We start from the raw sequence: 72,089 nt of genomic DNA on the forward strand, positions 1-72,089 counted from the left end.
ATTGGAAGTATTCAGGGATACTTCGACCTTGAGTTGATGAGACACTGGGTGTCACTATTTTACTTCAGATAGATTCGATGAGGTACTGGGTACCACTTTACTTCAGCAAGGCCGATGAGACACTGGGTGTCAACTTTGCTTCGAACTATCTGATGAAGCACTGGGTGTCAAACTGGTGTGTTTGGTTGGATCCGTGTATCCGCCAAAGTCCGAGTCTGTTAATAGGGGTAATTAAAAGAAAAGTTAAGTTGAATAAAAGGAATTGGTTGAGCCATTGAAAGAAGTGTGAAAATGGAACATGAATTGAAATATGATTTGAATGTGAGTATGAGAATGGAAAGCATGAACCAATGGTTCATGAATTAGATAATGGCTCAACATGAATGTATATGATTTCAATTGACGAATAGCTAAATTAAATTGTATGAATATATTGAGAATGGCAAATTTATGTTTGAATTGGTTCAGTAAATATTAAAGTTATATGATTTAATTTATATGATTATTATATTTATAATTTGAATTATGGTAATACCACTGAGTATAAAATACTCAGCTTACGGTTGTTTCTGTACGCAGGTTAATAGAAGCCTAGAGTCCCGATCCAACATCTGAACGATCCCGACTCCAGCAAAAAGATTTTGGTGATGTTTTTTTCCTTTAAGTGAAACTGGCATGTACATAGGGATTTTAATGGTTATTTTGGTATGTTATATAACTTTTGTTGTAAAGAAAGGTATTTTGTATTTTGATGATTAAATTAGTGAAATGGTAGAACTTGTTATAGCATTGATATTGAATTGAAATGGTTTGAATAGTTTTAAGAGCTACTTAAAAATGATAGTAGGGTTTTCATTTCTTAAGTTGTTAAGTTAATATGTCAAGTATGATTCAAGTATATTTGAGTATATAAATGCATTGGTTGAAATACTGGAATTGATTTGGTTGCGATTTGAAATTGCAGGGAAGGTTAGATATTTATAAAGGGGTTATATTGAATTTTTATTTAAAATAATAATAATAATAATAATAATAATAATAATAATAATAATAAATGAATGAATGAATGAAGTCAATTAGTAAAAATTTATATGAATTTATGATTATTCTATAACATGTTTGTTATTTATTTAAGAATTATTTATAAATTGTCCAATATGTCCGGTAATGCCTCGTAATCCTGTTCCGGTGACGATTTGGGGCTAAGAGGTGTTACAGCATCTGTTTGGCATGTTCAGTTGGACTAGCTCTTATGAGCATCTGTTTGGTGCGCTTCAGTTGAACTAGCTCTTATGAGTATCTGCTTGGGTGTTCAGTTGGACTAGCTCTTTTGAGCATCTGTCTGGTGCATTTCGGTTGAACTAGCTTTTATGAGCATCTGGTCTATTTTCATTTATCTGATGATGTACTCTTATTCGTAAGTCGTTTTTTGGGTTGAAATCTCGGTAAGGTAATTTGTTGATTAATTTTGATGAAATCTATATATATGAGCTTTGAATTGATCATTTATGATTTACCAATTGAGATTGTGGATGATAGGAAACTTTCATGGTTGTAGTTACTTTTGAATTGTTATACTTACTTCGATAAGATTTATCATTTTATTTAGTCGAACTTACTGAGCTTCATTGAGCTTACTAGTTGAAATATTTGATTTTGTAGATACTTGAAAGGCTGAACGATCGGATCAATGCTCAAGTCACACTATCCAGCTTATTTCGGTTTTCTTTGGAATGTTTGACTCAGTTTATATGGCATGTAATAGGCTTTTGTGTTGTTATTACTAATGTTTTGGTTTATGTAAATATTATGCATGATCTTTTGTGTAAATGGTTAACTTATATAATACATGAGAATGAGGTATAGTTTTTATGCTAGTATGAATGATATGTGTTAATGAATGGTTGTGATTGAGGTACCTTTGATAGGTATATTAGTTAGGTATTAGCTTGAATGGATTGATGAGTTGAATTGATGTTTATATTGATGTAGAGTTATATATATACTTATGGTACCAATGAGGGTACATTGGTTAGGTACTTAATAGGTTGATTTTGGTATGTTTTTAACTTGATTAATGTCATTTTAAATAGGTATTTTGGTTGGTAATTGAGTTTTTTAAGGTCTAAGCAAACTTGAAATGGTAAACTTGTGTTTTAAGGTTCATTTTGGGTCCACACGGCCTGAAACACGGGCGTATGTCTCAGCCGTGTGTGACATATGGCCATGCGACATGGCCGTGTGTCCCTTGTAGGTTAAAGACATACAAGTCAAGAAATTACATGGCCTAGCACATGGCCTAACACACGGGTGTGTGGCTTGGCCGTGTGACCCAAGTCAGAGAGTTACATAGGCATGGACATGGGTTGGGACACGTCGTGTGACCTCTACAGTCCAAAATTTTCAACATTTTCCTAAACTTTCCAAATGTTTCTGATTTAGTCCCGAATTGTTTCTATAGTATTTTTAAGGCCTCGAGGGCGCGATTAAGGAACATTATGAATGTATTTGAATGAAATTAGGTTATGGTTCCATTGATGTATGAATTGAATGATTTACTGTTCCTTTTGTTTAGTAATGCTCTGTAACCCTATTCTAGTGATAGATATTGGTTAGGGGTGTTTCAAACTCAATGGTTATCGAACATTTAACTTGTTGGAAAAAATCCAATTCAAAAGTGGGTTTTGTCACAACAATAAATTATAAATTTGAAAATCGAGTTAGTTTGCGATATTTATAGTGATAATATTTTTCCCAAAAGTACATATGCTTTGTGCAAGATGAATCCTAGACATTCCCGACTTTCAACTGAACAACCTTCTCAGCTATTCTTGTACCACGACTTGCTTCGAGTGTGAGCTTGAACAATCATGAATCAAACACAAAATCAGAAATGATTTGCTTACTTTCAATAGGAAAGTAAATCTTTCTCTTTATAGAAACTGGTAGAATTGTTATTCTCGGAAAATTAAATCTTTCTCTTTATAGAAACTGGTAGAATTGTTATTCTCGGAAAATAAAATTTATACTTTGAAAATAAATTATCACTATTTTTTAGCATAATAACAATATCTCAAAGTTGTATGTATTTAGCCTTACCAATTCCATACTATTGTATGGCATGCAAGTTATGCCTCCAATGGTGATGAACTTTGATTTTGAATTTGATCTTCAATTGCTTGGATGTGATATTGAGATTCGAGTAAAATACATGATTTGAGTTGAGTTTTCATAACCTATAATTAAACCTTTGAGTATCTTGGTTTGTGGTATGATTAGGAGGTGTTTTGAAGTATCTTAAATGTGTTTTAAACTTGAATTTTGGTCCCCTAAATCAAGGTTTCAGAACCTTAATTAAATGTATCAAAACTTAGCAAGTCAATGATCAATATTTTATCTTAGGGTCCAATTTCCATAATTATACTTAAATGTATTGAAAATTTTAATGATGGTATCTAAAAAGCAATTGTACAAGGTCAATGTATCGATACATTGCCCTATGTACCAATAATAGATTATATGTATTGATGCATTGCCCCTAACGAGTGCCACTACATTGTTTTTTGATGTTTTGAGCTATTTGAAGCTTGTATTTGGTCTTGGACACCTCCAATCACTCACAAATAGTTTCAAAGTGATTTTAAAATGGTTTTAAAGCCTTCAAAATGATTTTATCTAAATACTATCATTTTATTAAATTGGTTTAAAGTTTGAAATCTGAAATATTTTCGAGATTTGTTATATATGTACCAGTGGAATCTCCCATCCATATCAGATGTTGAGATGAGTGAAGGGTATTACACTTTTACCTTGTAGCTATAGGGAAATTGAGAGGTTGAAAGGTTATAGGAACAATCCATGTAAATCAATACCACCACAATTGTAAAATCACAAGATAATTGTTTACTTCCTCATTCCCCACTTTACATGCATTGCATAGTGCATTGTATAAACATGCCAAAACAGTAGACCCCTAACAATATGTACCAACTATTTGACAATTTGATAACAATGAGAGATACATGGTTTCTAGACCTTTTTGGAATCAACACACCTCCAATCATGCAAAGAATGTGCGATCTAGCATGACAATCAATATCATCAGGTATTGGATTCTTTAGAAGATGCCTGAATAGGTTCTTAAACCAGTTTAACTTAACCCTAAACTTTTGAAATCAGATGCAAAGTTGGTATCGATTCTGAAATGTTGCAACAAAGACCTACTTTAGATTAAAATAGGAATTTCCCATTACAATGTGTCTGTCTATTAGGGGTTTGCAAACAGTTAATTGGTTAGATTTTTAAAATTAATCGACTTAATAGACCATTATATACAATAACTAAATCGATTAACTTTTATAGTGTAAACTGATCTAACCAAATAGATTTAATATTGACCAGCTCGATGGTTAAGTCGATTAATTGACTTAAAATAAATATATTATAAAATACATTTAGAATAATGAATATATGAATTTATTTAATTGATTTAATCGACTTATAGACTATAAAATATAATATATTTTAAATAATTAAAAAATATTAAATACTAAGTTAGTTAAGTTGGTTAATTCAGTTATGAAATTCAATAACCACTAATTGACCAACATAACCAAATAAACTGACGCTACAATTGATTTAACCACCAAAATTGACATAATTGAATTGATTGATTAAGTTGGTTAAGTCATTTACCAACTTATATTGTCCCTCTATTGTCCACTAAAAGCCCTATCAACAATGCTACATTTTCTACTGCTATTATAACTTCGGAACATGAAGAGAGACGAAATGTAAGAGTCTTGAGTTTCCATTGTTCAATTAGAATAGATATGAATGGTGACACAAAAATAACTTTCTTATTTCAACTAGCATGATAGAAACCAACTTTCGTTAACTAAGGAATGATTCTGCAGTTAGACAAATCTAAACCCATATTAATGCAAAGTCAAGCCACAAGAGAATACTCTGATGTTTTTGTATTCTCAGTAACATGTCATACGAATCTCAATAAGTGGGTGGCTATTGTGGTACTTTTGAAAATTAGAATTTTGAGATATTTTGGTATGTAAGCTACAAAATGATGTAGAAGTTTTTTTTTTTTTTGAGGGGGGGGGAGTCTATGAAAAATTATTAAGTTTGATTGATTATTTACATGTTTTAAAATTAGGGTTCTACTAGATTTAAAAAAAAAAACTCAGTACCCACAGGTATTAAGCTTAATTTAGTTTCTCGTTAAAATTTATTTAGATTAAGTTATATGTTTTAAATTATTATTCAGAAATTGATATAGGTGTATGTCAATTTAAGATTAAATGTTATCTATAATTGTTAGAAATTCAAACTATATTATTATCATTTAAATTTTAAATATTTCACAAAGAACTCGACATCCATGAGTATCGAGGTACTGCAATCATTTCATAATAATTACTCTAATTTCAACAACATGAAAAACTTGATAGCATAGACATTCTCACACTCAACACTTTTAAATGTCGAATATTTCTAAAAATAAAATTCTAAAAATAAAATTTCAAAACATTTATTTTAATAAATAATATTCATATTTAATGAAAAAATTTCTCATCACAATTGCATCCATAAAACCGTCAATTATTGTTTATTTGATGCAGCATTACACACTAAATTTAAATGACTTTATCTTTTGGATATAAAATTGATCGTCAATTATTGTTTATTTGATGCAGACATTACACACTAAATTTAAATGACTTTATCTTTTGGATATAAAATTGATTGAAGTAGAAGATATAATATAGTTACTAAAAATAAATTATTTAGATTTTAAAATTTTAGTATTATAATACAATTAATTTATTAACAATATATAAAAAAATATATATATACAATTTATTAATACATCAAATATAAGTCGTTTAGACCTTTATTTCCTTGGGCAAGCGACAAATTTTGCGAGCATGGTCAAATTTACGACGCATGTTGATTTTGTCCTTCAAGCCAGTATTATTCAAAGGATAATTATATGGTAATATATCATCACTAAATATTTTAATTTCAAAAATAAGATTCACATATTGTTACGTAATTTTTAATTTCTTAATTATTTATTTAGATATGTTTTACCTTTACATATTTTACACGTGCTTTTTCTTTTCTTGCCATGATTAGTCTTTGTTGGGTAAAACAATTCCCTAGCCTTACCCACTTTATTACGTTTCTACACCAAAAATAGAGTTATTCCATTTATTGTTATTACTATGCTTTTTATCCCATTAATTATTCATTTATTGATTAAATTATACAAGTTATAACTTTTTCAAATTTTTTATTTGGAAGTTAATCTCTATATTTTATTTTCAAGAATTTAATTTTTTATTTTTGAATTTAAAATTTATATCTATTTATTAACACTGAAAAATTATTTTGTTAAATTTATTGGTGTATATTTTGAAATAGAAAAAGCTCATTCGATATCCATGTAACAAAAAAATTTAACAATCCTATATTCAGTAAAAATTTTAACAGTGCTAACAATTCTTAAAAGTTCACAAAATTATTTTAATTAGAATTAAGTATTTAGATTAACTAATGACATTATAAAATTGAAATATCAAATTATGTTGAAATTAAAGTATATAGATTAAATCTTAAATTTAAATAAAATATTGAAATTTGTCCATTTTATAATTTGTAAAGGTTGGGAGATTGGAATTGAAATTTATTTTCATGAAAAAAGCAATGGACACCCTTTCTTTTTACATATAATAATACATATATTACTTATAAATTAACAAAAGTTGCATATAATGAGAAGTTAAATTGTACTTCTAATAATATAACTTAAATTGTTATAAAATAGTAATAATAATATAAAGAACACATGAATAATAGATGAAAATAAGAAGGAATTTTATTGCATTTCTCTTTTTTCTATCATCCTTACAAGTAGTATATTCCTATATATAGAAAGAGATTAGACTTCTTATTTTCTGATACATAAATAAGAAATAGGTTATAAGAAGGTGAAAGGTGAAGAGTTAAGGAAGATGAAAGGTGAAAAGTTAAACATCTACTTAATAGCATTCATAATACTCCCCATTGGATGTTCATTGTATAAAGGATATGCCTCATTAAAAACCTTACTAAAAAAAACTCTGTGGAACAAAAACCTAGTGAAGGAAAAAATAGTACATAATCCTTTGAAACACAGTATGCCACAACTTTAAAAGAAAAATGTAGTGTTAATTTACTTCCCCTCGTGTAATCATCACTTAAGATCTTTGAAACGATGCAATTCAATGCTAAAAATTAACTCCTCAAATGTAGCGGTAAGGTGTACCTAATTGAATTCTTGATTATTCTTCGCATCGGGTGAAGGGTGTTAAACAGTGCATATTTTGCTCCCATTTATTTGAACATCATTATATAACTCAAAATTAAGACATTCAACATTATTTATCAATAGTAAATTATCAACATATACAACAAATTTTGTTGATGTGTATCAATGTAGCAATAAAATTCAATTGCGTTCTCATACTTTAGATGTCAACAACAACTTTATAAAACATTATATATTGTACCATTCACTATTACCAATACAATGACTGCATTGAACATATAAAGAAATAGTATTCAAGACCATCGTTTTATAACATTATTGTTTGACCATTTGTATTCCTTTCCAATACTCCAATCGACATAAAAAATTAGCCTGATTAATTTTGATTATATAAACACTATTGGATACTCAATAGCAATTCTTTATAATATCATTATGTAACAATTTGTCCTTATTGAACACTTGATCTTCATGTCAAGACAAATTTTCATTTTAGATATACTTTCATTATAAAGTTTTTCTATCGAATAAGTATTTCTCTTGGAAAATCTTTAAGAACTCCAATGATTTTCTCATGAAACTCGAGTTTTATGCTTTAGGCATCAATATTATCAAATCATTTATATCAGTTGAATACAAATTCACTAGACGTAAATAAATAACTTTATTTGATTTTTGCATTCACCACAAATTAATCATTTTTCATAACCAATACCAAGTGTCTTATGAATGTCCTTGTTACAAGTCAATTCTATATATTATGACTTGTATTTTTTTTTCATTATTATGCTAACATGTACTCCCCTTAACTTTACACCTTCCGGGTGTTTGGACTTTTTGTCCGAGATGCATTTCATAAGTTATAATAGAAGCTTTTATTTATTTTGATTTGATGACTTTTTCTCATCTCAATGCTTTCAAATATATTTTCATTCATAATATTGAAATATTCTATGTATATTATCATTTTCGACAACAATTTCCTTTTGTCAGCTTCATCATATTTAGTTATGACATAACTGATTGGGATATTCCCTTATATTCATAATTTCAGTTACCTAAACCTCTTCTGAGGTTTTTTCAAAAGTTATGCATTGGGTCTCTTTATGAGTACCCACCTCCTTTAGCATATGACCATCTTCATTTCATTTTCTTTTCTTTTAAGAATTTTTCATTTTATGGAATCGACTAGTTTGTCATGCTTCTAGCATGCATAAGACTTATTTTTATCACATTGTCCGTTTGAGACATATAATTATTTGGAGCATTTTAACTGGCATATGTATCAACTAGTATATGCAATCTCTAAATGTCATCACTAAACACGTCTTGCAAATAATTTTATCATTCAAATTTTGTGCACATAATATTAATGAGGATCACAAAAAAAAAAGAAAAAAATGACATAATTATTTAACCAATATATCTTCCTTTAATACTAAGAAAATTTGTAACACGACAATACTTTTTCAAAATTATAAAGATATCTCCCTTCAACTTTTTCACATCTAATGAAAATTCTAAATTTTATCAACTTCATACTTGATGATCTATCTAAGTGCATTATGGTGGAACATAAAATAGATATTGCACATCCAAATATTCTTAGATGAAATCTATTAGTTTATAAATGAAAATAAATTCTCATGAGACAAATATTTCTTACATGTTGGCCTTGACGCAAATAAAATTACATGCTTATTGTAACACCCCAAACCCGGCCCAGATGTTATGGCCAAATCTGACGTGTTACATTGAAGTGTTTTAGCGAAAATCATGTTTTCATTGAAAATGCTTCTTAAACAAAAGAAACCTTAATAAACACACATTTCAGTTGCGAAAACATTGTTTTAAGCATTTGATTTAAGAAAACTTATCATTTAGAAATTAAGTTGCAAAAACATAGAAAACATGCTATAATTTAGGAAACCCATGTTCAATACAATGCAAATAATAATACTTCAAGTAATAATAGCATAATAAAAACCTTATTACAGTCTAGTCTGAAACATACATAATAAAATAAAACTTATAAGCTTAAAAAAAAGTTCAAATTTGTCTTGCTAGCTGGCCACCCAAAGTCCCTCCAAACATCGAACCGTCTACTGAGCATCACCTGAAAATAAAAAGAGGGGGTGAGTTTTCGCAAACTCAGTGTGTACAACCCTCGACGGAAAACAAGCATTCAAAAATCATCATACATCAAACATGCAATGCAATCCCATTCAAATTATCCATCCGCTACACCAACTCCGTCACCTATCACACCATGTGGGGATATAAATATCGACCCACCCATCCCACACACCAATGGTAGCCCAGTTGCGAAACTACCTTCATTTACATAATGGGCTTTAAAAGCCGTCGGTGGATCCAAGATTGTCAAGCAACCATGCGATCCTCATATACTTCCTCCAGTCAATAGTTCCCACCCCATATGCAACCTAAGCAGAACCTCATATATATGCATGTCACATCCATAAAACTTACATTCAACACCTAGGGGTATTTTGGTCATTTTCGCCCTTAGGGGCATTTCGGTAATTTTCTCTTAATTACGGTTTTCACTTACCTTGGCCCATGAACAAGTCCCGTGAGCCAAGGTGAACGAATACTATGCACCAGGTAGGATTCCAGAGAAGAGGAGGTGGGTCATTAAGATCGCTTAAGTACCAAGCTCTCTCTAGATCCAATCCTAGACATGCATATACCCGTTGCCACACCTTAACCATATGACTTGTCCATGGTCTCAATTAATTAATTAAGTTTTATGTAGTCATCATATACTAGGCCCAATACCCCTACATACATGCATATAGCCCACTAGGCCCAATCTTATTCAAATGGCCCATCTGGCCCAATTTATATTTTTATGGCCCACTAGGCCCAATTCACCTTCATATGGCCCATTAGGCCCAAATCCTATTATACTCATGCTCACATACAAATTTTCTCACATATAAATTTTCTAACACATAGCATCACTTATCAATCTTTGCCTATTATGGGCCCAATAGCCCATCAGGCCCATTTAGCCCATTCCGGCCCATTTGGTCAATTCTCAACCCAAGTCTACGGAATCATCCGTGGGCCTCAGGCAACCTATCAATTTCCTTTCCACGAGTGTTCGTACACTCATGTGACTACCGTAGCCTAACTTCCGGCTTTTCGGCATTTTGGCTTTTGCCGATTCATTGTGTATGTGCAGTGTATGTACACACCTGGTAAGCAAGCGTGATGCGATCTCCTTATCCCAAACCTACAACCAATATCACTCAAAGATTAATCTTACATACTTATCGAATACTTTACCACAAGCCGGAATCTCACCTTAACCTTACTTTAAACACAAATCCCAAATAGCTTCTCCTTGATCACGCACTCCTTAGATCTGCATTAATCTTAACTATTAAACTGGAATAATAGATGACTCGTATCCAACATAATTCCCCTTACCTTAACTATGAACATTCGGCCAACCAAGATCAAGAGCATTTACCAAAGTCTCTCACCGGAGGAGCAAATCGGCAGAGATCCAAGGACTGAAATTCGTTACCTATTCTTACCCAAAACCGATTAGAAGAAGTGTGTATACTCAATACTTAGCAAAACCCGATTATGAGAACAAAGCACTTACACTAGGCTTGACCAATTAGAAAGGGTACTGGTGGCACCAAGAGTATTTGACCAAGAAGGTTTCTGCCCATGCGATTTGTATGGTAAAAGAGAGTTATTCAGCTCCAAGGAAAAAGAAAGAAAATGCAGCAATGAGGTAGAGGGAGAACAGAATTCGGCACAAGGAAGAAGAAAAAGAAAAAAATGCAGAGGGTTTTCGGCTTTTAGAGAAAACAGTTTCTGGTAACAAGGTGAAGGAAATTCAGCATTAGCTTTATACCCTAGCATTCGGCACCTATTTATATGTCCAATTCTCCATTCGGCTCCATCACTTCTCCATTCTCATCTCCTCGTTTCTCTCCCTGATAACCCCTTGATCCTTTCCTTAATTTTCTCTCCTGAACACTTCCCTTGGATTCCACTTTCACGCCACTTCCATCCTTCTAGAAGGTCAAAATTAAACTTCTAAAAACACTAAGCTAGGATTCGAACCTTGGACCTCCTTGCTAGCTATTAACGCCACCTCCCTACACTCTAAGTGGCGTCACTTAGCCACTCCTCTACTAGGCTCTTTGCTACTATTTTCCCCTATCTTTATTAAAAAGCCCAACTACTTGCCAACCCTGATTCTTTTAATAATTAACTTATAATTTCTTCTACCCCTTAATTCGAACTCAAACCTTGACCAAGACCTACCTTTGCGTAATTAGCACTTAACCGGAATTATTAAGCACAAAAAGAAAAATTCAAGATTTCAGGATTTTTGGATTTCGGGATTTTTGGGGCGTTACACTTATTGTAAAGTTATTCTTATATTTATGGTTAAGCAATTAAATGGAGGCATAGTTTTGCTAACTATTAAATATAATATATATAGGCATAGACAACTTAATATTATCCTAACTAAAACTATAAAAATTAAGCTTGGAATATAGTGCACCAGCGTTGTTAGCACAAATTGCATACTATAGAGATTGTGCATAATCAAATTATTTCGAGAAATAACATCGCAAACTTCGGGTTGCACACATGTGATACATGAGTACATATATTATTTGATTATCATCCAAAAATGCAACAGACCTCTAACTTTAACTGGTGTTAGTTTAATATGTTGTCAAAATAACTAGTATTGATGAAAATTATTAAAATGCAACTTCTAATTCTTCAATAAAATCATATAAATTTTCATCAAATTATTTTGCATCATCATTGACTCAGGATGGTCTAACCGGTCATACCAACACTGCGAACTTCTTTTCACTATCTCATATGTCAATCATATACGTGTAATGTATTCCTTCAGGAAATATTTATCATACAAGAATACGAGTATCTCATGTCATTTGTATCCATGGTTTTTGTCGAGACCATTTTTAAATTGAGTTTTGGAAAATGGGAATCGACTTTAAGAAAAACGAAAACGGGAGTCGCCACCAATCTTTTTAGTTGTGATTGGATCACCTTATAAAATGTTTTGTTTTAAAACATTAATTTTGGTCTACGAAAGTCGAGAAAACGGATTCGGGAGTCGGTTACGAGGAAGGGTTAGCACCCTCGTAACGCCCAAAAATTGGTACCTAATTGACTATCAAGTGTCTTTAATGTCGGAAATTTGAAAGTTTTAAGATGCAAACCTCTTTTAATTAGAATGTCTCAATTTTGAAAATTAAGGCTCACTTATTTCAAACGAGTCAAAACATCACATCCAGTAAGTTAGGACGCAACATTTTAAAACCTTCGAAACTAAGCTCGTCTTTCGAAAATTTCTATCTCGAAACAACAAAACGCCATATCCAGTAAGTTAGGACACTATGTTTTGAAATCTCGAAATAATTGTTTAAGTTTTGAAAACTCAAAATCACTTAGAAGGGTGCTTGACTATTCGAATTCAATGAGAAAAGTCGCAACCCAGTAAGTTAGGGCACTACCTTTCTCGAAGTTTCCAAACATCAAGCATTGCCTTTTAATTTTTTTTAAAAAAACTTTGGAATATTATTTTTAAATGACGTTTTAGGATGACATATTAATGCATCATGAAGCATCAATGTACAAAATATTCTAACATTTCTATTCAAACATAAATAATATCATTATGACAAAACTAAATAACGAACATACGTTTAATGAAAAAAATCATACTAGGGTAAATATAATATAATAAACAAATAAAAACATGAGTAAACTAAAAGAAAAACATAATACATGCAAAAATTATACAACAATATATATCATAAAATAGCACATAAAAGAAATAATTAAACATAGCATATAAAAAAATGAAACTATGCACAAATAAGATAAATGACATACACAAAAAAAATGAATAAATAGAACATTTATAAATTATAAAATATAATGCAATAGTTCAAAATACATGAAATGATAATATAATATATATATGCATAGAAAATATATATTTGAAAATAAACTATATAAAAGGTTAAATATTATAATATATAAAATACATAATCAAATGTATAAAAGATAGGAATAAATATACATATTTGAAAAATGAAGAAATTAAAATAAAAAAAGATTGAAAAACTAAGATAGACGAAGAATAAAATAAGAACAAACCACAGAGAGTAAGAACGCAAGAGGGAGAGAAATTTAAGTGAATGCTTTCAAGAATTCTTATTGCTTCCCAAAACTCAAGTGTTACAATGAAGGGAGAGGCCTCTATTTATAGTTGAGCCTCCCCAAATCTAACGGTACAGATCAATTACATCAACGGTTAAGATTAAAAGATATCTACAAATTAAATCTCCAAGATTACAAGATCATATCTTCAAGACTGCATATCATATCTAAGATTGCATATCCTTAAAGATTATATTTCCATATGAGTCAAGCTCATAGATGGACCTTAAATCTTTTCAAGTAATGGGCCATATCGATTGGCCCAAATTATATGTTTGTAATTTTGTACTGGACTTGGACTTTGTTTTATTTTTATTTTTTGGGGAGTTTATTATTTTAAATACTGAAATGGACCGGGCAAAAATGGGTTATTACAGCTTTAATGTAAAACATATAAAGACTATCTTCAACATATATCTTATTGATCTAAAAAAATAATATTATGTTTTACAAAATTTTGCATCATAAAGAGGTGCAAAATTAGCATTTCAAGAGCTTTACAATCTAATTTAATATTAATTAGCTCTTCATGAGCATGTAGTAGAATATTATTTTATCATATAACATTAGTAACTGTGTAATTTATTTAAAATGTATTTTGCAATTCTTTTCAACATAAATATAAATGATAAAAATTTTAGATCTTAAAAAAAACTTTATTTATTCATATAAAAGAAAATATATTTTTATATAAAGAATAAGTATAGATAAATCATCTATTAAACATAACAAAGAATAAGTATAAATGATAAGGGCTATTTGGAAAACTAATCCATAATTTTAAAGAATCTTTTCATGTTTTCTTACAAAAATTAATGATTAATATCATTATACAGTTCTCAAGCATGTATAGATTTGAAGTCTAAACTAATTATTGCATATAATACACATTTACAATAGACAAGAATAGACAAGAACAATCATATAATTTAATCAAATTAAAACTAAACCAATAAATTCTATAAAAAAACAAATATATATATGTCCACATAGAAAGCACAACAAATAAACTTAAGAAGGATTTATAAATTTATAGAGATGCAAATAGAGAATTATATAAATTGAACTTCTTAATAGAAATCTAATTAAATTTTAAAAAAATGAAGGTAATTGTGGATGAGAAGTAGAGATTATAAGCATTCTTTGCAGTGAAGAGAAAGTAATTATCCTCAAGCAAATCTCCAACAACCACTCACGATTTTTTTTAACCAAACAATTAAATTTTAATACTTGGAGCCCAACAAAATTTTAACGTAAACTAAGGAGCTATCACTCTTGAATAAAATCGTGCTGATAACATATTATAAAATAATAATAATAATACAAAGAACACAAAAATAATAAATGAGAATAAGAGAGATTTTTATTGCAGTTCTCTTCTTTTCTATCATCTTTACAAATAGTATACTACTATATATATATAGGAGATTAGACTCCTCATTTTTAATACATAAATAGAAAAAATGTTACAAGAAAATAAAATTATAGAGTTAAGAGAGATGAAAGGTGAAAAGTTTGAACATTTACTTGATATAATTCACAACATAAATTTAAATTTTAGAGATAATTATTAATGTCTTGAAAAATAATTTTAATGAAAATGAAAAGCATTAATTATTGTCATAAAATGAATAAATTAGAGAAAGAAGACTTACATAAACAGTTTAAATTTCTTCCGTCGCTTTCGTATTCATTCAAAGTGAAAATGAGTCATTTCGAAAGCGATGGTATTTTTCTGTTTGGTGACTGAGAATTTAATACTGTTACCGGACTAGAAAATTTACGATAGAAATTTATTTACTAGGCCCCAGTTCCACGTCTATCAATGAATACTGCATCTACCACCAAATGTGTGTATATATATATTAGTAATTTTTAGAATACAAATATGCATTTAAGAGTATAATAATAATAATAATAATAATAATAATAATAATAATAATAAAGTTTTTGGTTGAAATAAAAAGTTAAAATGATTTAAAATTTTAATGGCTTAAGCTTATGGTTTTATAAAATTTATATAAAAAAACTTATTTATTTCTATATTATTTAGGTATGTTTGGACAGTACAAAATAATTGAATGGAAGTATAATTATTATGATAGTAATTACACTCTTTTGGATTTATGACAAAGAATTGTAATTCCTTAAGCATGTTTTGCTCATAAAGTAAAATTACATTATAATTCCCTAATGTCATATTTAGTAGTACAAATTGTAATTACACTGTTGCATAACTTAAAATTTTAAAAATATTAATTACTATAAAAACTTATTAGTATGATAAAATAATTTCTAAACAAGTAACAAATATTAAAAATCAAATCATCATATATATATATATATATATATATATATATATATATATATTATGTTAGTTTAAAAAGTAGTTGGCAACATGATTACTAATAAAATAGCAATAAAATAAACATTATATGCAACTTTATCTAATCTTCTAATGCATATATGTTGGATTATTCCTCTTAATATTTATCATATACTCCTTATCATTATATGTTGGTCATTGACTGAGTTCATCATTATCTAAATTTGAACACGCATCATTACTATTATCAAAATCTCCTTCTTCTATGTAGTACTCTCTAAAGTATGGATTGTCTCAATTCATCCTATGATTGAAGTTATGAAATATAGAGTTCGTAAGCTATCTATGATACTTGTATCTAACATCATTCTCTCAAATGGTATCATACCTCACGATATGATGCAATGAAATATTTTTATTTATATAATTAGCATCAAGCTTATAATATTTGAGTTCACGTTCCAAATAGTTTATAGCTTTAATTATAAAACTTAATTTGGAGAAAGACTTATGCTAGGTTAAATCCTTTTTTTATAATATGTAAATTAAGTAAAAATTAATATAAAAATTATAATATATAATCTATATAAAAAATTTATAAATTATCCAAAACTTTCATAACACTTTTTATAAACAATATAATTTTTTCATAACTTTAGAAAATTATTTTTATAAATAAAAAATTATAACATCTTTTTATGAATAAGTATATTATTTTCATATTATATAACATGAACATATAAATAAGTTATGTTCATACTTGACCATAACTTTTATAAATAAATATATTCTAACATATAAAATATTTTTATAATAAATATTTTGGCCATAATTTTTAAGATTTTAATATAAGAATTTTTTTATAATCATCCCAAACACTTATACGATTTTATGCTTATAATATAATTTTTATGACTTGTACAAAATAATTATTTTTCAAAACCAGATTTGGATTTAATTAATTGTGTAGTTACGCCAACTTTCACCCTCCCTAAGAATTATGTAATTGAGGTGCTCCAAGTACATTAAATTCAGTGAGACTCACTAATTATAATTGTTATCCAAACATGTTACACTATGTAATTAGTAAACGATTATATTCAAATTTAAGTATTATGTGGCCTTCCAAACATAATAACTTATTGTTGTGTGTCTAACCATTTATCATGTAACTTGGGAAGGTACTAAAAATAGAAGCATGTATTTTAAATGATTTTTTAAAAAATATTTTTCTCAAATTTATTTGTTCTTTTAGTACTTTTTAAATCCAATTGAGTAAATTGAATTGTGAAACAAATTTACACAATAATAAGATAGGTTTTATAGGTGAAATACATGCCAATGTTTGACAAAAAGTTGAAAAGAAATTTGCTAGTGATGACCAATCGATACCGAATTTCAGAATTTGTTCTTTTGAAAAGGTTGAGTAAACCTTTTGTTCCGGCTTGGATTGAAATCTATGCTTCTATATTTTATTATAAATTATTTTATTAATTTAACGAATTTAGTTTAAAAATTTATATATTATTTCAACTAATATTAGTGTTTTTGTAGTTTCATAATTTTATATAATTCAAATAAAAATAACTAAAATAATATATTTGTTGAGGTAAGTTTTTAATTTAGAGCACATTGAAGATACCATTTAAGAAATGAATCTTCAACAGTCTACTTTATATTAATCTTTATTAGCCTATGGCTTTTTATTTTTTTTTATTTTTTTTATTTTGTAGTAGATATCGTTAAGGGATTTTATAATTGGTTTCTAGTATGATAGTGAGTATCGAAAACTTCTATATGGAGGAAGACTTGTAGAGGTTTTTGTAAGAAGGCATAGAGAGCACTTTATTATTTATTGAGGTACATATTTTTTTTAAGTGTATTTGAGAGTAAATAGTTTGTGTTTACAACATAAATTCTAAGAGGGAGAATTTACGAACGAGTGTTCTAGTATTTAGGTACAAGAGTGAAGTCTTTACTTAGAGAGTGAGAAGACTTCGCTTATTTTTATTGTGGATTAAAGATAAACTTGATTTATTTGCTGTATTATGGTTTAAAGATATTGTAATTACTCATTTGAGCTAAGCTTCACAGATATATGAAAACCGGGCTGCGCAAACAAATCGTGATATTTATTATTTACTTTGTTTTACTTATTTATGGTAATAACAACTAAAATGGCCATTGCAACTTAATATTTTCATTCAAGTTGTAAATTTCAAAGTAGTTAATAAGTGTGTGATTCAACAATATTTAAGGATTAAGCAAAAATTTAATAAAATTTATATACAAAATAAATATTTTAGCCAGGTGGAGTATATAATTTAAGATATTATTATTGAGAGAAAGATATTTGGAGTTGCGTACAAGTTGAGGAAATAATGTGTCATTTCAATTATCGGGGCCTGGTTGATTTGCCTGTCTTATTTTTCCTGCATGGAAATATGACTGTTTCGCTTTTAAGAATTGAAGTTAATTTGGAAACATCTGGAGTCTTATTGCAGCTTTAATATATAAGAGATATTTACAAGCATCACAGATCCTAAACATGTTGTACGAGTAGATTGATATACATAAACAGATTTATGGGTTAAGCACTAAATGCTAATAATATATTTTCTCCAAATATCCTAACAAAACAAAAATGCTTCAAGTTGCTGTGCTGGTTGTGCTGGTTGGAGTTTCTGGAACTGGATTAATCTCGCACTGCATAAACATTTTCTTGATAGCTTCCTCTTTCTCGTCGATGAAGTCGAAAAAGTTAAAAAGGACTTGAGAGCAACGAGTAGTAGTTTGAACCGAGGATGAAGGGCGACAAAGTTTCAGTTGCCTTCGCCTATATCGAGCATATTGGCGAACCATTCGTAGAATAAATATCAGAAGTGCCACGAGAGTGATCAAACCGCATAAAAGATATAAGCCCCAGAAGCTGACTAAGTGAAGTTGGTTTGGTTCGGATTTCCCCCTCCTCTCTCCCGGACAACCCATCTTACAGAACCACTTAGCATGGATTTCCTGAAGCTTTCCAGTCTCAGAAAGTTTCAAGATTGCAGTCGACATGTCAACAGCAAGTGGGGAATCTCTCTGGAAAGCCTGATACAATGAAGTTAACATAATATGAAGTTAGCATTCCAACCATACGTGTATGAATGCATTTTCATGTGCGTAGAAGAGAAGTACATACAAATCCCCATCCACTCTTTGTAAATGGTTGACCAATAATTCCGAAATCGGTTCGCTTTGACAGAAATAATTCAACATAAGAAAGCTCGTCAACAATGGCTGCTACCCCTCCATTATCTGGCCCTAGTCGTAGAGCAGTTTCGTACTCTTCCGGGGAGTGTAGTTTAACAAGCCGTGACCGTTGGATGTTAAGGTTATCAGATAAGTAACCATATGCAAATGAACCAACCTGGTAACCGATCGGCCAACTGTTACCAATCAAGCTTTCAACTCCAGTAATAGGGGACGAAAGTTGCTGAACCGTAAGGATTGAAGTCAAGTTTGCAGTATAACTAGATGTTATCACCATCAATAGGAAAAGCCATACCACCATTACCAATCGCCCCAGTGTGCTTACGGTTACTTCCTCTGCATCATTAAAATGAATATTGTTACATCGAAGATCAACATGGATCATAAAAAATTTTAGAAACTTGATAGAAACGTCAATCCCATTTTTTTCTGACAATTTTTTATTGAAAAAGAAAAAAGATAATGTGTCTGGATCCAACCAATTAGCCTGATCAGTGATCCGTGAAACCAAAGAGGCTCAATGTAGGTACAACCGCGTAGAGTTACTGAGATAGGTTAATATCAGATAAAGATAATACAGCCCAGATTGAACTGGAACTGCAATTCACGGTTTGTAAATTTCATAAGACCTAAAGAGGGAACATGTTTGGACTTTGATGAAAATATCAGCAATCGAGGACATCAAAAGTAGCCTAAGGCTAACATCACATCTACCAAATGGTTGAAGCTTAAACAATGAAAAAAATTTCTCAAATGAAATAAGCTAGTGAGCCAATGTTTCCTTACGGTTTGTCTTAAACAGCGTTGAGAAGCTGAACCTGCAATAGTAAATGAAATGAAGATATTAGAATTAGGCAAGCATGGGCTTGTTGAGTGCCCAAAGTGAGAAGATATTAGCTATAAATCTCTGAAACATTGCAATAACTTACATAAACATCGTCACAAGTTGCCTCCTAGGAGGACCACGAAAAGCGTCGTTGACTCGATGCTCAAGAATCCAAATAACAAAAGCAATTATGAAAAAACCACCTGCAGTCATACACCACATGTCTGCCGTAAAAGGTTTTAGAAATACCCAAGCACTTGATTTTGTATTGTGAATTGGAGCTACTATGACGAGACCGGTAGTTATATAAGGCTGAGAAAAATCCACAACTTTTGTCCGGTTTTTCACAATTGCAATGTCCCCAACAGCTGCATCAAACACCTGGTACCACAATTTTACAAATTGATTACGATGTACAAGCTCTATCTATAAACAAACATACCTCTGCACAGTGCAAGACCTTTAGATTTGTGTGGAACCATGCTATTTATCACTTATTGGACTAAGGTTTAACCATGCAACTGATTAGTTGTCCCTCGTCTTTTGTCATAAAAGAAACATCTAGAGCACGTGATATAAAAAAAAAAAAAAAAGAGATATTTGGCCCTATGGATTTATGACATTTTGGTGTGAAGGAATTAGGTAAATCAAGGTCATACTTACATCATCTGCAACCCTCTGTACAAGCTGGCCGTAATTAGGATTGGACTGACCATCCCCAAAAAGCTCAAATTTGTAAGGAACATTATACGGGACAAATTTCAGTGCTTCAGTGAACACATCGATACAGTATCCTGCAATTTTATGGCTACCATTCAGTTTTGTAACAAAATCAACGAAACTGGCTCTATAGGGCACTCCAATTCTCAACGGACGTTCATCATCTGCAATCACCCAGCCGCGAGGTTGTTTGGTCTTTCCACCAGGCCAAGCAACTTTGCCAAGCTTCTGTTCTATCTCAGAATGCCTATTTTTTGTCCCTTGAAGGGTTTCTGGGGGAGAAACTGAGAAACCAAAGGTGTTAGACCAGAAACCAACGATATGAACAGCCATCTTGTCAATATTAATGACATCATAACCAGAAGTTACAATGTTTCGATCTGAATTAAAACGAACTGGACCGGTTAAACCAGAGAAGCTTGTGTTCAATATATCATCGAGTAGTATAGCACCACCATCGAAAACTTTAAGCTTCCCCAAATGCATTTGAGTTGTTTTTGAATCATTTAGCTTAACACTTAATGAAAATGTGAAATTGTTGCCATCATCTATGAACTTGTCGATTGAGCGTGCAACTGTCCAAACCGTGTCATAAGCACAAAGGCCATAGGTATTCAACTCTGATTTTACCAACCCTTGCTGCTGCATCTTTTTCCATCGAGATAAAAAATTCTTCGTTTGGTTCGACTCTGGAATATGTTGGCGAAGTCCAACTACCCCTTGAAGCACACTAAGAGCAGTTCTATTCATGGGAGCAAATGAATCTATGGTAGCAGAAAGCCAATCTGTTGCAAACCACACATAGTTGCTGCTCATCATCTGAAGCTTTTCAGCAGTGGCAAAAATTCTTAATCCAGGGTCTGGGTCAACATGAACAATATAAACACGAGGACCTAGCAATCTAGATTGATTGAGAACAGCTACGATGTCATGTTGTGTAAAACGTACAGGCAAGGGCAATTTATAGAAAGCTTTTGCCATTCTCCTATTGAGTTCATCATTTAGGGCAGATATCCCATTCCTCCCATAATCATTATCCACATAGATAGCAATGACCTCTTTCCATCCATAAAAATCAACTAAAGAAGCCATAGCATTCATTTGGTAGGAATCGCTCTGCACAGTTCGGACAAAGAATGGAAATTGCTTAGCGGAGAGACTTGGATCGGTGGCGGCATACGAAACAAGAGGAACTTGAAGACCATTGGCAATTTCAGAAATCATATGAGCAATTGAAGATGACTGTGGACCAATAAAAGCCACAACCTCTCGTTCAATTACTTGATAAGCTGACAAAAAAACAAAGATTCAATCTGTTTTAGAACAACTTTAGTTTTTGTTTAATATTCTTAGCAGTAAAATTTTTGAAGGAATATCATGACTCAAAGGGACGTTTTGCCAGACACACCACATAGAAAGCATAAGATCAAGAGAGATATGGCATCTATCTGAGCTCATTGAAGGATTAAAAAGCTTAGCAATTTCATTATGATCAAGCTAGAATATAATCGAAGGAAAGCTAGAAACAAATTCATGTTAACCTAGAACAGAGAGCATAAGGAGGAAGATATACAGTAAAACTGAATTAGACATCATAACTTTTCCCACCATCCAAAATATTCACTAAAATTGTGATTACAAAAAAAAAAAAAACTGCTAAAATTAACCGTGTATTATAACAGTTTTAAGAAGCAAAAAAGGAAGAATGAAGGAACAGAATTCAAGTTACCTTCAATAGAACCCAAGAAGGCATTGCAATTAGCATCAGCCTTAATCAAATTAAGACGGGTTTCATTCAGAATAGTGGGAGTAGCATTGATATCAGAGATTGCAGCTTCCATTGCTGCCTTTGCAACTCTACCAATAACAGAATCAAAAGTGAAAACAGCACCAACATTTACAACACCAGGCTTCTGACAACTCACAAGACAATTAAGGGACACCCATATCATCAAACAAAAAAACCAAGAAAACCCAAGATTTTTCATTGTTGAAAGCTATCAAAACCAACAACTTGAATGAAAATGAGCCTCTCTCCCCCTTTTTTTGCCCTTAATCTGTTTAAAGAGTTAGCCTTTGTCTACAGTCAGGAATTCATGGGGTTAAAAAATCTTAATAACAGAAAGCCAAGCATGATTTTTTTACTAATACCTAGATTATAAAATCAATAAGAAAACTCAACCTCAACCTGAAAAATAAAATTCAAACTTAAATAATAATTAAGAAAAAAAACTTGGGAGTCTGGAAGGGAAGAGTCAAGAGCGTTAAAGCTACCATACTATTTGCCTACACCTATTAGCTAAAATGGTACTAAAGTTCATGGCTGCAAAGTAGTAAATTGGAAGTAAGAAAAATGTGATTTAGACATGGAATTTGGAACTTGTGGAAGTCATGTTTAAAACAAACAGTGAAGTAGGGCATCTGGTAATTGAACTTCTTAGAGGCATATCGAGCAAAACAGAATACTATACTTTTCTTTGAATAATTGATAGACAATAAATTCAATGAATGAACTGCTAATTTTATTTGGCTCAGAAAAAGAAATTAAGACTTTATTTAGGAAAGAGATAGATTTATCATTTATTACTACTACTTGCATTGCATGCACTAGTGTACATTATTTTTTAATGAAAGAATAAGAAAGTTTCGTTTCTACGTGCACAAAGGTGCGTGATTCACACGCTTGGAATCATAGAATCTAATTTTAATTTTTTTTGTTTTAACTTTTCATAAATAATTTTTTAAATCCCACCTATCAGCTTAAAAAATTTTTGCTCTAACTACTAAAAGTATTTTTTTAAATGAGGATCCAATTGAAAAGGGTAAGTATAATTATTCTTTTCGCTTTATTTTGATGAACTAATTATTAATTTTTTTATTTAATAATTTAATTTTATAAAATTAAATTTTTTAATTACTTTCTTTACAAGTCAAAAAATTGATATAAAATTTCATATTATCCATATAATAAATTTATTAAAATAACAACAATAAATTCTATCAAGTTTCACTCTCCACAATACGCACACATCTTCAATTCACCCTCACCGACCACTGGCGCCACCGGCGGTCTCCTTTCTACTTATTCTTTCACTTCCTCTATTTTTTTTTTCTCTCCTCTTCTTTTCTTTCCTTTTTTCTTTTTTCAAAAAACCCTAGTTGTTGTCCACTATTGCGTTGTCAGAGCTGCCAATTGTTGCTACTTCTTGGATGGTTGCACCATTGTTCAGGTCGTCTTTTCCCACCACTAACATTTCTAGGCCTCCTTTTCCTCCCCTTGTCAGCATGTGAGATGGCCAAGAGATGAACCCAAACCACCTAAACCGAACCAAGCCAAATTGAGTTCTTGTTTCTTTTTTGTTGTTGTTGTTGATGATGTTTATTATTATTATTTTATCTTGATGGTTCATGGTTTATTGAGTGTTTTTATGAGCATCGAGTATTAGGGGTGTTGTGGATATTGAGATTTCAAAGTATTTTGGAGTTGATTTTGAGTCAGGTGAGAGGTTAGAAAGGTAGATGATGAATGATGGGTGAGGGTTGTTGCATGGTGGCAATAGTGCATAGGAGTTGAGGGAAAATGCATAGATAAGATTTCTATTTTAAAATTTAATAAAATCATGTAAATTCTAGCCATTACAAACTCTATCCATCCATTCTTATTCACATTATTCAATACACTTTCATATACCTTGTTTATTTGGTAATGGATTTTTTCAAATAAATGAATAATTTCATTTTATATTTGTTTATAAAATAGAATTAATAGATAAGATTTTATTTTACATTTAATAAAATTGTGTAGCATATTGTACCTATTATTAACTTTATTGACACATTCTAATTCGCAATTGTATTAAGGTTTCTATATTATTCTTTATTGTTGTTAAAAAATGACCAAAATAATTTTTAGCCATTAAACCCTTGACAACTTAATAAATGGTTGATTGGACTAGAAAAAAAGGAGAAATTATTCTTTCAGTTCCCTTATAAATTACAAAATTTTAAGGTAATCCATTAAATCCCCATAAAAAACTATATTAACTAACATCAAAAAATGCATGATCCAACCTCTGATATGCTTCCACTACTGTCTTCCCCCATTATCTCCTCTGTTTCTTCCTCTTATCTCGTCATAGTTTATGAAAAGATGACTCTTCACACAAAAATATATGCATTAAGTGTATTTTTTTTTTTTAAATTCAAAGTCTTTTGTTAACCCAAACATTGAAACTATACAATAATTACATTCCACTTAAATCAAACTAAAAAAAGAAAAGAACAATAATATACACAACTTTGAGAGGTTAGTGTATCCTTTTAACCTTGGATGAAACTAACATTACTTCAAAACCAATCATCTAAACAGTACAAATACGAAGCTGTAGTAGTAAAGAACACTTTACTAATTGACATATAGGCTGCAGTATCTTCAGCAACCGCAATTGTAAGTAATGACGACTTCGTGACTTACCATTTTTTATAAAAGTAGGAAGTTATGGGAGAGACGAGTAACAATGAGCAAAAAAACCTGCATCTGAATAATTAATAAAAATAAATGTTTAGTTTTAGTTTTATTAGTAGCCGCAACTCCATTTTTGTCTTTTTGTTGACTTTGCAAGAAAAGGTTGCACCCCAAACAACTGTAAGATTTGCACATGTGGCACTTATCCATAACATCTCTCGGCTGTAATACCATAGAAGTAGAAGAAGAACTCTCGGCCATGGTCAAGGTACCGAAATCCAATCCAAAGTCAACAACGACATCAATAGTGAATGAAGAGGAATGTACTAAACCAATGATGATGTGTTTTTTAGGACAAAAGCCATGACAAAGTTTTTTTGTTTGGGTGAAAGACGAAGGAGTGGAGATGGTGGCCACGTCAGAAATAAGCATAAAAAAATTAAAACTTCTTGAGTATACCAACGGTGTTAACTTAAAATTCGTAATTTTAAATGGACTAAAAGAATAATTTTTCCTTTATTTAGGCCCAATCAACAATCGGTTAAGGCTTTCATAGCTGAGTAGTCATTTTTGTCAATTTTTCTAATGAAAGTGACTAAAGTGACAAAAATAAATTAAAATGGCCAAAATAGAAATGAGACCATTTTAGAGTGACCTCCAATGTAGTTTACCTTATTAAAATGTATTATTAATAAATTTGTAAATAATTTTAAAAATCATTAAAAATAAATCTAATCATTATATTTTTAACAAGATATTTTTTATAATCCCTAGAACAATCATGTCCTCTTATACTAACAACAACACGATATTAATCAAATTAAGATTCAAATAGCAAAAATACTATTAAATATAAATATATTAATTTTAATTTATACAATTTTGTTAATCTTAACATTGAAATAGATGGCGAAACTTAAACCTTACATTTCTCTGATTTTTATATAAAATAATCACTCCTTAACAAATTTTTGAATTCAATATATTAAAATTTAAATCTACAACATTTTTCAAATTAAATTATTAAAATCAAGAAAAATTTAATAATGGATAACTTTAACTGGAAAGGTCTTCCTTTTCACTATTTGGTATGCTTTTGAATTTTGTTGCTTAATATTAAAGTGAAGTTTTATTCCTCTTAACTTTAGCATCCAATTAGGTTGATTCTTTGTGTGCATCCAATTTACTTTGCTTTTGTTTTTGTACAAAAAGATTTCTTTTCATCTAAATTAATTAGATGCAATCCTTCACTCATAAGAAGACTTGATTCGGATCTATCAAAGTAAATACGGTTTTTACATGGCTAGAAGCCTAATTTAAAAACAAATGCAAGCAAAATGGCGACTGCATGGATGGAACTTGTAAGATTGTTGCAGTGCGCTTAGATTATAATTTATCACTATGAAGAGTAATCTGTTCAGGCTTGGAGATCTTTTCAAAAAGTAAAAGAATTTAAGTAAAAATATAAACTCAAAAATTTAGTTTAGACAAAAAAATAAGACCCGTTTTTTAAATGGGTTGATATCAGGTAAGATTTTTTTAGCTCATACGCGACCCGAATTTGTCTACATTTTTTTGCTGTTGTTTATTGCCAATTTGATATTATATTCATACTCTTTTGTTCTTATTGTTTGGATATTGTATAACTCTTGTTTTATTATTGATTTTGCTACTATTTTAGAGGTATTTTCTTGCTAAGTTGTAACTATCTTAGTGTTATTTAAGTATAAAGATTTTCTTTAATGTATTTCCAATTTGTTGGGAAACATTTATTTTAATGTTTTTAGTGTGATATATTTTATTTTTAAAATTTATTTTTATATACAAAATAATATAAAAAATTTTAATACGACCGAGTTGGATCGAGTTGAGTTTGGGTTTAGTATCTTTTATTTAGGTTGGGTTCAGGCAAAATTTTAGGCTCATTTTCGGGTTGAGCTTGAGCCTAGAAAAGGGGCCTAAAATTTTGCATTGGTTCGGCTTGGCACACGATCAAGTCTAGGTTAGAGTAAGGAGAAGTAAGAGAATCGGGTTTTAGAATTAAGCTTTCTTTGGATCACCGATGAGATTATTTCTAGTGAGGTTAAAAAAGTGACAATAAAATGGTGAAAATGTGTTTGGATTCAATTGCACCGATGACAGTGAGATGAATTATAATGAAAAAAGAAAATGTTCATTAAAGATATAAAATAATATTTGTATTTAATGGAATTTATAACATATTTTAAATTTTAATAAAAATTAAAAATATTTGAATTACTAAAATAGGTACATTATTCATATATTTATTTAAATATTTTAATTAATTAATATATAATTACATAAATTTATATTCTATTAAACAAACAAAATTGAAAACTTTACTTAAAATATTAAAATTAAAATAATAAGCAATTGTAAAAATAAAATACATATTGAATTTGATAATAAGATAATCTATTAAATTAATAAAGTTATTTTAGATTTTAAATAAAAAAATGTAAACATTTACACTATGTTTGGTTCTTTGGAATGGAATAGAAGCGTAATGTAATAAAGTCGTAATAAAATAGAGCTGTAATCAGTAATTCAATTGTTTGGTTGAATGAAATGAAATATAGCTGTAATAATATTATTGTGTTTGGTTGAATGGAATATAAGTTGTAATAGCATAGGAAAAAAGCTGAAATGACCGAACAACCTTAGTATAATTTTTTTAAATAGATGATTATTGTTATTGTTATTAAATTTTAATAAAATAAAATAAATAATTTAATAATGTTAAAAACCAAAATATATCCTTTACTTAAATTTAGTGATCATTTTATAATTTTTAAAATTGAATGACCAAAATATAAACTTACTAATAATTTAATGACTTGAGTGTAATTTACCTATAAAATCCCACCAAATACCTAAGCCCACCCACCAAAATCCCAAAATACATCGGCTATCATCACTTTCTTCCCCCATTATTTTTTCCCTTTCACCTAAATCTTCCATCAACAAGAACAAACTAAAGCCCAGCAATCCAATCCAAGAGAAAGCTCTAGAAGCCACTGATGCTTCAGCCAATGAAACAAAAGCAGCTAACTCTCCTGAAAAACAACAATCAGCAATTAATTTCCTTCGGTTACCTAAATAATCCCCTTCCCAAGCTTCTTCAACCTTTCATTTCCTGCAAAAATGCCCTTTCCAAATCCTACATCCACCCAAGACTCCCTTCCCCTGAATCAAAAAACATATGTTCAGAGAGCCTCCCTCTTTCGATCCCTTTCCACTTCTTCTTTGGTAAAATTAGGAATTCCGTCTCGCAAGTATTGATGTATTCCTCATTTTAATCCTTCAACAGCCAATAGATGGGCAACACCATTCCAACATTTTTATTTTGTCTAAAATGATAAAATATTTATCCTTCCATTCTTATCTACTTGTTATGATTAGAAATTTTGGATCCCAAAATTCCCAAAGAGCAACCAGCCATGACTTTTTTTTCTGCCTTAAAGACCAAACAGTAGTAAAGATGAAGTAACATGGAATCTACTTAAAAATTTAAGCAGATTCAGTTCCTTTAGGTGTTCCTGTAAATGGGTGGTTGTTCTTTTCCTTTTTTTTTGTATTTTGTTTGAGTGTTTGAGATTGAGATGATTGAGTCTCTTTTTTTTTTCTAAAGATAAATGTTATAAAATTTTGTTACTTTTTTCTACCATGGTTTACTTGTTGCAATATTCAGATTAAAATGTTGTTGTTTTTGGTCGATTTTCTTTGTTTAATTTTGGATTTTTAGTTGATTTTCTGCAAGGGTAAATTGGGTAAAAAAAAGAAATCTATTTCGAGAATCACCAAATAACCCATTCCGAGGTGAGAGTGGGTAATGGTGATTACGAGACTTTGCTGCTTAGTCCCGGAATGGCCATTCGATTGAATGGTCATTCAACCAACCAAACGTCTGCTTCACTGTGGTAGGATGAATACACTCGGAATGGCCAAGCCATTTAGGTGAACCAAATATGGTGTTAGGGTGCCTTTGGATTTCAATGCACCTTCACTGTGTGGAATATAACTCCTTTTCACCCTGTCTTATAAATTAAACATAGTAGAATATGTTTGGATAGCATCACCAGTGGGATTATTTCTTACTAGACCCCTAAAAGGTCTAGTTGCCAAATCTCACCTCCAATGAATAATGAAATTATTCTTTCATCCCTTTTGTCAATTGTTTTTCTTTTTCTATTTATTAGTTTTTGGTTATTTTAATTACATTATTTAAAATATTTTAAAGTGATCATTTTAAATTTCATTTAGTTATTTACATTTTTAAGGTTGAAGTTATTTATTTCATAAAGATATTTATAAATTATGTAATTAGTTAATTGAAGTATTTAAATAAATTTATAAAAACACTATTAAAAATTTTAATATTATTAAAAATATAAAAATATTTCAATGATGGTTCTTTTTATTAATGTCTTTAATGCTCATTTTTATTTTTATCTCACTGTCACTGTTGTTGTAACATCTTTAACCTAAATCCATCGTAGGACTAGGTTACAGAGTATTACTAGAGTTTACGGTTCAAAAAACACATTTTTAAAGACATTTCATAATAAATCAATAAACATATTAAAGCCAACTTAAAACATACATATTGTCCTTTATACGAGCCCTCGAGGCCCTAATTACAAGTTAGAAACAAGTAGGGACTAAATAAAAAACTTAGAGAAATTTTTAGGAAATAAGGGAAATTTTCCAAACTGCAGGGGTCACATGGCAATGTGGCCAGGTCGTGTGTCTCACACGGCCAAGAGACATGCTCGTGTCTCAGGTAGTATGGACATTCGAAATAGGAACACACGACCGTGTTCCAGCCTGTGTCCATGCCTATGTAACTCACTGACTTGGGTCACACGGCCAAGCTGCACGCCCGTGTGCCAGGCCGTGTAATAGCCTAACTTGCAATCCTTCGAAAGCTACAGGGGACTTTTGACCGTGTCACCTGGTACATGGCTGAGACACATGCCCACGTCTCTGCCCATGTGGACGAAAATAGGCCATTTTACAAGCCATTTTTCTCAAACAAACTAGCATGTACCTATAACCAAAAGTGCACAATGCACAAGCCTTAATAAAGCTCCAAAATCAAGTATAAACAAGTCATATACATTTAGTATAACATCATACAACCAATATGTAACACCCCTATCCCGTAACCGTCGCCGGAATAGGACAAGGCATTACCGGAAATCAGAAACCAGATCTTAACAGTAAAATTTTGAACATTCTCTTGAAATAAAGATTTTTTTTATTTAAATAATTGCTAGACACAACCAGTGATCGAATTTCTAACTTATAAAATTAAACATCCAAAAGATGCCATATTTGCATGGCTTAAATACGTTAACCAAAATATCCTTCCACTATTAGTCTATTCTATACATGCCTTAAACCTTAATGATATACAAACTTTATCTACTCACATGATAACTCGATAGTGTGATGAAATCTCCTTGACTTCCAACCCAAGCAATTTCTCTAAAGCCCTATAGACATAGGAAAAACACACAGAATAAGCTTTGAAAGCTTAGTAAGCCTTAAGCAAATAAATCATTTCAATGATTATGGAAATTCCATATCACTAATCCGAATTGAAAAATAATCTCAATTGCATATACATTCATAGTACTCTTAAGTTCATATAACCTTATTAAATAGCTTCACTTATTTATATTTACAAATAACTTATGACTATGATTTTAAATTCATGTGATAACTGCCAATTCATTCGTATGAACAAAACTTGCACATATCCAATACATACCGACCAAAACATGTCATATTTTTCCATGTTTGATTCATGGAACCACAAGGTCACATGTCAAGCACATATAGCATATATTTATCTGTTATTTATCACGTCTCATTTTCACATGGACTACATACATCTGACCAAGTTTATTCAATGTTCACAACATAATCACATAATCATTACAAGCTGTCTTGCTAAGCAGCAGTCACTAAATTATTTATAACTGGAGCTAAAAAACTCCAAATCATGTGCTGTTAATTTTCCCTGAAAATATACTCATATATATTATATCCCTAAAATTTTCAGAATTTTTGGTTTAACCAATCAATACCAGATTTTTCTTAAATTTTCCCCTGTTTCACTGTCTGACTATTCTGACCATTCTTCACTATAAATCAGATTTCTCATTGTACAGAATTCAAAATATGTTCTCGTTTATTTCATTTGAAACTAGACTCATTAAGGAGTCTAAGAATATAAATTTTATCTTATAATCGTCATTGTAAAATTTACAATGATTTTCTAAAATCAGAACAGGGGATTTCGAAGTCATTTTGACTCTATCTCACGCCACTTAAAATATCTCATTATATATAATTCTTTTGCTTACATGGTTTCTTTTATAAGAAACTAGATTCATTAAGCTTTAATTACATAATTTATTCAGCTTCTAATTCCATTTCCACAATTTATGGTGATTTTCCAAAGTCACGCTACTGTTGCTGTCCCAAGCAGATTTATTACAAATTTGCTCTTTCACACATTCCTTGCATTCAAATTATTTAAACATGTATATCATGTCATTCAAGATCAAACTCATATAACATAGGCATTAAAATGCTTCACTATTAACTTTAGTTCAATTGAAACGAATAAAATACAATATCATATTCACATTTAATTTTCCATGATCGTAATCACCTAAAAAAAATAAAATCATATACTTCCACAAACCTTTCCACAAGGACCAAGTATTTATATTTGAATATAAACATAGAATCACTTCACATAACTTCACACATTTACCGAATGTATCACGATCACATTTATAGTCATAACACTTATTCACAGATGCATCACTTTATACATTTATAATTTAATTCAAATCAAAATCGCATACGAGTACATGATACATACCTGGCCAACTTAATATGTAATACACTTTCAATTTGTCATCTTAGTGCAGGATCTTGTAATTGTATACTTTTATCAAATTCATCGGCACTTAGCCTGCTAGGTATAAAACCCGAAATTATATTACCAGCACAAAGCCTGCGGGACTTTAGCTCGGATACATTTCCAGCACGAAGCCTACGGGACTTTAGCCCGGATACATTTCCAGCACGAAGCCTGCATGACTTTAGCCCGGATACATTTCTAGCACGAAGCCTACGAGACTTTAGCCCGAATACATTTCCAGTGTCTTGCATATTTATTCACATGTTAACACATTTCACATAACATATCACATTAGTAATTCAATTGCTTCATTCGAATATAAGCACAAAATGTACACCTACCCTTTAACTTTCGGTTCAATAATCATACACAAAGAACATATAATCTTTTCACTATCCCAGTTTCACTTTTAATAACCATTCGGCTATATGGCATATTCACAAATTATTTCACACACAACCTCGATCAAGTAGGAACAATAGTCACAATTCATCTATTATACAAATATCCCATTCTTTGATTTTGTTTCATAATAGCTATTCGGTCACCACATATATACCATTCAATTCACATTCGACTTTATACAAACAAGTACAATAAAATTGTATACACATATTACAAACTTTCACATCATTACTTAATAGTCATTCGGCCACATTATATACATAAATCATCCATTTCATATTCGGCTTTATAGCCTAAATTCAATATACTTATTGCAAATCGAACTTGTAAAGGTCAAATAATTTCTTATCATATTATATAATCTTAAGCGCGCAGCAAATCAAATTTAATTACTTAAGGACTTACCTTGAATGTCATTGCACAATTACGGATTGATTAATCAACTACTTTTGCTTTCCTCCTTTCCGAATTTAACTCCTTTTTCTCTTGAGCTTAATTCAAACAAACAAATAAACATTTATTCATCTTAATCTATCTTTGATGTGTAAAGATAAACTCGCACACTTAGTGCTCATTAACTGATCTCGTACACTTAGTACTCGGTATAAATTCAGTTTGCACACTTAGTGCCAAATGATCAATTTTTTTTTTTTACACTTAGTACTCATTACCAATTTCACTTCGCACACTTAGTGCTCATCTCAAGCTTACTACCATTTTGAATTTATATACACATACTTATACCACAATCGGCTAGATCAAATAAATGTATATATATGTATTCACTTTTGATTATACCAAACTATACATATATAATTATGTACTTCTATTGAATTCATGAATTACATTATAATTAAATTCAATCAACTCAATTGCTTAAAACTTACCTCGATTATCGACGGATTAAGTTTCTCGGCTATTCAATTAATTTCGCTTTTCTCTTATCCGCTTCCGATCTCCTCGTTTCTTGATCTAATTAAAATTTCAATTTCAACTTATTCAATTTAATTTATAAACAAATCAATTCTTAATGCATAATTAATAAGTTTACTTATTCGCTCCTCATGGTATTCAACATTTGCTAAATAGTCCAAAGTATTTAATAATTAAAATACATCAATTCTTTATTTCAATGTACCATAACCGAATGCTCCATATGCCTATATGAATCCTTACATATCTTCATTTCGCAATTAACTTCCCATTTAACAATTTATTTCATTTTCATACCATAAACACAAAATCACCTAACATCTAAATTTAAACCTCAATAATCAAACACCAACTTTTATTTTCTAACACATTCAACAAAGAACTAAAGCATTTCTTTATATCAACCTCATGACCGAACATTCAATGTTCAACAATTAGGAAAATAAATTCATGGGTTATGATCAAAAGACAACTAACATCTCAAAAATGCAACCAATACACAAATCATACATACCTTATAATATGCATATCAAAATAACTCCAACCATGATCGGATATAACCGAATTTAAACATGAAAATTAAGCCATTTTCGAACTCTTATCTGAAATCAATACATACCAAAAGCTAATTTTTGCATATCCGTCAACTCGAACCTAAAACCATAACCGAATACTCAAGTACATATTATCTATTCTATTATTACAATTTATGCACATGTGGCTAAAACAAATTGAACCATTTTGAACACAAATATCAACTAAAAATACAACCATTTCGCATGTTTATTATTATGCTTATAATTACATATTTTCAATATAAGCTAAATCATGACCGAATTATCACTATAAGTGACAACATTAACAAACCATTTCCAAAACATATAACACCTTCAAAGACATCCATACAACCCATAGCCAAATGCATCATTTCAAATCAATAACAAAAATTAAGTCATGGGCTATGAAAGGAGCTTAGCAATTAACTCAATTTCACATAAATTATCAAGAAATAAAATCAAACATACCTCCAATTAGGAACATCAAGGCCGAATATCCAAGAACCCTTTTGTTTTGCTTGTTCTTTAAATTTCGACAAAATGACAGAAGAATGGATGAAAACTTTGTTTTTCTCACCTATTTTCTTTTATTAAATTATATAATTCCTCTAATAATATCATTAAATATTATATTACTAACATGGAATCATATAATATTCATTAGGTTATTGTTTTACAATACAAAATACATATTTTTCCTGTCAACTTTCATCATTGTTGTCCACTAATCTAATAGTGGTCCATTTGACATGCAAGTCCTCCTTGTTATATACCATGCATTATTCGGCCCTCTAAATTCTTCCTATCATATTTTTAAGTTTTAACACACAAGTCCTTTTTAGCTATTTCCACATTCAAATGACAAAGTTAAGACACGGTACTTTCACACATACACTTTCACATATAATAAACATAGAATATAACATTTAATTATTTTTATGACTCGGTTTTGTGGTCCCGAAACCACTTTTCGACTGGGGTCAAATTAGGGTTGTCACATAATAGGCCCTTAGGCACCTCAAATGACAATAAATAAACATGTTTAACCATGTATTCAATTTAGCCAAAATGACTAACTAACCTTCAACTAAACTTGCATCAATTCAAGCCATTTAATTAACTTACCATAGCCTATCAAATGGTATAAAATATGCCATTCATTCACTAACACCAATAGACATATACACCTTTCATAACAAGATTCCAAAACACAACAAGTTACAAGACTTATACAATGTGCATATTCATCTATCTCAATTCAAACATATTAAGCCAAACATCAACATAATAAGGCTAATATTAACATGTCATAAATTAAGCTCATATCATCATCAAAATGCTAAATTACAAGCCAAACCAAATAGCTATTCCAAAAACCAAAACACATGGCCAACATTAGCCAAAATACCTATACATGTCATTATAACCAAAATTAAACATCCGTAAGTACCGAAAGAGCCGATAGATAGTGTGATAGATCTCCGACGACTTTCCAACCCAAACAAGCTTCCAACAACTACAAAACACAGAAAAATAACACAAAGTAAGCATGTCATGCTTAGTAAGTTCGTAACACTAACAGTCTAACCTTGCTAATAAAATATACAACCACAAAGCATGTAAACCCAATCCAACATAAGAATAACTAATTCAAAAACTTATAGATGTACATTCATACTCTTAATTTTTACAAGGTACACATTATCTACCTTTCATCAAACTAGTGTAATTTACATTGAAAGCTCTTACCGAAGTTCACACGAGGTAATAATACAATGGTTGACACATCCCTTTCAATAATTCGATAACCGAAGTTTTCCCTTTTCATAGTTCGACAGCCGAAGTTATCCCTTTTCATAATTTGATGGTCGTCACCATCTCTTTTCATAATTTGATAGCTGAAGCTATCCCCTTTCATAGATCGATAGCTGAAGCCATCCCTTTTCATAGTTCGATGGTCGTCACCATTCCTTTTCATTGTTGACGGTCGTCACCATCCCTTTTCATAATCGATAGCCAAAGCTATCCCTTTTCATAATCGATAGCCAAAGCTATCCCTTTTCATGGATCGATAGCCGAAGCTATCCCTTTTCATTTGTCAATGATTGTCGTTACGCCGTTAGATTTTTCCATCAACACTCAATTTAATATTATACAATAATAGCATTCAAATCATAAAATAAAAATGAAACTTAAACATACGAATGCATTGATTACAAAAAATTATAATATTCTTTTGTAGTGGATATAATAACTAGACTTGTTCATAGGTCGGGCCACCCGGCCTAGCCCGAAGGCTTGCCCGAAATGTGGGAGGGTTTGGGCAAGAATATAAGCTCGAAAAATGGGCTTGGACAAAAAAATAAAGCTCGTTTAAAAAACAAGTCGGGCCTTAGTAAGACATTTTTGGCTCTGGCCCGGCCCAAATTCACTAAAGGACAAAAAAAATCTATTTTTTTAATATTATTTCCTTATTATTTTCTCCTATTTTGCTACTATTTTACTATTATGTTGCTACTATTTTATTGTTATTGTTTGGATATTGTATAAAACTTATTTTATTGTTAACTTTGTTATTATTTTAAAGATATTTGTTAATTTTGTTATTATTTTAGAGGAATTTGCTTGTTAAGTTGTATCTATCTTAGTGTTATTTAAGTATACATATTTTTTAAAAATTATTTTCTATTTGTTGAGAAATATTTATTTTGATGTTTTTAGTATTTTGATGTATTATATATATTTTAAAATTATATAAAAATAATATAAAAATTAGTATGGGTGGACTAGGTCAGGCCCGAGTTTTAACATTTTTATTCGGGTAGGGTTTGGGCAAAATTTTAGGCCTATTTTTTGGGCCAGACTGAGCCCAGGCCTAGCAAATAGGCCTAAATTTTTAGTTGAGCTCGGTCTGGCCCGGCCCATTCACACCTCTAATAATAACCTTTAGATATATTATTAAATTGACAATTCATAAAAGATTTAACTTACATCTAATGGTTGTTGTTATAACATTTTATGAATCACTATATAGTAAAGTTTATATTAAAATCCTTGAAGGATTTAGAATGCTAGAAGCATATTGAAATTCAGGAAAATTGTTCATTTATATGAATTGAAATAATTGAACATATATGGTAAATTTGACTTAGTCAATAATAGTTGAAAGAGGATAATAAAATGATCCAAAATATCTACTAGTATTTTTTATAGAGGGATCATGATTAAAGTTTGTTATGATTATTGTTGAAACTTCTAAAGAGATCAAAATATATTTCCCCCAAAATTTTCCCCCACTCATGACTTTCAAAAGAATGGTGATATAAATGCTTAACAAATACATTCAAATAGTCATTTGAAAGCTAATATTCAAGATTGAACAAGTAGAATATAAGAAAGTATGTGATGTTTTCATGACAGGGAGTAAATACGCGCTGCACTCTTTTTTTCCTTAACCGAGGTTTTGTCCTATTAGGTTTTCTTGGTAAGGTTTTTAATGAGGCAGCATATTATGCATATTATAGATATGTGTACTTTTTTTAACGAAACATATTATCTACAAATGGACATCCAAAGAGGAGTGTTATGAATATTTTATTAAGTGGATGTCCATCAAGATCTAGATAATTTTTTATATACTTTAAATTCTAATAGTCATTAGAAGTAGAGTTCTATTTCATTTATACTTCTTATGTTTATAAATATAGACTTTAGAGAAACATTGTAAAGATGATTCCGATTGATTAATAAAATACGCTCTCTCTTTACTTTTCTATTTTTATTATTATCTATTTTCTATCTTTTATTTTATAACAATGAAAAATAATTATTGAATAATAAATTGGGATAAAGTGACAGGATCCGAATTACTGAAACTTTGTCTAAAATTTGTTCTAAGTTGCATGAATAATTGGATTCTTCAAAGTGTTTTATAACTTTTACCATGTTTAATAATTGTTTACAACTTACTAGTCATTTTTAATATTTCTGAAAATTTCTTAAATAATTTTATTTTTTAAATTTTTAATAATTTTAATAATTTTCATAATTTTTGTAATTTTATAATTTTTATTATTTAAAATTTATATTTTTATAATTTTGAATATTTTTACATTTTTTGTACATTTTAATAATTTTTTGTTCCGCCAATAGCCAATCAACACATTCAATGGTTTGGTTGGTCGAGTTTTTTTAACACAATTAGTTTTAGGTATCAAAATGGGTAATAAAGCAAAATTTAGGTACTAAAATAAGACAAAAGAGTATAGGTACCAAAATAGAAAATCAAATATAATTCAAGGATCAAATCGTGAATAAAGCGTAAAAATATCAATCCCGAAAAATCTTTTGATCTCTAACTTGTGGGAGGGTGAAAGTTTTAACATTTGTTTTTGAAAAGTGTTTTGGAAAAGTTCAGTGAAAATATATTTTTAAAAATACTTTTGAAAAGTTTGATTTAATATTTAAGTATTAAAATTGTTATTAAAATGTGCATTTGAGAAATAAAATATTCATTTTAAACATGATATTATAAAATAAAAAACACATTTAAATGATGTTTAGATTCATTAATATTATGATATTTCAATAAAAATATTTTTAAAAATAATTTATTGTAACTCCTTATTAATATTTTGATATATAAAATATAAATGTTAAATACTTTTAAGCAATTACTATTAAGTATTTGTAAAATATAACTTGAATATATAAATTATATTTTAAATATTAAAATATAACCTGTAACACCCCTTACCCGTACTGTATTTGGGATAAGGTACGAGTATGCTACGGACAAACATACAAACATTAAACTAAAATACGGGCCATAAAATTTCATTCATATTTCAAAGCGTTCATTCACTTACACATAGTCCCTTATTTGAGTTTACGGAGCCCAAAACATACTTTAGAAAGGGTTCGGGACGAAACCGAGAACTTACAAAAATCTTGGAAATTTCATGCTTTAAGGCTCCACACGCTCTTCCCAAAGTCGTGTTCCATACACGGCTGAGACACATGGTCGTGTCCCTGCCTGTGTGGAATATACCTAGGCTATTTTCCAAGCTTTGGTCAACCTTGATCTCTTACACACTTATACAAAATCAAAAGCATATAACATGGTATTCATTTAATGATTAAACATCCTCAATTAAACCACAAACATAGCATTTGTATGTCATCATACATGTGTCTCTCATACTCATTTTACCTTGTTTATTATAGTACCACTTATATATTTATACCAAGATTATCATCTTATCAAATAACTTCAGCTTAATCATCAAGCATTCATATTTAAAGCTAGATCATATCTTTATAAAATACCACAATTCAGATCATGAGAATAACATGTTTGCTGAAACATTTCAATTCAATTCCATACCCAACAAGCATTACATTGAGACTAGTCATATATATATATATATATATATATATACATGTCATGATACATAACATTCTCTTTCTGTTTTCTTATAAACACATATCATTTATTTCATTATATCAATAATTCATATACCATAGTTTCCATGTATTCCACATATATTTATTTTTCCTCCTCCTCCTCTCCATTCCACATCCTTAATGTATATAGCATTCTTGTAAGTACGATTTCACAATTTACTAATAAATTATCACATCAAATTGTCCACACGAGTCATAGTCACTTAATTATTTATAATTCGAGCTACAGAGCTCCACATTAAGATCTGTAAATTTCCACTGAAACTAGACTCATATATCTTTCCACCATAAAATTTTCATAATTTTTGGTTTAGCCAATTAGTACAGTTTATTCATTAAAATTTCCCTTATTTCACTTTCTGACAGTTCTGACCTCTCTTCACTAAAAATTAATTATATCACAGTACAGAACTCGGATAATGTTCTTGTTGATTTATCTTGAAAATAGACTCATTAGGGATTTTAAAAATATAAGTTTAAGCCTCTAATTATTTTTCTCCAAATTTTTGTGATTTTCCAAAGTCAGAACAGGGGATCACGTAATCATTCTAAACCAGTCTCACAAAAACATAAATATCTCAAAATATAGGACTCCTTTGCTTGCTCTATTCCTTTTATATGAAAATAGACTCATTAAGCTTTAATTTGATATCTTATTCAGTCTCTGATTCAATTTCTAATATTTTTGGTGATTTTTCAAAATCACATCACTAGTATTGTCCAAAACAGTTTTATTGCTAATTCACTCTTTCACACTTTCTTTGTATTAACCTCATTTTAACATACATATCACAAATCATTTTCACCGCATTTCATACATCACAAGTATAGGCCCATGATCACAAGGTCACCATAAAATCATTCTCATGTATAACTTACTTGTTTATAACCTTACCACATCCTGGTCACTTAATGAACACATCATTCACATAACCAAGTTCCTGCACTTATTCATCACAAAACTCACAAAGCAATACATAGAGAGTCTCCCGTTGAACACTTCAGATCAATCGTCGATACTTGGTGGTTTCAGCACATAGCTCCACCCATCATATAGTTCGGCTCTCTTGTACACATGGTGAACACTTAGTACCACCCATGTGACCTAGCCAGTTTATCTCGTAGGTCTCTTGTCTACATGGTGTCCTTCACCTGGAACCACGCATGCGACCTAGCTACATATATCCCGTAGCTCTCTTGTCTACATGGTGTACACATAGTATAACCCATGCGACCTAGCTACATCATAATGTCTCGTAGCTCTCTTGTACACATGATGTGCACTCAGCACCATACATGTGACCTAGCTACATACCATCTGTATCATCCAATCTTTCCGAAGGTTCAACCGGGATTTCTCTCTCTTTTCCAACAATTTCACCAATCAAGTAATTATCCACAAACATATTTCCAATATTATTATAAAATATCATAATACAAGTAATAGTGATGTATTACTTACATATAAACTTACATCTCATTTAATATCAAGGCAATAACATTAAATTACACATTGCCTTATTAAAAATCATATGAACTTACAATTTCTCATAATATCCGTAATCATGGAAATCACATTTATGTATGATAATTCAATGCACTTCATGTACCATAGACATATTTTTAAATCAATTCATAAACGGGCACCATAAACATTTAATTTAACATAATTCAATTAATTCACTAAATTTAACTTTCAAATATAAATTACAGCATTATTGCTGTATTATTATCATACCAACTTACATACTTTCAACACCTCGGAAATCATAGTAAATATATCAATTTTTACATTGAAAAATGCAAAAATTAATGCTTATTATACATATGAACTTACCTCGATACTAAAACGGCAATTTTACCAACTTTCCCAATTTTTGATTTTTCTCTCATTCTAGGTTCAAATCTCATTTTCCGGGATCTAAAACATCATATTCTACTTATTTAATTAATTTAATATTCAAAACAGTCCTTAACTCAAACTTTGGAAAAATTACAATTTTGCCCCTAAACTTTTGCATATTTACACTTTTGCCCCTAGGCTCGGGAATTAAACTTCATCCCTTATTCTTATGTTTTATGACATGCTGATCATTTTTCCCTTCTATGGCAACATCAAATTCTCACTCTAACATATACTTATGACTATTATGTATTTTTACCGATTTTGCCCCTTTGCTCGTTTTCACTTAAAACCGAGTAGCACAAGTTGTATAACATAATTTAAAACCTCATATTGTATCATAAAACACCAGAATAAACAAATTTCATGTATGGGTATTTTTTTCAAATATGAACCCTAGGTTGAATTATTGCTAGCATAAGCTAAATCAAGTTACCGGGACTCCAAAAACGTAAAGAACTTGAAAAACGGGGTTAGAACGGACTTAATATTGAGATTGGAAAGCTTGAAAACCCTAAACATGGAGTCTCCCTTGGTATACACATCCATGGTGAAGAAGATGAGCAAAATTGGCTTTTAATTTTGTATTTTAATTCATTTTACCCCTAAATGACCAAAATGCTCTTACTACTAAACTTTCCAAAAATTCCATCCATGTCCAATTTTTGTCCATAACTTAGAAATTGGTCAAATTTCTATTTAAGATCTCCTAATTAATATTTCAAAGCAATTTCATACTAGAAACTTCTAGAATGCAAGTTTTGCAACTTATTCAATTTAGTCCCTAACTTCAAATTAAGCACTTTATGCATAGAATTTCTTCACGAATTTTTCACATAATCATGCAATCATATCATAGACCTCAAAATAATCATAAAATAATTATTTATATCTCGGATTTTGTGGTCCCGAAACCTCTGTTCCAACTAGACCCAATTTTGGGCTATTACATAACCATTATAAATTCAAATATGTAATGTATTTTATTTAAAATAAAATTTAATAGAAAAATAATTGTATACCCAATATAAATATTACACAAAATACATTTGATTATATATAAGGGTTAAAAACAATATTGTTTAAACAAAACTGGTATTGTTTGCTGGACCAGTTGAATTGGGAACCGACTAGGGTATCGGTCCAAAGAGAGGAATTAAATCGGTTGACTCGCAAACCATTCAAAACCAGTTGAATCGGACTAAAAAGCAACTGATGAATTGGTTTTCTATATTTTTAACATCTTTTTATATTTTTATATATTTTTTAATAATTTATTTTATTAAACTGAATGAAACAATCAAATTAATTGAATCGAGAATTGGTGGTTTAACCAATTCGACCAACAATCCAGTTCTGAAAATTTTAATTAAAAATGTCATTTGACTTTAAAATTCCCTAAGTGCTTTTTCCAAATGCAAAAGTTAAAATTTTAGCTTTTATATTTGGCTCAAAAATACTTGTTATACGTACTTTTAACTTCAAAAGTTATATGTTTAACATTAGTCATGAATTTTTTTTTTTGGAAAGCATCGGTAAACAAGTGTTTTATGTATTGTTTGGTTACTAGTGTAATAATAAGGGAAAAAAGCTTATTTATTATGTCGAAACCATTTTTTTTAAAAATGGAAATCGACTTTGTTTGAAAATTAAAATGGGAGTCGCCACCAATCCTTTTTATTTAGGTGTGATCGGATCACCTAGAAATTTGGTCATTTTAATAAAATATTTCGATTTATTAAAACAAATGATTTTGGTCTACAAAAATTGAGAAAATGAGTTCGGGAGTCGGTTACGTGCGGGGAAGGATTAGCACCCTTGTAATGCCCAAAATTGATACCTAATTGATTAATTAATGTCTTAACGTTGAAAGTTGAAAATTCGTAAAGAATTTAAAAATATGATCCTCCCTTTTTTATTAATGTCGATTTTAAAAGAGCTTGGATTAGATCAAAACGATTGCTAAAGATTTCCTCGTCTCGAGATATCGGAGTATCACTTCCCGTAAGTTAGGACACGATACCTTGAACTCCCGAGCGCAAGTTTGTCTTTAATTTTGATTGAAATTTCATGTGTTTTGGAATTTAAAAGGATATTTGGCCATTTAGGTTTAACGAGAAAATTGAAACCCTGTAAGTTAGGGCACAATTCCTCGAATTTCCTAAAACGCGAAATATTGCCTTATTTAGAAAATTTTCATTTTGAAATATAGCGAGTATGATATTTAATGATGTGCATTATTTTGTTTGAAGTAAAATAAAACGATCTATATTGGATAATACGTTGGAGCTAAATTCATGATGCGATGACATGAGATAAAAATATAGTAATGAGCATGGAACAATAGTATATGAATACAACATTATACAAGTGAATGACAATGACGTGAAAATACGAATAACGATACACAATGACAATAATAACACCACATACATTATTTAAATATTAACATTAACAATAAAGAAATGAAATAAATAATATAAAATAATTTAAAATAAATAATACATAAAATTTTAAAGTAAATGATGTATAAAAAAGTTTAAAATGAACATTATATAAAAATTAAAATGGATAATAAATAAAAATTTAAAAATAAACAGTATATATAAAAATTCAATATAGACAATATGTAAAAGAGTTTAAAACCAACAAAAAAAATTAAAAAGAATATATATATATATATATATATATAATAAAACAGATTTAATATGAATAATATCTAAAAATTTAAAATGAGTAAAATAATTTGAAAGAAATAATATATAAAATATTAAATAAATAATGATTAAAGCTTAAAATCTAATGATTAGGACTAAATCAGAACACAAATGAAATTAAAAGTAAAAAAAAATAAAACAAACAATTTAAATAATAAAATAAAACAAAGGATGAAAATCAAAAGCGCGAAAACATACGAGGACTAAAAGAGAAATTAACCCCATCTCTAGGACGCATGTCCTTTTTCAAAGCATCAGTGGGTTGGGGACTCGATTAAAAACTAAACAAAATTAAAGGGTAAAATCTGTAAAAATGAAAATAACGAAAAATAAGCCTGATTGAATGGCGCCACAAAAGCGAGGGGACCATTTGCGAAATAACCCATAAAATAAAAAGGCGCGGATCCCCCCTTTTGGAGCGGGTTGGGTTGAGTGGGTTAGAGGCCCTATTCGGCGCCGTTTTGGGGCCACTGAAATAGGCCCTAAACGACACCGTTTCAGCCATTCTATAAAAGCAATTTTTTTAAAAAAAAAAATTATTCTGTCCAATTTTTTTAAAATAAAAATTTGTACCCCCTCTTTTTCTTTTTTTCTCTGCTAGGGTTTTGAGACCCATCATTGCACCATCGTCGAACAGCCTTTGCTCCACCGTGGACGGTGGTCGGAGCCACGCCAAAATCAGATTCGGGTAAGCTCCTACTCCCTTTTTCCTTTTTTATTTTTTCTCTTTTTATATTCAAAATAAATTTGTAAAAAAGTAAAATAAAAAAAAACAGAATAAGAAAATAAAAGAAACAAAAAGATCAAAACAACAACCCTTTTAAATTTCTCTTCTACGTTTTGATTTACTGATGTGTGTAAAAAACTTACAAGGAAAATATTTCGGCTTTAATAGCCAAGTTACAAACTTTTTGCCTCTAGTTTTTTTTGTCTTTTTCTATTTGTTTCTACTGATTGTCCTCTTTTGCTTGCGTGTTGGCTTTGATTTGCAGATAACGGTGTCAAACGCGCGTGGAGGAGCGGCATGCGAAGTGGTCTGCTGATGTGCGATGGTTGAAGTTTAGGGGGTTAGGGTTTCTGAAAGTTGTATTTCTTTTGGGCTAGGGTTTTTTTTTTGTTTTGGGCTTGTTGGGTTTTAATTTGAGTTATGGACTATTAACAAAATCTTTGGACTTGTTTATGTTTGAGTTTTATTTTTGATTTATTAATTTGGGTTTTAGGCCAAAATTGGCTATTACATATTATCTATGTATTACAATAGTTAGACATAAAATAAAAGATAGTTCATACAAAATTAAAAGTGAAACTAAAAAAGTTAAAAATAAAATAAACTCTTGTAAAAATAAGACCTCATTAAAAGAATATGAAAATTTTCTCTCTATATTAAAATAAGTCATGAAAATACCTATATGTTATTAATTGAATTAATTAATTACTAATTTATTTAGTAAAATATGCATAAAAATAATACTTCAACTAAAAATAGGGTTTAAGCGGTTTTGTTAGGGTTTGTAGCAGGTAGGTTTGAGATGGAGGATGATACAATGAGGAGTTGGAAGAATTTAAATGAAGGATAATTGGGAGGTGACATAATGTTGATGTAGGGCTGGTCTTGGATGCTGATGGTGGGCAGTTTCTTCACTTCCACCTCTTTCAAAAGTGATGATGCTATGGTTAATACCTTCAAGTTTGTGCGGAATTAAGTACTCCGACACTTCCCCTCAACCTGGTGATTAGATGAGAGAAAAAGAGTGAAAATTTGCCCAATTTTTATTTAATAAGATGTCTATCCACCTCAACGTGCTCCATTCCATCATGTTATCGAAATATAACTTCATAGGTTTCTTTTACGTATTTTCATGTCATCAAAAGTAATTTTCGGCTACAAGAGCATTCACCCATGGATCTAAAATCAAACTTCTAAAACTTGCATTGTCATCATTCGTGCAGGCTTCTACCGTTAAATATTCTTCCTTTGAGATAGTATAATATACAACTATATTTAAACATGATCTATTAAGTTCCCTGTAGCAAACATTGGCCACTTCATTGGATTTTTGGGAAATAAATTTTTAATTATAAAAAAGTATGACAATTTAATTATTTTTAACATTTTCTTCTTCAATTTTAAAATTTAGTCAAATAATTTTTATGGAATTTTTTTAATCTATTAAAATTTTAATGACAATTATATGTTAATCTACATAACAGTTTATGTGTATTTCATAAATATACAAAAAATCCAAAAATATATATTTAGAAAATTTAAAAGAATTAATATATATATATATATATATATATATATATAGCATCCACATCAATGATGAATTACTTGTGAGCTATTATGCAAACTAACACATTAGTTTCGCTAAAATTTTAATAGTCCATTTTTAGTCCAAAAAGAGTAATTTAACTAAAATTTAAAGATTAAAGACCACAATGGCAAAAAAAAAAAAAATTAGGCCGACAAGAAAAAAAAACCAAACTTAGTGTTGAGCAAAGAAATTGAGAAAATCGAAAAAACAATTCAAATTGATGTATTTGGTACAATTCGGTTTGAGTTTTGTACTATTCGGTTCTATTTCGGGTTGATGTTACCACCCAAATCTCATAATTTGGTTTGAATTCAGTTTTTTTTTTTTGCATGGAACCCCTTTTATACAAATCAAACCAAATGATATAAAAAATTATTTTTAAAGGAAAAATCCTAATAGAATAATAAATTTGTTATGAAATAAAAAGAAAGAACAAAGAAAATAAGAGAGCAAAGAAGTATGAGATTTTGTTATCAAAATAAGAATGGTTACAATGTTTCTCCAACGTCTTTATTTATAGACATACGAAGTACAAATGAAATGAAACTCTACGTCTAATCAATATTAGAGTCATAAAATACATCAAACTTATCTTGACCTTGCTGAATATCACTTAATGATAAGATATTCATAGCACTCCCTCTTATATGTTCATTGGTAGATAATGTGTCTCGTTAATATCTTATTAAGATAAAAGCCCTATGAGAAAAAAATTCTTAGTGAAGGAAAAAGAGTACACTTATCTATAATATGAATAATATGTTGCCTAATTAAAAACCTTACTAGGAAAACCCAATGGGACAAAACATCGGTTAAGGAAAAAAGAGTATATCGTGTATTTACTCCCCTCATGGCTACATCACATGATATCTTATATTTTATATATTTCATCTCGAACACTAGCTTTTCAAATGACCACTTGAACAAATTTGGTAAATATTTATATCATCATTCTTCTAGAATTCATGAGTGAGGAAGACTTTTGGGGACATGTTTTGATCTTACTACAAGAAAACAGGTTTTTAGCGGCGTTTTAGTAGAAAATGCCACTAAAAAGCGAATATATAGAGTATTAGCGGCGTTTTCGAAAAAACGCAGTTAAATGTCGACCTATAGCGGCGTTTTTAAAAAAGCGCCGCTAAAGGTCTACTTATAGCGGCGTTTTTTTCGAAATCCCGCTAAAATATTAAGCCAAACGACGTCGTTTAGTTTGAGGGCATTAGCGGCACTTAATCAAAAATGCCGCAAAAGATTGAGCTTTAGCGGCATTTTCCAAAAAGCGTCGCTAAAACTCAATCTTTTGTGGCGTTTTTGACTAAGCGCCACTAAAAGATTAAGCCAAACGAAGTCATTTTAATTTGAGATTTAGTGGCATTAGCGGCGCTTTGTCAAAAACGCCGCAATAGATTGAGTATTAGCGACGATTTTTTAAAAATGCCACTAAAGCTCGATAACTATTTTAAGGTTTAGGGATTAATATGGGTTTAAGGGTTGTGGTTTAGGATTGATGGTTTATGTTTTATGATTTAGGGTTTTGGAGATTGTAGTTAAGGGTTTAAGGTTTAGATTAATTAGTATTTTTTAATTTATATATTAAATAATCTCTTATATAGTTGTAAAAGAGATAATATTAATTTTAATATATTAAAATATAACAAATTGTTTATTGAAAAATAAATAAAAAAAGTAATGATTGATAAGGATAGGTAACTATCTATTTTAGATAGGACCAAATTATAACAAATTAAATAAGGTCTTATTTTTATTTTGATTTCGCTTTTATTTAATTTGATCATATCTCAAACCGACTTTATAAACAATAAAAATTAACTACACCATTCACTTAGTTATGGGAAAGTTAATTTCATTTTAGTTACTTAATTATGAAAAGTTACAATTTGATAACTTAAGTTACCAAGTTGTTAAAATCAATGTTATGATTTTCTCTAAACCCTAACGCACTAAACCCTTAAATCACTAAACCTTTAAACCCGTAAAACTCTAAACACTAGACCCTAACCCATAAATCCTAACCCATTAACCCTGACTCCTAACCCTTAACCCTTAAACCCATAAACTATAGGCCTTAAATCTCAAACCTTAAACTATAAACCCTAAACTCTTAAATCATAAACCCTAAAATCTTAAAAATAAATTTTAATATAATATTAATGTGTATATAAATATTAATATAAAAGAAAAAAACAAAACACAAACCATGAAAGAGGAAAAAAAGTGAAATGGCAAAATGATGCATTTGGCAAATGGAAGACTATTAATATATTGAAATATCAATCCAACATATATTTGAAGATTACGTTTATGTTTATGAAAATTATTTTTTCAAAATTAATAATTATCTCACTTAAATTATGGTTAGCAAAAAGTTGAACAATAGTGATGTTCTTTCTGACTACTAGGGGGTTTAGTGATTAGGGACTATTAGAGTATTATGGTTTTAGGGTAAGGAGTATTGATAAAAATGAGAAAAAATCAAATGATTTTGAGGTTTAAACAAGCGATAAGAATCTTGACGTTTATGGTTACGGATTTAGGGTGCATGGAATTAGGGGTTAAGGTTTAAAATTTAGGTTCAAGGTTTAGGGTATTGGGTTCAGAATTTAGTTTATAAGGTTTAGAGTATTGGGTATTAGGTTTAGGATTTAGTCTATAGGGTTTAGGGTATTGGGTATTTGGTTTAGGGTTTAGTCTATAGGATTTAAGGTATTGGGGTTTAGTCTATTAGTTTTGGGCTTAATTATACTTATAAAAATTTGTGTTTAAATCAAAGGTATTAGCGGCGTTTTACTAAAACGCCGCAAAAAACATTTAAATTTAAACAAAACGACGCTGTATTGGTTTTACATATGGGAAATTGAATAAAAACGCTGTTGTTTTAAGTGGCACAGTTAGTGGCGCTTATTAAGAAACGCCACAAAAATATGATTAAAAGAATGAAAACGGAGTCGTTCTACTTGGAGGGACAGTGGAGTTAGTGGCGCTAGGTCATAAACGCCGCTAAAAGTATGAGAAATTGTAAGGAAACGTCATCGTTTTATTTTGTGGGTAGTGGATTTAGTGGTGCTACCTTATAAACACCACTAAAAATATGTGAAACCGAATGAAAACTACGTCGTTTTATGTGGCGCGGTTTAGGAATTAGTGGTGCTATCTTATAAACGCCACTAAAAATATGAGAAACCAAATGAAAGCTATATCGTTTTATTTTGCGCGGTTTAGGAATTAGTGGCGCTATCTTAGAAACGCCGCAAAAAAACTGAATTACTAGCACTTCTTTATAAACGCCGCAAATGTCATTTTGTTGATACCAAAACTGTGTCATTTTGGTTTCATTCGTTTTACCCCATTTCATTCCCTCAATACTTCTTGTTTTTTCCCTTAGCAAAATTTCCCCAATTCAGACTATTCCCCCCAAATCCCTAAATTTTCCCTAAGTCTAAATCCCAACCGATCTACTGGTGAAGACGCTGACCCTACCACTGCTTCATTGCCCTTGACTAACCCCTCTGTTGCGTCATCGTCGGTCTTTGCTATTGCAGTCAATCGGTAAATGTCTCTCCTCTTTCGACATTTTCTGCTGTTTATTTTAATAGAAACCCAAGGAACGTAGATTTCTATTGTTAATGCTTTCTGTTGTTAATGCTCAGCACTCAACCTTCCTTCGCGTTTATTGTTTTGAACTAATTTCATTGTTGCGGTAAGCTTCTACGAGGCTTCAATAACTGCATGTTCTGTCACAATAGTTGACCAGAAGAGTAAACTGGTTCACATTGGAACAAGACATTATATCTTTCCATGTAATATCGTATACGCATCTATCTTTATTAGATTGTAAAGGGTTGTTAATAATTTTCTGATATATAAGTTCCAAAAAAGGAGGGACCTAGCTGAATTTATTATTGCTGCATTAAGTTTCCTGCTATCTGCAACAGTGTTTTCGAATGGAAGCTCACTTAAACTATATTATACATGCAAAATCTGAACCTGTACAAAACTTGAATACAGCCTATTGAAATTTGCAGTGTTAATAACTAGCAAATAATTTGATTTTCCTTTTACAACTCGTTCTGTATTTATCTATTATTTGATGTCGGTGGTAAATAATTTTATTTATAAAAATTTGGGTGAATTGCACTCTTGGTCACTGAAATATTAATAATTTTACACTTTGGTCAGAAAGTAATCTGGTGGTCTTCATTTGAGTTTTACTCCTAAAAAATCCTTTTAGTTTGAATCCTTGTTGCTTATCTAATTGTATATATAGTCTATCTAGCTTGATTTATTTGGATCTTTTTAACCCCACATTTTTGTTTAAACAAACCCTAATTTTTACATTTTTGTTTCCTTGGTGTTGTGGGTGATTCAAGGGCAGGCATAGAAAACCCATTGGAGTGGCTCTTTTCTAGCAGTTTGGCATCAAATTATCAGGACCTGCATTTGCTACTCTTTCCATACACTAAAGCAATACACAGAAAGCCTAGATAGCGAAAAGGTTAGTTAATCTTTTATTTTTTTTTCATTTTTTAAATTACTATTCTTGTTTATCCTTAGATTATTTTTCAATTTCGTGCCTGTTCATTGTTTGCAGGTGTAATTTAAATTTCCATCCAATTTAATCGACTCTACCATCCAATTTACAATTTTTAAGAGGTATGTATATTTACAAAACTATTTCTCTTATCCCCATTGTAGCAGAAATATTATCATTGTATCCATGCATATATTCCACCATGCTATTTATGGCACAGTAGGTCCATTCAACTCTTTTAAGTAGAACAGATTTATCTTATATTAAATATTGAAAATTTTATTAGCAAATTGCACACTAAAAAAATAAAGCTAGTTTTAAACTTTAAAATGATATTATTGAAAGAAAACGTTGAAATGTAAAAGGGAATGAACTTTAATAAATGTTGCCCAAAGCCAACTCTTCAAAGCAGTTTTATCAATTGATGATGTCTTTACATTTAGTTTCTTGGTATCTGTCAAATCCCTTTGTGATCTCTTTATTCATTTGTGTTGGTAAAAAATTGAATGGTTGCCACATTACACATTTTAGAATCATCATGGTTTGGGAATTTGCAGGCATACATTAGAACTTGGGCTAGAAGTCCAAACCCCATTTGTTATATCAAATAAAGGTAAAAAGTTGAAAACTAATATGAGGATTACCACTTTTATTTATTTATTTATTATATTAACAACTCCTCGTTCTTGAATTTCATTTAGAAAATTGAAAGAAAAACTGTTGTTGAGATGTCTGGAAGGTTCTTAGTTCGTTGTTTAAGATATTTGGGAAACTAGTCTTTTTTGGTTTACTATGATTGTTTTTTTTGAAGTAGCTATTGTTGATAATAATTTTGCTATCGATCCAATGTGTGTTATTAACTTTAGAATTCCTTTGCTTTTAACATGTCTCTATTCAGGTCAAATATATTTTTCATAAAATCAATATATTTTTCATAAATTATTTTCCATAACTAGTTTACACAAAACAAATAGATCTTAAGTTTATATATTCTATCAATTTGATCTTGATTTAACAAATTAAATCGTAATATTTATATCTTCTGTCAATTTAGTCATAATTTAACAAATTTAGCTCATAACATTTATACGTTATTTTAACATTTTACACAAATTACATGAAAAATAAATATAATGCCAAAGTTAAATGTATTTAATTGTTACATTTTGGAATTAACATGAATTAAATTTCTTTAATTTATTTAAAGATATAATAAAATGTTTTTATTTGATATTTATTTTAATATAATACTTATTCTTACCTATAATCTTTAAAAATACTCTTTATTTTTTAAAAAAATCATTAAAATTAGATAGTATATATAGGAAAGACCCTTATAAAAATTAAAATAATTTAATACACTTTTGTAACTATTTATATAATTAATAATTTAATAATCTAACTATTTAAATTTATATACATCATGCATGCTAAATTCCAAACATCCGAATTCAGAACTATTATTATTATTTTAAGCTTTAATAATAATAATAATAATAATAATAATAATAATAATAATAATTATTATTATTATTATTATTATTATTGTTTGTTGATTCGAGTATTAATTTTCGTTTCATTAAAATTCAATATTCAATTTTTTAAAATGAGTTTGATAATTATAATAAATTTTATTTAATTCAAAATTTTAAAAATATTGGTTACTTATCATTTAATGTAGAACATAATAAATCAATTTTATTTATTAAAACATTAAAATAAATTATTCTTTTTTTGAAACAATATATTCAAATTATCATATGTATCTTTTATTCAAACTTATTCAAAATAATATAAAATGTTATATTAATAAAATTAAAATTAAAATAATTAATTTTAAAATCAATATTTACTTTTATCAAACAACATAATTATATGTTTTACTCATATTTATTAATTTACTAAACTATTTTCTAATATAAACTCATCACTTATAAAATTAACAATAAAATTGCTTAACCCACATAATACATAAATATATATCATAAATATATATCATATCATAAGTTACATAAGTTACATACCTTACATAAATGTATATCATAACATAACTTACATAACTTACAAAACTTACTTAACTTACGTAATACATAAATATACACTTGAAAATCCCGCTGCCTGAATTGGTTTACACCCATTAGATAATTTATACTTGATATATATTATCTATTTTAGTAAACGCAATTTATTGTCAACTTTAGAGTTCAAGAACAACAAAATAGATAGGAGTTGGATGAATTTGTCAAGGGTAAGCAACGACTATCGAAATGGGGTACAAACTTTTCTAAATTTTGCATTTCAAAATGCAAGCCAAGAGAATATGATTCTTTGCCCGTGTAAGAGGTGTGGCAACATCAATTGGCATTTTCGTGAAGTTGTCTATGAACATCTAATTGTTGATGGCTTTATTCGGGGGTATAAAAAATGGATTTTCCATGGAGAGTGTACATCTAGTCGAACTTCTTCAACGATTAATCCGACTTATCCTGATACTGATTACCACCAGTATGTTAGATAAGATGACATGGATGGTATGTTGCGGGATGCATTTAATATGCACAGTCATGGTGAGCAATCATTTCTACCTGATTTTAATGCATTCGATAATTGTAATATTAGTGGAAATGTTTTTTGCGAAACGGGAACAAGTGCACCTGATGAGGAGCCAAATGAAGAAGCGGCGAAGTTCTACAATTTACTTAATGAAATAAACGAAGAACTTTACGAGGGATCAAAATATTCGAAATTGTCCTTCTGCATACGTCTATTTCACTTAAAATGTTTGGGAGGGTGGACCAGAAACTCTTTTACAATGCTGCTAGAGTTTCTGAGAGAGATGTTTTTATTTGCAAAAATCCCCCAGTCTTGTCAAGATATGAAGAGACTAATAAAATATTTGGGTCTTGGGTATGATAAAATTCATAGTTGCCCAAATGACTGCATGTTGTACTGGGGTGATCAGAAGAACCTACAGTCTTGTCATGTTTGCGGTAAGTCTCGTTGGATGAATGGGAATACAGAAGATGTGAATGCGGATGAAGGTGGGCACAGTTAAGAAAGAAGCCAGTCAAGGTTTTGCGATATTTTCCCCTAATACCAAGACTTCAAAGGCTTTTCATGTCGTCAAAGGCGGCCTATTCTATGAGGTGGCATAATGATCAATGAACCGATGATGGATTATTAAGGAATCCTACTGATTCGTTATCTTGGAAATCGTTTGACAGTAAATTTCCAAGCTTTGTAAGTGATCCTCGGAATGTGAGGCTTGGGCTAGTAGCTGACGACTTTAATCCTTTTAAAATCATGAGTACTTCGTACTGTACTTGGTCTGTAGTGCTTGTTCCTTACAATTTGCCTTCATGGATTTGCATGAAGCAATCTTCATTTGTTTTATCAATGATTATAGCTGGAGAGAAAGGTCTCGGAAATGATATTGACATCTATTTGCAACCATTTATTGAAGAGTTAAAATAGTTATGGTCGGGTGTTGAGACATGATGTATTAAGAAAGGAGAACTTTAATTTACATGCAGCTTTGTTGTGGACAATTAGCGATTTTCTGGCTTATGCTAATTTATCGGATTGGAGTACTAAAGGACGTTATGCCTGTCCTTGTTGTGTTGCGCAAACTTGTTCGAAGTGGTTGTATAATAGGAAGAAGTTCTCTTACATGGGCCATCGTCGGTGGTTAGATGGAAATCATAAATTTAGATTTCAGAGGACTCTATTTTGATCTTGAAGAGTACAGAGGAGTTCTGAGCGCACGTTGGATCTGAAATCTTATTTATGTTAAAAGATATCAACTTCAGTTATGGGAAGATGAATCAACCACCTAACACGCAAACATAGAGAAGATCGAGGGATGAATCTGATGATGAATCTGACGAAGAAGATGATCCTAATGAGGCGGACTTGTGGAAAAAAAAGGAGTATTTTTTTTGAGTTGCCTTATTGGGAGCACAACATTTTACGCCACAATCTTGATGTCATGCATATTGAGAAGAATATCTGCGAGAACATAATTGGGACAATTTTGAATGTCGATGGAAAATCAAAAGACAATCTTCAGAGTCAACTTGATTTGGTTGACATGAGAATTCAGCGTAATCTTCATCCTTAAGTACTTCCGAATGGGAAATATCGGCTGCCGCCTTCTATTTTTTCAATGTCAAAGAAAGAGAAAGAGGTGTTCTGCATGGTGTTGAAGGATATAAAGGTCCCAGATGTGTATGCGTCAAATATATCTCGATGTGTGAGTCTTAAAGATCGAAGATTATATTCATTAAAATCACATGATTACCACATCTTGATGTAAGATTTACTCTCTGTTGCTTTATGGTGCTGTATGTCAAAAAATGTGACGTCTTGTATAATTGAACTATCCAATATAATGAAAGCTATTTGTGGCAAAGTTTTGGATGTTGAAGAACTTGAGAAAGTACAGGATCGAGCCACTTTGACTTTATGCAATTTGGAGAAGATCTTTCTACCTTCCTTCTTCACTATTATGGTGCACTTGGAAATCCATCTCCGTCACGAAGCAATACTTGGTGGACCGATTTTTTATCGATGGATGTATCCTATAGAAAGGTGCTAATTTATTTGTCAAGTATTCATTCATTCGCCTCTATACATTTAGTTACAGCTTTTGATAAATATTGTATATCCCGTTTAGGTTCCTAAGCAAATTGAAGTCTTATTTTCGCAATAAGCATTATCCAAAAGGATCAATTGCTGAAAGCTACTTGGTAGAGAAGTGCATGACCTTCTATTCTAGATATTTAGAAGATGTTGAAACACGATTGAATAGACCAAGTAGAAATGCTAGGCTCAATGCTCATAACTTGGCCGAAACTTATTTATTCCAAAGTTATGGAGAACCAATCGGAAAAGTTGAAATTGCAAAATTAGATGATATATCGTGGATACAAGCACATCGATATGTACTTTTTCACCACGATTTAGTTGAACCGTTATGCAAGTAAGTTCTAAAATTTCCTCACATATTCGTCGTTTTGATTTGTTTATCTTCTAACCAATTAAACTTGTTTTTAACATAGTGAGTACAAACAAATTTTGAGATTTCGTTCACGCTCTCGAAGATTACAACATTGAGAGACTAATAAGTTATTCACAGAATCTTTTCATGAATGATTAAGCCAAACGGTATTTAACTGAAGTTAATAAGTTACATATAATCGCGAAACTTAGTTAATCAAATAAGAATGTTTTTACATAATACATTTATAATTACTCAATTTACTTTCGATTCAATAGGTTTGGAGTGGGAGGGACGTCAATGACGAAATTAAATAGCTTTCCCAAGGTCCAAACAGAGTAATAAAAAGATATAGTGCCTTCCTTATCAATGGATATAGATTTCATACAAAATATCGTGAGAGAATGAGGAGAACTCAAAATTGTGGAATTGTTGTTAATTCTTCAATTACAAGTTATGCTAGTGCTAGGGATAGTAATCCGGTTGAGGGTAATGTGGAGTATTACGGACTTCTTACCGACATTATTGAGTTGGATTATTATGGCAGATGGAAAGTTGTCTTATTTTGGTGTGATTGGGCTGATGTTAATACTGCTCGCGGAATTAAAAAAAGATCAATTTGGTTTTACAATGGTTAATTTCTCTCGCTTGATTCACACTAGACAACAATTGATGGACGAGCCATATGTATTTTCTTCTCAAGTGAAACAAGTTTTTTATTCGAAAGATCCAACTGATGAGGGTTGGTATGTTGTACTCCGGAACACACCTAGAGACTTGTTTGACATGGGTAATAGAAGTAGAGATGACATCGTCGAAAGATTAGAAATATTACCTTTTCCAGAACAAAACTTAGATGAAAATATCGCTAGTACTAGTACACAACATCAATGGGTTCGACATGATGTGGATGAAGATATTTACGAATAATGATGTAGTAATATTTTATGATTTTTTAATTATATGGAATATTATAATTTTAATCTTGGTCATGTTATATAATTTAACTATTTTATATGTACTATTATTGTTGTAATTTGTTACTAAAACTTCAACTATTTTATGTGTATTGCAAGAAAAATGCGTAGAAGAAGATTACGAGATTTAAGTATTGTCTAGAATACTCCAAATTTGGAAGAAGCAAATGGTGAACAACAGACAGTTGTTGGATCTTCGAATGTGCCGGAGACACTTGACGAGCCTGCAGAATTTCAAAGTAATGTTAAGTTCATTTTACATGTGTTGACTTTTATTATTGATTTATTTGTCAATTTTAATATAATAATATACTGTTTTTCAGCTGAAAGTGGTGGGACGCGCAGAGGTCGAGGACGTATGCTTCTTAAAGATTTATACAACTTAAATCCTGTCGAGCGTGTCAAAGTAAGTAAAAACAGTCATGGTCAGCCTATTGGATCTGAGGCTCGACTTTTAGCAGGCTATTTGGACGTTATATCACGAAATGCCAATATGTTGCCTCAACTACGAATCATGGCATCACATGCTTGATAGCAACAAAAATCAAGCTCTCGATAATATTAAGGTAACAAAACGTGAATGTAATTTATAATACTTTGGTTTAAGTTTCATTTATATTTACATTCTAAACTTGTGTTTTTTTAGGAGAGATTTGCTTTAGAGGTCTCCGATGACTATATCAAGAAGGCATTGGGTAAAAAATGGAGAGACCATAAAAGCAATTTGAAAAAACTATATTTTAAGAAAGACATAAGCCTCAAGGAAAAATTGAGAAATGTCCCGCCGGGAATGCTGAGGTACCAATGGGAAATGCGGTTAGATTTTGGAATTCAAAGAAAGGAGAGGTATTTACATATTTCCAAACTCTTATATATAGTGTTTACTATATACGTAATAATAATTTCATTATGTAGGATCGTGAGCGAGTTGGAACAATTAGCAGGCAAAAACAAAAATTCACGCACACAGTAGGGTCGAGAAGTTTTGCTTCTGTAGCTGAGGCTGAGGTATAATGAATTTATTAATTCTTTCAAATATTAATGACTTTTTACTATTAAATAATATTTTTACTATTATATTGTAGGAAATCTCGTCTGGTCAAAAAGTTGGATGCCTTCAGCTTTTTGAGATTACGCATAGGAAGAAAGATGGATCTCCTATGACATCCAAGTGGAGAAATTATGGTATATTTACTTAATAAAATTTGATTTATTATAAATATTTATAATGTTTAATTATAATGGTTTAATTCGTCATTAGTAGTTTTAAATAATGTTAAGTTATGTTGCATTCCTTTTAATTATATATTTCGTTTCTAACTCTTTAATTGATTTTTTAGGAGAAACTAAAGGAGAAGAAGGTGGAGGATGAAGCGATTGCTTCGACTGATAGTTCTGTTAATCTTGAGAACATTGATAACAGAATTACCACTGAAGTTTTAGGTCTTGAAAGGTACGGTCGGGTTCGATTTCAAGATCTGGTGTTACCCCGACCCAATATTTTGGATCTGGCTCCCAGCAATACATGCTTTCCGGGAGTCAAGCTCAAGCTGAAGTTCAGAGGTTAAGAGACCAGATAACTCAGATGCAAGCGAATACAGTTTAGCAAATTGCCGAGGTTCAAAGAAAATATGAAGAACTTCAACAACAACTTAGAGTGGAGGCAGCAGAGAGGGAGGCAGCAGTGGCAAGGAGAAGGAGGAGGAGGAATGATGGAAGCAGAGAGAAGAGAAAGTACGATGAGCTCTAGCTACGACTTGACAAAGAATGATGCAGATGTTTCAAAGAATGTAAAAGCCGCCATCTTAGACATTAGTTTTCTCCTTGTAAGAATGTTTTTAACATTGTCACATTTAACATTATTGTAAGAATATTGCTTAATTTGTTAATTTACATCAAAGATCTTTCGTTGAAATTGAAGTATCATGTAGATTTAATGTTTTTTATTTTATTTTTTATGCTACATTTGCTGTTTTTGGTTGGAATTCATGTTATATTTTCTATTTTTGGTTGGATTTAATGCAGGAAGGGTTAGATATTGGTGAAAAATGTATATTTTAAATCTGCCAAAATTAGCGGTGTTTCTAAAAAATGCGCCGCTAAAAGCCATGACTTTTAGCGGCGCTTTTCTCACAAACGCCGCTAAAAGCTATGACTTTTGTGGTGTTTTTTTTCAGATAAACGCTATAAAATTTGGCTGCGTTTCCTATAGCGGCCTTTTTTGCGGCGCTTGGAAAAGTGCCGCTAATAGTTTTTGCGGCGCTAAAGGCTAAAAAAAACGCCGCTAAAAGTCTGTTTTCTTGTAGTGTTTTAATGAGTTCCAACAATAATAATAACAAACTTTGATCATGATCCTTCTGTAAAAATAAAAATCTTCAAATCAAATCAATTAATATTTACTCAAGCGTATTGAACAATTTCCCAGGAATTTCTATATGCTTTCAGCATTCTAAATCCTTCAAGGATTTTAATATAAACTTCCACTATATAGTTATTCATATAAAAACTGCAACAACAACAACTATTAGATACATATCAATTTTTCATGAACTATCAAACTAATAAGATATCTCAACATTATTTGCATCACCAAAAAAGAATATTATATCTTTTCATAGTTTGTATCCCCAATGACTTTATATTTTTAGATGTTTGGACTACTGGTCCACAAGCTTCATGAATTTAATACTACTTGAATTGCGTCTTTTATTTTGGTCAAGCTTTTCCATGTCTATATTTCTTAATAGATTTATTCAATATCCTCATTTTCTTTCATTCTTTCAATTATATTATTATATACAAAATCGTTGTCGACAATTTTTCGTATTTCAGTGTTTCATATTTTCTCGTATTGACATAACTTATCGAAATCTCTTTATTTTCATTGTTTCCATCTTCAAGTACCTAAATCTCTTCAAAAGTTATAATAATTAGTTATGTCTTAGGTCTCTTCTAGAGCACCACCTCTACTATATGACCATCTAATTTATTCTTTTCTTTTACAATAATTTTCATCTTTGGAACCAATTGAATTACCATACTTCAGGCATGCATACTTTCATTTATTCTAACAAGTTATCCTACTAGGTCTTCAATTCAAATCAAAGGTTTATCGCATATATAACACTTGGTTATTCTTATCAAGTCAATAAATACATCTAAAAAACAACTTGTAATAAAGTGAATTATCTTTTTGAACTTCTGGTTCAAATTAATTTCTATGAGGATTTAGATAATAATAATTTGTTCTAAGTAATTTATTTCATTTAGCTATTATTTCTGCCCCTAATGTTGGGAAAATTGTCAAATCAAAGTTGTAATCACCAAATAATATCGTTATTGAATCTCCAATTTGTTCAAAAAATTTAATAATATAAAAAGATTCATAATTAATATATATTCCGGCTTTCTTTAAATACTCATTTTATGTATTATGATGGAGCAACTTAAGCATACATCGCACATTGAAAAATTCAAAAATGGACTGTATTTGGCTCTTAACCAAAAGTTAATTCTAATAGGGAGTTTTTATAATAACTTATTTGCATGATGCGACAAGTGTTAATTCATGTAAAATATCATAACCTTATACATATATACAAAAACTTTTGTTCTTAAAAGATATGATTTAGCTACTAATTGGAGACATTTACTTCATAAATTCTGCTAAACCATTTTATACAAATAAACATTAGGCTTTGCGATACTTACTCACACCGAGTATCTAGCGTACAATAATTAAAGAAAAATTGAGTAATAAACTCACCAACATTAGTAAGAATTGTCTCAATATTAAACTAGTAATCTCTCAAACTACAAGTTGCAAATTGATAACTCACATGTGATTAACTTGTAGATGCATATACAAAAATTATATCAAAATATCCACTTGTTGGGTAAATGGGCTCATATTTATTTAAAAAATGTAAGATATTCAATCTCAACTTTTGCTAGTGAGATTTAATAAATATTATTTGAAAAAAAGCAATACTTGATAAATGAAGAATATTCAAGTTTTTTAAAGAACTTCAATGTAAATTCTCCTTTTGTCATATAATTATTAATCGGGATGGTCTAACATATCATGTCAACTAATTAGTATATTTAGACTAGTAAACTTCTGGTTTACCATGCACGTCATTAAGCAATACTAATGTAAACTTCTGGTTTACCACATCGCATGTGATTTAGCCCTACTAATACATGCATAGTACAGACAAAGGAAAAAGATGGTAATTTTCCAATACAAAATTCTTACCCAACATGATAGATGTAATATATAGAAATCAATTGTCTAATCATCCACAATCTCAATATGATATCTGTTACAATGTATATCATATTAAAACAAAATAATTTTATTCGAGACTGACTAGAACATAGCACATTAATTATCACTTTATTTATTTGGATCATAATGTATTTGTGATAGGTGCTAAAAGTAACATGTTTTAATCTCATTCTTAATGCATTTTTAGATGGTTATTTGATGCTAATTATGAATTTTATACTCCTAATCCTTTAAATTCATTTTTTTATACTTAGGAGAGCATTTGGGAACAAAAGGAGTGAAAAATGAGTGAAAATTGGAAAATCAGAGCAAGGTACAAGAGCACACAGGCTAGCCCACGGCCTGGCCACATGGCCGTGTGAGTCATAATTCACAAAATCAACATGGCTTACCATATGAATGTGTGATCCATACGGGCTGCCACACGTCCATGTGGCAAGCCATGTCGATTTTGTAAATTGGCACTTTGAATTGTGGGAAAATGCGATTTTTAGGTTTTTCAAGCATTCTAAGATGTATATATGACAAAAATAAGAAAATAGGAGAGCCATTATAGAATATGCAAGAAAACAAACTCAAAAAACACCATTGAAGCCAATTCTAAAGCAGATTTCTATCAAGATTGAAGATTTGCATTTGATTTCTTAGGAGATAATTATGAGTTTCTTTATTTCTTTGGGTTATATTGTCTCTAGGATGTCTTTATTTTCAAGGATGAAATTAATTTTCTAAATACCTAGGGGAGATGAACCTTATGATGGATTTTGTCATTTGATTTTTTTTTACACAATAAATACTTAGTTTCTTGTTCTCAATTATGCGTACTTAATTTTTGTTTGATATTTCTAGATTATTGATCCATGTTTGATGTGCTTAAATCAAAGGAGGAATAGACCCTATTTAAGAGTAGATCTTGTGTAATTGAGTGGAGTTGCATGCAATCCTAGAAATAAGACGACATAAATCTATCAGATTTGTAACAACCCATTTTCGATGAGATCGGAGCAGTTGTTTCGGGACCACAAATCCGAGCTAAAAATAAAATTTTATTTTATTTTATTTTATGCTTGGTATCATGATAGGAAAGTCACATGAAAATTTTGGTACGAAAATTTTACCGATTGTATGTTTAATTAGGGAAATGACTAAATTGCATAAAATGCAAAAGTTGGGTTCTAGTAGTTATAGGTACCAAATAGCTATGGAATTCAAACCTGAAGGTCCTTTTATGATAATTATACCATTGAAGAGTAGTTAGTAGATATTTTAATGACTCATCCATGGAAAAATTAGAAAAGGGTAGGGACTAAATTGGAAATTAATAAAATTAATGGATGATAATTAATTAAAAAGAAAAATAATCTATTTTCATATCTTCCCCAATTTTTCTATGGAAACCCTAGGAGAGAGGAAGAAAACTTTTCAAGCTCAACAAGGTATGAAATCAAGTCTCGGTTTTAGTAATTTCTATATTTTTGGAATCGGGATAGCCTAATCTTTCTATTTAGGGGATTTATTTGAAAAGTTATCAAGGTATGAAATTTGGGTCATGGATGAAAATGCTAAAAATTAGAAATTTATGGTAGAAAATGAAAAGTTATTCAGAGATAAAAAAACTTTTACAAAGTAATTTTTGATGAAAACTTAATTTAGGGACTAAAATGGAAAAGTCATAAAACCCATGGAAAATTCTGAAATTTGTGAAATGTATGTGCTGTAAGTGCAATATATATATTTCGGTTAGGCTTTGAAAAGAGGGTTAAATTTCATGAATTTCATTTTCCAGGCCTAAGGACGAAATCGAAATTTTTGAAAAAGATAGGGGTAAAATGGTAATTTTGCCTAAGATGTAATAGGATGCAAATGTATATGAAATATGATAGATTAATAGTTAAATTTACCCATATAGATCCAGAAAAACCAACCACGAAACTAGATCGAGGAAAGCAAAAGGTTTCGGATTAGTTGAAATTCAAATACGAACCATTTTCAAGATAAGTTCGTGTAATTTAAAAATGTATGTTAATATGTTTGAATTGAATTGTATGATTGTGTTGATATGTGTGAGATGATATATACGTAGTGAAATAGTCTTAAGTTGTGTAATATGGACAAATTATCATGTTCCGGTCGAATGTTGAATGTAACACCCCTTACTAGTATCCGACGCCGGGATAGGGTTCGAGGCGTTATCGGACTTAAACATAAATATTCATACAAACCGGGCCATAAAATTTTCATTCTAAATCAAATTCATTCATACATGTGCAAACTGTCCCATATATGGGCCTACGAGGCCTAAAACATACATTGAGGGTGGTTCAAGACTAAACCGAGAACTTTGAAAATAATAAGGAGACTTAGAAAATTTTCTTGATTTGGAGAGTCACATGCTCCTGTGGGTAGGCCGTGTGGTCACACACACTCGTGTGGCTTGGGACACGCCCGTGTCCTCAGCCCGTGTAACTCTCTGTTTATGACGTCATCAACCAAATATGGTCACACGGCCAAGTCACACGCTCATGTACTTAGGCCGTGTGGCGAATTAAATTCCAAAAATTAAGTGCTAACTTGACATGGCCTGGGCACACACCCATGTCCTAAGGCCATGTCCTTCACACGGCTGAGACACACGGTCGTGTCTCTACCCATGTGTTTACTACTGGGCTTTCTGTTTTGTATAATTAGGGTGCAGGGGACACACGACCGGATTACACGCCTATGGGCCAGACTGTGTGTCACACACGGCCAAGACACATGCATGTGTATCTAACCGTGTGGACAATTTCTAGGCTATTTTTCAAGCCAATTGCCACCCTTAAACACTCACATACTCACACTCACTTCATGGTATGCAACATGGCACATTTGGTTACTCAAGCATTTACATTCATGGTTAAATTATGACTTGGTAATGTCAACATATCACTTAATCAAACTATCATGCTTTCATATGGCATTCCACACCCATTTCATATTTGTCTATCATCTTTACTAACCTACTTTCAAGTTACACACTTGCATCACCTTTATTGTCATTCACATTGATCATATTTCATGCACCAAACATACATGCCATCCATCAAACTCATTAACCATAAGCAACCATAACCAAATTAAAGCATAAACACATTTGCATGCATGCACCAATAATTAGGGTTACAACCCAAATAATCAATATGAGCCACCTCTCATGACCATATACAAAATAATCACAATACTTTCATGAGCCAACACATTTGGCTAATCAAGATGACACATAACAAAAAGACCAAGTCCTAATACATGCCATACTCAAAATGATGAGACTAGCTATACCAAATATTCAATTGATAGTGTGATCGAGTCCCCAACGTCTTTCGATCCCTGAGCTAGCTTGGCGACACTTGGTACAAAATGATAGAAACGAGCCTAATCCTCGTAAACCTTGGTTTTCCCCCGATCAAGATCTGAATCATGTTTTTCTTGATTTTTTAGCTTCAAAAGTGAAGAAACCCTAGCTATGGCGTCTCTTCAAATTTCGGCACACACATGGAAAAGATGAGCAAATTTTGCTTCATTTTTCCCCTTTTATTCTTTTATTTACCAAATGACCAAAATGCCCTTAAGGTATTTCTTTCAAAATTTTCCTATTCATGTCCATTTTTGTCCAAAATTTTAAGACTTGGTCAAATTGCTATTTAAGGACCTTCAATTAATAATCTAATGCAATTTCGTGCTTGAAGCTTCTAGAACACAAGTTTTACAACTTATTCAATTTAGTTCCTAAAGTCAAATTGGACACTTTAGGCATAGAATTTCTTCACGAAAATTTCACACAAACATGCAATCATATCATGGATTATCAAATAATCATAAAAAAATTATTTCTATTTCGGATTTGTGGTCTCGAAACCACTATTCTGACTAGACCTTAATTCGAGATGTTACAACTTTCCCCTCTTTAAGGATTTTCGTCATCGAAAATCTTATCGATAAAAAAGTTTGGGTACTGTTTCCTCATGGCTTCCTTGGGATCCCATGTAGCCTCTTCAACCACATGTCTTTGCCATAACACTTTCACTAAGGCAATGCTTTTGCTTCTTAATTGTTTAACTTCTTGTGCCAAATTCTTAACCGGTTCCTCACCATAAGTCATATATTGTCGAATCTCAACTACTATCAGTGGAATCACATGGAAAGATCTGATCTATATCGGCACAACATAGACACATGAAATACATCAAGAATCTTTTCTAACCCTGATGGTAAAGCCAACCAATAGGAATCTGACCCTATTCTCTCGGTGATCTCATATGGTCCTATAAAATGAGGACTCAACTTGCCCTTCTTGCCAAATCTCAAAACCTTTTTCCATGGAGACACTTTCAAAAATACCTTATCATCAACTTGATACTCAATTTCTTTTCGTTTCAAATTCGCGTAGGATTTCTGTCTATCCGAGGTGGATTTCAGACAATCACAAATTACCTTCACTTTCTCTTCAATTTCTCTAACTAGATCAACTCTGTGAATCTGATTTTCTCTGAGCTCGGTCCAATACAAAGGCGTTTGGCACTTACGCCCATATAATGGCACCATTTTCAAACTCGACTAATAACTATTGTTGTAGGGAAACTCCACCAACGGTAAGTACTTTTCCCATCTACCTTGGAATTCCAATATACAGCATCGGAGCATGTCTTCCAAGATCTGAATTACTCGTTCAGACTGACCATCAGTCTGTGGATGAAAAGCAGTGCTAAAATTCAGCTTTGTACCCAAAGCTTCTTGTAACTTTTTCTAAAATCGTGAAGTGAACATCGGATCTCTATCCGATACAATCGATATAGGTACTCCATGAAGTTTAACAATTTCACCAATGTAGAATTTGGCTAACTTATCAAGTGAGTAATCGGTACGCACTGGAATAAAATGAGCCGATTTAGTCAGTCTATCGATAATAACCCATATGGCATATTTCTTTCTCGGAGTTAGAGGCAAACCTATCACAAAATCCATAGTAATCCAGTCCCATTTCCATTCGGGAACCATGATGGGCTGGAGTAAACCTGAAGGTACTTAGTGTTCAGCTTTTACTTGCTGACAAACTAAGCATTTCGATACAAATTCTGAGATATCTCTTTTCATACCATTCCACCAATACATTTTCTTCAAGTTATTATACATTTTTGTGCTGTCTGGGTGAACTGACAAACAACCATTGTGTGCCTCATGTAAAATATTCTGAATCAACTCAGTGTCCTTCGAAACACAAATCCTACCACAAAATATCAAACAACCATCGAAGTCACTTAGAAAATTTGGTTCACTGCTGGACTCACATTGAATTCTCCTAGCTTGCAACTCTTTATCAACCTTCTGAGCATCACAAATCTACTGAAGAAAAGTTGGTCTAGCTCTCAGCTCGGCTAGAATCGAACCATCATCGGACCAAGTCAACCGTGTATTCATAGCCCTCAGGGCAAACAACGACTTCCTACTCAAAGCGTCGGCAACCACATTCGCCTTACCCGGATGATAATCAATCACAAGTTCCAACCATCTTCGTTGCCGCAAGTTCAAATCCTTTTGAGTCATCAAGTACTTAAGACTTTTGTGATCAGTATAGACATGGCATCTCTCACCAAATAAATAATGTCGCCAAATCTTCAAAACAAACACTATAACGGCCAACTCTAAGTCATGTGTCGAATAGTTCTTCTCGTGAGGCTTCAACTATCTCGAAGCGTAAGCTATGACTTTACCCTCTTGCATAAGTACACATCTCAATCCATTTAAGGAAGCATCACTATCAATCACAAATTTTTTACCTGACTCAGGTTGTACCAAAACCGAAACCTCAGTCAACAATGCCTTTAATTTCTCAAAACTCTGTTGGCACTTTTTTGTCCATTCGAACTTGACATCTTTCTATAACAACTTCGTCATCAGAATAGCAATCATGGAGAATCTTTTAACAAACCATCTGTAATAACCGGCCAAGCCTAGAAAGCTTCTAACCTTAGTTACATTTTTCAGCTGTTTCCATTCAACAATGGCCGAGATCTTACTCGAGTCAACTCTAATACCATCACCCAAAACAATGTGGCCTAAGAATCCAACTTCTTGAAGCGAAAACTCGCTTTTACTAAGCTTAGCATACAACTGCTTGTCTCTCAAGGTTTGCAAAACAGTTTTAAAGTGTTTGACATGCTCGGATTCATTACAAGAATAAATCAATATGTCATCAATAAAAACAATAAATTTATCCAAATACGATAAAAAAATACGGTTCATCAAGTCCATAAATATGGCAGGAGCATTCGTTAAACCAAAAGGCATGACAAGAAATTCGTAGTGACCATACCTCTTCCGAAAAGTAGATTTCGGCACATCCAAGTCTTTAACTTTTAACTGATAGTAACTGGACCTCAAGTCTATTTTAGAAAACCATGTCACTCCTTTCAACTGGTTAAGCAAGTCATCAATCCTTGGCAAATGATACTTATTCTTAGACATTACCTTATTGAGCTGTCGATAATCTATACATAACATCATAGATCTGTATTTCTTTTTCACGAATACTACCAGAGCACCTCACGGTGAAAAGCTCGGTTTCACAAAACCCTTGTCGGTCAATTATTGTAACTGTGACTTTAGTTCTTTCAATTCAGTCGGGGCCATTCTATATGGAGCAATTGAGATAGGTGCTATACCAGGGACTAACTCAATACCAAACTCAACTTCCCTAATAGGAAGTAATCCAAGCAGCTCTATCGAGAACACATCTGGATACTCACATACAACAAACACTGATTCAATCTTCAATTTAGATTCTTTTGCATTCAACACATAAGCCAAATAAGCTTCACATCCTTTTCTCATACATTTCTTAGTAGACATCGAAGAAATCACAATTGGCAACCTATTTGACTAATCTGATTCAACCTAGAGAATTTCATCATTTTCACATTTCAATTCAATAACTTTTTGTCTACAATTTACTATAGCATCATGAAGTGTCAGCCAATCCATACCCCATATAACATCAAATTCATAAAATGACAATAACATCAATTCAGCCAGAGAACAATGATATCTAATCATCAAAGGACATTTCTTACATACCTTATCAACTAAAACATGCTTGCCTAACATGTTTGAAACTTTAATTATAAATTCTGTAGACTCAACAGGCATATTCATACTAGATGCCAATTTCATGCACACATATGAATGAGTAGAACCAGGGTCAATCAAGGCAATAACAGAAGTGCCAAGAAAGAAAAAGTACTTGTAATCATGTCGAGAGAAGATGCATCCTCACATGCACGTATGGCATAGGCTCTAGCCGGAGCTCTAGCTTCGGATCTTACTGCTGTATCCTTTGTTACATTTTTACTACTACCCTCATTACCGGCGTTTCTTGAGGGTCTCCCCTTTGTAGCCGTACTACCTGACCTTGTAATCTAAAATTTTTCTTTGTCGACCATCTTAGGACAGTCTTTGATATTGTTGTCTTGAGAACCACATCAGAAACAAGATCCATCGCTTACCCTACACTTACCAAAATGACCTCTACCACATTGTTGGCACTCGGGTCTGGAAGCTTTATCATTACCCATACTAGCCATAGAAGTAGCCTGAAATTTAAAACCCAAATTCTGCTTCTTATGATTTCTGTATGAATGCCCAGCCGAAACATAAGAACTGGAATACGTATCTCTGGATTTCTTAGACTGGGATGGAAGTGACTTACTCATCGGCCTCTTCCTTATATCTCTAGCCTCAGCGTTGGCTTTTCTCTTTTCCTTGGTCAGTTCCTTAGGTTTACAAGCCTGATCAACGAGGACAACAAATTCCTTCGACTCAAGAATACCCACTAGTACTCTAATGTCCTTATTAAGTCCGTCTTCAAACCTTCTACACATTTTAGCCTTGGAGGATACACACTTTCGAGCATATTTACTGAGCCGTTCAAACTCTCTTTCGTACTCAATAACTGACATGCAGCCTTGTTTCAAATAAAGAAATTCCTTACGCTTTTGATCGATGAATTGTTCACTGATGTATTTTTTTCGGAACTCCTCTTGAAGGATTTCCTATGTAACCCTTTCTTTTGGAACAACCGAAATTAGCATCTTCCACCAATGATATGTCGTGTCTCTCAACAAGAAAATAGCAAACTTCAAACATTTTTCAGGTGTGCACGACAGTTTATCGAATACTCGAATAGAATTCTCAAGCCAAAATTCTACTTTCTCGGGGTCATCATTAGCATTGGCCCTAAATTTCTCGACTCATTACTTTCAAATTTTATAAATTGGGGTTCTATGAAATCTCATAAATTCCATACCTTGGGGCATTTGGGGTACGAACTGGGGATTTGGAAGGGGTGGAGGAGGTTGAGCATTCGGGTTCATTCGAACGAACTCTGTGTACCAAGCATCCATCATATGGTGAAAGGCTTCTCTGCCTCCTTCTCCTCTACTAATAGTTGTGGGTCTACTATCAGACAGCACTGCTCTTTTAGCTGGAGCAAATGCGTTACTTTCAACATCATCCTCCACTGCTCTGTTAGGATCCATTACTATATGAAAAACACAGTTTAAAATCGTCAGGAGTTATCACACTATCACAATTTATGTATGGCATGTATAGCTAAACTCAAACACATGCTACATAGCTCGAGAACTGACTAAACTATAGCTCTGATACCACTAAATGTAACACCCCTTACCCTTATCTGACACCGGGACAGGGTTCTAGACATTATCAGACTTAAACATAAACATTCATACAAACCGGGCCATAAAATTTTCATTCTAAATCAAATTCATTCATACATGTGCAAACTGTCCCTTATATGGGCTTATAAGGCCTAAAACATACATCGATGGTGGTTCAAGACTAAATCGAGAACTTTGAAATAGTAGGGAGACATAGAAAATTTTCTTGATTTGGAGAGTGACACGCCCATGTGGGTAGGCCGTGTGGTCACACACACCCGTGTGGCTTGGGACGCGCCCGTGTCCTCAGCCTGTGTAACTCTCTGTTTATGACATCATCAACCAAATAAGGTCACACGGTCTACCACACAGGATGTTACATTGAATTTCGATGGGTTAAGAATAATAGTGCATATGTTGCAAATAGAATTTAGCCCGGACAGGTAATTCTAATGTAAGCCCTCTTGAGTTTAGGTTATAAATAGGATTTACCCTGGACGAGCAATCCATATTAAGCTCTTTGAAGCATATGTTATGGATAGGATTTAGCCTAGACAGGCAATCCTATTGTAAAATGTATGACTCAAGAGTGTGCCTTTTTATTATGTACCCTAATGGGTACTTTTGCACATGTGTATATTACCCGAACATCCATCGAGATTTCAATAGTTTGACGTAAAAGACTCTTGATGTGTGGAAAGATGAAATTAATAGAAGCTTGTAACGTGATGAGCTCATCTAAGTTTACTTGGTATTCATATAAGATTATGTGACTAACTTGTTGAATAAGTGTATGTGTTAAGGTAACTTACCCAAAATCGATGGAATGTAAATTTATGTATGCTTGTATTAATAAATATGACTGGTTAGTTTATTTTCTGTTATACGAACTTACTAAGCATAAAATGCTTACTCCGTTTAATTTTTCCTTATTTTATAGTGCTAAAAGCTCGTGAAGGTTGGAAGTTAGTCGGAGCAGTCATCACACTATCCACTATCTCATTTCGGTATAAATAGAAATCTCATTTTGGTATAAATGGCATGTATAAGCTTATTTGGCCAATGATGGCTTATAATTGTTGTTTTGTAATCTAGCCATTGGAATGGCTAGTGATGGTCTAAGTTTGGCTATATTTGAAGTAATATTTTGGTAATCACATAAGTGCTTATTATGTGTTAGTTTGTTGGAATTATGTTAGCATATAAGTTTATGATAAGAGTAAGTTTATATCCTTTGATGCATGAGATAATACCACATGATTGATGGCAAATTTAGTGTGAATATGATGTTGGATTGGTGGATATATGCTTGTGAGTTTTGGTGCAGGAAAATGGTAAGTTTTGGGTGACAAATGAGGCTAGGAAATGACTTTATTTTGACCACACAGATAGACACACGGGCGTGTGTCTTGGTCGTGTGTGACACACGGCCTGGTAACATGGGCGTGTGGTTAGGCCGTGTGTCCCCTGCATCTTAAAAATGAGAAACAAAATGCTCAAAATTGGGCACATAGGTAGGGACACGCGCGTGTGTCTCAACCGTATGGTCGACACGGCCTTGAACACGGGCGTGTCGCATAGCCATGTGAAAACTGTACTTAAATTTCGAAAATAAAATTTGCCACACGGCCTAGCACACGGGCATGTGACTTGGCCGTGTGACTTCAATTTCTTCATGCCTTAAAAGTCAGAGAGTTACATGGGTTAGGGACATTCGCGTGTGTAGTACACGGCCTTACCACACGAGCGTGTCCTGTAACACCCCTTACCTGTGTCTAACGTTAGGACAGGGTATGAGGCATTACTAGACATAAAAGTAAACAATCATACAAAACCGAGCTATAAATTTTCATTCAATTTAAAACCATTCATACACATGCATATCGTCCCTTATACGGGCCCATGAGGCCCAAAACATGCATTGGAAGTGGTTTGGGACTAAACCGGAAACTTTGAAAAACTCAGAAAATTTTTCATAGCAATTAGATATCGTTAGCATCTAGAACTCAAGTTTTGCACTTTTTAAGATTTAGTCCTTTTGACTAAATTGAGTACCCAAACATTAAAATTTTCGAACAAAATTTTCACGAAATCATTCCGTGAAACTGTAGACCATAAAAATATA

The 72,089-nt window shown here is 31.2% G+C and overlaps 1 protein-coding gene across 1 annotated transcript; it reads right to left on the reverse strand.

The window, feature by feature from the left end:
- Positions 1 to 18,383: 18,383 nt before the first annotated feature.
- On the reverse strand, positions 18,384 to 23,325 carry LOC108464151 (glutamate receptor 3.7). Its single transcript, XM_017764275.2, has 6 exons — positions 22,442 to 23,325; positions 20,656 to 22,001; positions 20,096 to 20,373; positions 19,953 to 19,984; positions 19,096 to 19,502; positions 18,384 to 19,004 (listed from the first exon to the last, which is right to left on the reverse strand). Exons 1-6 carry the CDS (start codon positions 22,698 to 22,700, stop codon positions 18,561 to 18,563), a joined length of 2,766 nt encoding a protein of 921 aa, XP_017619764.1. The 5' UTR covers positions 22,701 to 23,325; the 3' UTR covers positions 18,384 to 18,560.
- Positions 23,326 to 72,089: the final 48,764 nt, after the last annotated feature.

Source organism: Gossypium arboreum, chromosome 13 (assembly GCF_025698485.1).
Source record: "Gossypium arboreum isolate Shixiya-1 chromosome 13, ASM2569848v2, whole genome shotgun sequence".
Lineage (NCBI taxonomy): Eukaryota > Viridiplantae > Streptophyta > Magnoliopsida > Malvales > Malvaceae > Gossypium > Gossypium arboreum.

Bases quoted from the DNA above. Each gene is read 5' to 3' on its own strand.
- LOC108464151 (XM_017764275.2), bottom strand. From the start codon at position 22,700: ATGAAAAATCTTGGGTTTTCTTGGTTTTTTTGTTTGATGATATGGGTG. The intron at 20,374-20,655 runs GTAAGTATGACC...TTGTGGTACCAG, and splicing joins TACAGAGGGTTGCAGATGAT to GTGTTTGATGCAGCTGTTGG. The intron at 19,503-19,952 runs GTAAGGAAACAT...TTAATGATGCAG, and splicing joins AACGCTGTTTAAGACAAACC to AGGAAGTAACCGTAAGCACA.